Below are 72,089 nucleotides of genomic sequence, written 5' to 3'. Positions count from 1 at the left end.
TGTAAAATTGCTTTAAAACCTTTTCAGTATATGTTGATTGATGAACAAAAATTCCATTTGGTACATGCTCAATTTGTAGTCCAAGACAAAATTTTGTCTTAATAAGATCTTTCATTTCAAATTCTTTCTTCAAACATTCTATGGCTTTTGGAAGCTCTTTAGAAGTACCAATGATATTTAAGTCATCAACATACGCAGCTATAATGAAAAATTCAGATCTAGAGTTCTTAATAAAGACACAAGGGCAAATAGGGTCATTTTTGAACCCTTCCTTTAGCAAATACTCGCTACGATGATTGTACCACATCCTCCTTGATTGCTTCAATCCGTATAAAGATTTTTGAAGCTTTATTGAACAAGTTTCTCTTGAACTTTTATGTGCTTTAGGAACTTTAAATCCTTCAGGGATTTTCATAAAAAATTCATTGTCCAATGAGCCATATAAGTAGGCCGTGACAATATCCATCAACCGCATTTCAAGATTTTCATGGACTGCCAGATTTATTAGACACCTGAAGGTAATTGCATCTACTACAGGAGAATATGTCTCCATATAATCAATGACAGGCCTTTGCGAAAACCCTTGTGCCACAAGTCATGTTTTATATCTTACGACTTTACTTTCTCATTTTGTTTTCGCACAAAAACCCACTTGTACCTCACTGGCTTGACACATTCAGGCGTTCGGACTATTTGTCTGAAAACTTTATGTTTTTCGAGTGAAGACAATTTCGCTTGAATTTTATTTTTTCATTTTAGCCAATCATTTCTCTGTCTACATTCATCGACAGATTTTGGCTCAAGATCCTCATCTTGTTGCATTACTTCAACAGTAACATTATATGCAAAATTATTGTCAACAACAACATTATTCCGGTTCCACCTTTTTCCCGTAGAGATATAACTTATTGAGATCTCTTCATTTTCATTATTTCCAGGTACTAGAACCTCATGTGAGGTCTTATCAATTATTATGTCTTTGTGCTCCTCTTGAGCAATTGTCTCCATATTATGATCAACTTGATCATTTGCTCCTTTCCTTTTTCGGGGATTCTTATCCTTGGAACCGATTGGTCTACCATGTTTAAGGCGTGGCCTAGACTCATTTGCATTATCATACTGTCCAGCCGGGACATCAACTCGAATTGGAGCATTTACAGCTAGAATATGCGATTTAGTAACCCGTGGAAGGTTAGTAAATGCATCTGGCAATTGATTTGCAATATTTTACATATAAATGATCTTTTAAACTTCTTGTTCACATTGATTTGTACAAGGATCCAAATGAGATAGAGATAATACGTTCCAATCTATATCTTTTTCTAGCTATTTATTTTCTTCCCCTAATGTTGGAAAAACTGATTCATCAAAATGACAATCAACAAATATGGCTGTAAACAAATCTCCTGTCATAGGTTCCAGATATTTAATAATAGAAGGAGATTCATAACCAACATATACTCCCAACCTTCTTTGGGGACCCATCTTTGTGCCTTGTGATGGAGCAATTGGAACATATACCGCACATCCAAAGATTCTTAGATGGGAAATATTTGGCTCCTGACCAAAAGCCAACTGTAATGGGGAGACTTTATGATAACTGGTTGACCTTATGCGCACAAGTGCTGCTGCATGCAAAATAGCATGTCCCCACACTGAAAGGGGAAGTTTTTTCCTCATTAGCAATGGTCTAGCTATTAATTGGAGGCGTTTAATCAATGATTTTGCTAGACCATTTTGAGTATGAACATGAGCAACCAGATTCTCAACTTTTATTCCAGTGGGCATACAATAATCAGTAAAGGCCTGAGATGTAAATTTACCAGCATTATCAAGACGAATTGTCTTAATTGCATAATCTAGAAATTGTGCTCTTAACCTTATTATTTGGGCCAACAATCTCGCAAATGCCATATTACGAGTTGACAATAAGCACACACGTGACCATCTTGTAGATGCATCTATCAAGACCATAAAATACTTGAATGGTCCACAAGGAGGGTGTATAGGCCCACATATATCACCCTATATACGTTCCAAAAATGCAGGGGATGCAATCCCAACTTTAGCTGCTGATGGTTTAATGACCAATTTTCCTTGAGAACAAGAAGCATAAGAGAATTCCTTAAATTTAAGAATCTTCTTATTCTTCAATGTATGCCCATTTGAATTCTCTATTATTTTGCGCATCATGGTAGAACCGGGATGGCCCAATCGGTCATGCCAAATGATAAAATCATTAGAAGTAGTAAACCTTTTATTTACTATGGCATGTGATTCAACCACACCAATATTAGTGTGGTACAACCTAGAAGAAAATGTGGGTAATTTTTCGTGCAAATATTTTTCCCCAACTTTTATTGTAGTAATATAAAGGTATTCAATCTTTCCTTAGTTTGATATCTCAACATGGTAGCCATTTTGGAGAATAGATTTGAAACTCAACAAGTTTTTTTGAGACTTACTACAATACAATGCATTATCAATAGTTAATATCGTTCCTCTAGGTAGTAATAAGGCCGCTCTTCTAGAGCCCTCAATCAACTTTATACTACCGGATATTGTATTAACATAGGCCTTTTTCATAACCAAATAAGAGAAAAAATTCTTTTCTCTTAATATTGTCCAAAAGACATAAATCTTCATTACTCATCTTGGATCCACTTGAAGATTGGAGAATTTTAATTTCTTCATAAAAGAATAAAATAAAAGTACATCATGAGAAATACGGAAAAACTAACATTACCAACTACAACATAAGACAACTTAAGTACTACGTGAAAATAAAAAACAACTTTAGAACGAGACAAAAAAAATCATTGAAAATAAAAGTAACATAATTGCATTCCCCAGTAAAATGATCAAACTTTAGTTTTGATCTCCAAAGAAGTCTTCAACTTCCAAATGAGTAAGATCATCGATGTCACGACCCAAACCGATGGACCGCGACGGGCACCCGGTACCTTACTCAACCGAGTACCAATATAACGTATCTTTTTATGTCATACTATCATAAATAACTAAGCCGGAGAGGCTGCCGTGAAATAGGTAGAACACAACAGGTAATACCAACTTATACATAAGACATATGGGCCTCTAAGTCCAAAATAACCACTCGAACACTGAATATAGGCCGACGAGGCCATATAATCTTTTACGTACATGACATTTGTCTACAAGCCTCTAAGAATACATAATTTTTATAAACGTCGGGACAGAGTCCCGCCATACCAAATAATACACATTTAACTCATACTAATCAAACAAGCAACTCCGAAGCAAATGGAGTGCACCAATATCTTCTGCTGAGCAGATAGCCTACTTGCACATCAATATGAATAATGTACTGAGTATGTAAGGCACATAAATAAGTACATAACAGACATGGAGGAAATATAGAGTAAACGACTCCACCTGTAAGTCTGAATAATTTTGTAAATCATGAAATAATTATAGTATCATGCATATGCGTATGAATGTCATATCTTGCATAGGTACATGTTTCATAACCTCATCAGCCTCTGAGGGCATCCAATCATATTATCTTGGCCACTGTGGGCAAAATCATCAATGTATACCAGCTGATCAGGTGGTGGTGCATATATAACGCCATAACCTTTCTCATATCCCATATACATATATATATATATATATATACGCATATATAATGCCATCTAGTCATGGGTCAATGTACATGAATGCAATGCATGAAAAGTACGTTGATAAAATCTTTCGGAAAGTCATAAGACCATTTTGCCTTTGAGTAATATCATAAAGTAAACTCTTTTCAACTTTCGTATTTTTCTGAGACCCATGAACAAATGATAAAATATTATGACACATGAAAATTCAAGAACATAGATATCTCTAATACTTCTATGAATAGAGTCATTTATGGAATTTGTGCATTTGTTCTTTTCGTTCGTGTCGTATAGATCATGCCAAAAGAAAGAAGGGATAGCCTTAACATACCTGGAGTAAGGAAAAATCCGTATAATATATTTGAGAAAGATTGTACCATACTCCCTTAGAATCGCAAATCCCACGTTGCTATAGTATTAAATAGTATTCGTATGAAATTTTTGAAGCAATAACATTGCCATTGCAAAATTTATCCTTGCTGAAGCTTTTGCTTAAGATATGAACAATGCTACTAAAAAAATCTGGTTTTAGCGATGGATAAATTTTGTAGCTAAACACAAAAATTCGTCGCTAATCTAATTTAGCGACGGATTAGCGACAAATTATCAAGAAATTTTGCTAGCTACGGGCGATTTAGCGACAGATTAGCGACGACGTTCGTAGCTAAATCCAGTTTTTTTTGTAGTGAAATATTGATACTATAAAGTTCATCCTGACAGAGGCTTGTTCTTAAGAGATGAGAAATACAATTATGAATTAGAAAGGTTATTTAACCTTTCGGTGGTCTCCACTTGATAGGATGACTCATCCATATGATTCTCTAAAGGTGTCACCTTAATTTATGACTTAAGAGTCATATTTAAGAATGTTTCTTGGCTGCCACATTGGGGCCTTTAAACCTTATCCAAGATCTTAAATTATTTAACCACTAATTCATTAATTTGTTGTTAACCTTCCACTAAAATCAATAACTACCCGGTTATCCACATAATGAAGAATTATCTCAACTTACTTAAAATAGTACTTACTTTTAACATACCTTATACACCACATACATCATACTATCATGTTCATGTGATACCTTGTATGATATTATTTTATAAATACCAGGTATTTTAGCTCGGGCCGTATTTTACCCCAAAATGTCAAACTTTGACGAAAATTCATTTTCTTTGACTTGCTTCCCCTTTCACCTTCACGAATTTACTCATCACTTGTGAAATAACATAATCCTTATAGTCTCCAAATAATATTTTACTTGGACTGATGTCAATTACCTTATGACAAATTCAATGTATAATACTATAGAGTGCAACATCATCGTAATTTAATACTGCGAAGCGTAACATTTACCGTAATGTAATACTGCAGGGTGCAACGTTGTCGTAACTTAATACTGCGAAGCGTAACATCATTGTAATGTAATACTGCAAGGCGTAACATCATCGTACTATAATATTACAGGACGTAACATCATCGTAATATAATACTACAAGACGTAACATCATCATAATATTGCGGGATGTAACAATCGAGTCCTTGAAAATCATCATCATTCAAAGCAAGATTTGCCTCGGCATTGTCATCATTTTTGTTTGAAGGCCCTGCCTCAAAATCATTTTGAAAGGTCAAGTGAGACTCCATTGGGGCATTAGCAGAAGATGCTCCAACATTAATAGTTTCAAATGAGTGATGAAAACAGGGAGTAAAAGTGATAAAAACGTAAACAGCCTCTCGGGCAAAACATGTACCACAACCGCCCCTTGGGCAAAGTATCAACAGATCCAGCCCTTCGGGCTACCTCACAATCACTCGTAATCAGTCCATTGGGCAACAACACGAAACAACAACAGCCCCTCAGGCAATATCACATCTCTCACACTGGGTACCCACGTTCACCGAGGGTGTTCAGACTCCGGAGGGGCTCCTACAGCCCAAGCGCTATAACAAGCCATCTCGTGGCATAACAAATCAGGCCCCCAGCCTCTCATATATCACAAATCAGTACACATGCTACGGTGCAAAGCCCGATCCCATGATATCCTAACAATATAGGCCCTCGACCTCACTCAGTCAGAAATCTCTTAAGCCACTCAGGCAACAGTAAAATATGATGCTCAGCCCAAAATATTATTTAAAATAGCAAAAACAGAGTAAATATGATTGAGTTATGAAAATAATAGAATACAGCATGACTGAGTACAAATATTAAGACAAAACAGTAGTAAAAACCCCTAAGGGTCCAAACAGTTGGCACAAGGCCCAAATATGGCATTAAACCTAAAACATAGTAATACTTTCCAAAACACAATGATATCAACAGTTTTCAATCAAATACACGACTTAACCGTCGTACGGGATGGACCAAGTCACAATCCCCAATGGTGCACGACCGCACGATCTCATCTAGCGTGTGAGTCACATCAAAGTAGCACAACAATGTGAAATCGAAAATAATCAAATTAACTCAAAAATCCCGAAATTGGCCACACCCGACCCCGGGCCCACGTCTCGGATTTCGATAAAAGTTACATCACTAGAATTCTTATCCTCCCATGAGTGCATTCATACCAAGAACATCAAAACTAGACCTCAAATGATCCCTCAAATCTCCAATTTATACTCTCTAATTTCAAGCCTAATTCCCCAATTTTAGGCTTTAAATCCCACTAATTTCATGTCAAATTAGGTAGAAATCACCATAGAATCGAGTATTGAGTTCAAAAATCTTACCTCCAAGTATTTCCCTTCGATTCCCTCTTCAATCCCTCTCAAAAAAGCTTCAAAACCGCTCAGCAATGGTGGAAAATAGACTAAAAAATCGCGAAGGCAACTATTTAAACATTCTGCCCAGGAATTAATTCCTTCTTCGCGAACGCGGTAGCTCCCTCGCGTTCGCGAAGCACAAAATTCCACTGACAAATTATACCTCCTTTGCAAACGCGACATCCTCCACGCAAACGCGAAGCGTAAACTGACCAAGCCTTCGCGAATGCGACCTTACCTACGCGAACGCGAAGCACAAAATTCTTGGGATCCCAGCTGCTCCAATTACCTTACGCGAACACAACTCCTCTCACGTGTTCGCGATTCACTAGAATCCAAAACCTACACGAACGCGACCCCAGGCTCGCGAATGCGAAGAACATTTTCTCCTCTAGGCCCAGCTCTTCTTTGCGAACGCGGGACTATCTTCGTGAACGCGAAGAACAAGTTCTTCTGCAATAAAAACCAGAAAATCTGCAACTCTCCCAAACAAAGAATCAGTCTGTTAACCACCTGAAACTCACCCGAGGCTATCAGGATCTCAACAAAACATTCCAACACATCCCATAACATCATTCAAACTTGTTCCAAACTTCGAAACACTCAAAACAACATCAAAACATCAAATGACCCTCGGATTCAAGCCTAAGAATTCCAAAACTTTCAAATTCTACTTTCGATCAAAAAGTCTCTCAAACCTCGTCCTAATGACCTGAAATTTTGCACACATGTCCCAAATAACACAACGGACCTACTCCAATTTCCGTAATTCCATTCCGACTCCTATATCAAAATTTTCACTACCAACCGGAAAACGTCAAAATTTTAGTTTCGCCAATTCAAGCCTAAATCTACTCTGAACCTCCAAAATATATTCCAATCACGCTTCTAAGTCTCAAATCACCTCACGAAGCTATCCAAACTTTAAAAACCAAGTTCCTAGATCATTTACTCACACGTCAACTTCTGGTTGACTTTTCCAACTAAAAGGCGAACTTAAGAGACTAAGTGTCTCATTTCTCTACAAAACCACTCCGAACCCAAACTAACCAACACGATGCGATGAAATACAGCTGAACAACACATAAAGAAGCAGAAATAGGGAAAAACGAAGCGGTAAGTCATGTAAAGACCGGCCGGGTCGTTACAAAAGAAGTACACATTTTTTGTAAAAAAGAAAGAAAGAAAGACTATCTATTTTTTAACACTAAAAATATTTTAGAATTTTCAAATTAAACTACTTAAATTTTTATATTAGTAAATATAATTTTTATAACAACATCATAGGTAATATATTGTAAATACATGTTTAACATCTTATTTATTTAAATTACCTCTTACAAATATAAAAAAAATTACTATGTGAAGTTAAAGATTTCATGTCTTTTAAGAATATGTGAAGAAAGAGTGGGAGTGGGATAGGGGGAATGATGATTTAACCGATGGAAATAGGTTTTAAGAGCTTGGGACGAACTGCTTAGTAATAAAATTTGGGTGGGTGGGTCCAATTACAGGCAGCCAAGTGGATTTAAAAGACATGTGAGATTTTTTGACGGGTAAGGGTAAATAGCTATCGAGAAAAGATCAAGTTTCTTGAAAGCTAGGCCCAAGGACGAATTTAGGGGGCGGAAGATTTATTCATCCGAACCCCCTTCGTTGGAAAATTGAACTATTTATATAGGGGTAATTTTTTTTATTTATGTATATATATAATATTTTGAACACCTTTGACACAAGCTAAAAGTGTGACTTAGTGATCAAGGGGGTTTCGATTTTGTACGAGGTCGCGGGTACCATTCCTGTTAAATGCAATCTTACCCTTTTCACAACAGTTTTTTTTTAATTTTAAACCAAGTAAAACGACGTCGTTTTTCTTTTTAATTATATTTCCCCAAAAAATCTTACCAATTGGGATTTGGGTTAAAAATCCCCAACACACACACTCTCTCTCTTTGTTGCTTCACTCATCTGCCACTCCCCCTCTCTCTTCGCCAACTTAAGCCCTCAATCATTATTCTTCTCTATGTTGCCCTGTCGCTCGTCGGTATTAGCCCCATGTAAGTTCATTTCTCTTTCTGACCCCTTTTCAAAATTTTATTTGTATTTTATTAATGAATATTGTTTTTTAATTTAGGTTAATGACTCTTGTTTGTTGTTTCTTAATTTTTGATTATGTAGAATTTATTTAGTTTTCTAGTACATTTGCGTTGATAAACTTCTGGAAAATACTTGCCGATTTTCTTTTTTAGAATTGAGATCTTTTTTGTGTTTAATATTCATAATGTGGGTCTATTCAATTGCTTTTTAAGCACTGGTGAGTAGGTTGTTCAACAATTCAGGATTAAAGTCATTCTTTTAGCTCCAAAATAAATTTTAGTTTATCTTTAATTTCTTAATAAATTCAATATATATGGGCTTAAACTCAATCTTAATAGTAATGTAGCAGGGGCAGATTTAGGGGAGCGGAAGGGGATTCGTCGAAAAATATTAAAATTTTTGAACCCCTTTCGCAAATGTTCTGGCTCCGTCGGGAAAGTAAATTTCTGCATATTTTAAGGCATTCGATTCCTTATCGTAAATACTCATGCCCCACTTATCATTTTGATAATTGCTAATGCAACCTAATGTTCAATTCTTTCTTTAGAACACTTTTAGTGTGACGACCCGGCTGGTCGTCTTAAGAATTAATGCCCCGAACCCCTATTAACTGCTTTTTCTGTGTTTATTTCTGCTATTTTGATTTGTCGGGATGTTCGATTGTGAGTTTCGGAGAGTTTTGGGACACTTAGTCCCAAAATGAGAGCTTAAGTGTTGGAAAGTTGACCGTAGCCGGAACAGTGTGAAGACAGCCTCGAAATGGAAATTCGATGGTTCCGTTAGCTCCGTTGGGTGATTTGGGCTTAGGGGCGTGTTCGAATTGTGTTTTGGAGGCCCGTAGCTAATTTAGGCTTTAAATGCCGAAAGTTGAATTTTTGAAGTTTCCGGTTCGATAGTGAGATTTTGATCCGAGGGTCGGAATAGAATTCCGGAAGTTGAAGTATCTCCATAGTGTTTAATGTGACGTGCGTGCAAAATTTTAGGTCATTCGGACAAGGTTTGATAGACTTTTTGATCTAAAACATATTTTTAGAGTTTTTGGATTTCTTAGGCTTGAATCCGATGAAAAATAGGTGTTTTGTTGTTGTTTTGACCATTCCGAAGGTTGGAACAAGTTTGAATGATGTTTTAGGATTGGTTGACATGTTTGATTGAGGGCCTGAGGGACTCGGGTGTGTTTCGGATACTCAACGGGTCATTTTGGAACTAGAGAAATTGCAGAAAAATCTGCAGCAACACAGTTCTGGTTTCCTTCTTCGCGTTTGCGAGTGGGGTATCGCGTTCGCGAAGAAGAGCTGGGGCTGGTGAGGAATTTACTCTTCGCATTCGCGAAAGAGCTTACGCGTTCGCGAGGCTGTAGGACTTGGTGCCTACGCGTTCGCGAAGTCAGTCTCGTGTTCGCGTAGGGGAAGAGAACTGAACATCACATTCATGGCTCAGACATCACGTTCGTGAAAAGGAAGACTGGCCATTGGAACTTTAGTGCAATGCGTTCACGATAGTAGCCTCGCATTCGCGAAGAAGAAAATACCTGGGCAGAATATAAAATTTCAAAATCGAGGGTTTAGCCATTTTTATCAAAACTTAATCTTTGAGAGCTTGGATTTGAGTGAGATTTTGAGGGATTTTCAGATATATTGATTGGGTAACAATTCTTAACCCCTTTTTTCTTGTAACCCATTAATCCAAACATGAATTCATCCTTTAATTTCGGAATTTGTATGAAAATTGGGAAAACATTCTTAGACTAAGGAATTGAATTTTGATTGGGGATTTGACATTGGATTGGGATAATTTTGATATGATTAGACTCGTGTGGGTGTGAGGATTCTGAAAATAAAATTTTTACCCGATTCCGAGATGTGGGCCCGAGGGGCATTTTGGTCATTTTACCTAATTTCGCGTATTAACTTAGAATTTCTTTGTAGAATCAATTGATTCAAGTGTTATTTACGTTATGAAATTGAATTGAATAGATTTGGGCCATTTGGAGTCTAGTAATCGTGGCAAGAGCGTGGTTTCAGATTGATTATTGAGCCGGTTCGAGGTAAGTGGCTTGTCTAACTTTGCGTGGGGGACTTTCCCCTTATGATTGGTACGTGATAATTGACTTAATTCATTTATTTGCTTTAACTATCTTATTTGTATTACGTGAAGCATGTTAGGTTAGAATTGTCTGGGTTACCTTGTTATGAAGTTGAGTTTATTTGAATATTCCTTGTGCCATTGTTGTGTGTTTTACTTTGGGACTACGGGACGACATTCTGGGAGATCCCATGTACGCATTTACGATTTGAGCTGAAGTGCGGGATACCGAGAGATCCCCAGAACACACATTGAGGATACCAAGAGATTCTCAAGATACCAAGAGATCCCTATCATACATTGAGGATACCAAGAAATCCTCGGAATACCAAGAGATCCCTATCATACATTGAGGATACCAATAGATCCTTGGGATACCGAGAGATCTCCAGCATATATTAATGCTACCGAGAGATCCTCGGGATACCAAGAGATCCCTAGCATATATTGAGGATACCGAGAGATCCTCGGAATACTGAGAGATCCCCGGTTATTTCCTTGTGATTGTTTTGCCTCTGTTTCAGTTATTGAATTCCTTGTTTTCCTGTATTAAATTCTTATCGTTAGTTTTCAACGGTACTGCTTATCTTATACTGTCGTGTCTTATATTCTTTATTTTATCTCAGTAGGGCCCTGACCTTCCTCGTCACTACCTGACCGAGGTTAGGCTTGGCACTTACTGAGTACCGTTGTGGTGTACTCATGCCCCTTCTGCGCATGTTTTGTCATGTGCAGATCCAGGTACTTTCGCTCTGTCTTATCATCCTTGAGGCGAGACAGTTCTGTAGAGACTTCGGAGTCTATCTGCCGCATCCGCAGACCGAGGAGTCCCTTTTTATTTTTCTGTAATAGTATAGCCCTTCAGTATTCCCCTTTTGGTTAGACCTTTCTGGAGTTAGAGCTTCTTATGTACCTCTTACCTTGTGATTCATGGGTTTCTGGGTTTTGGGAAAATGTATTGGGTTTAAGAGTTAATATTGTGTATGCCGAGCGACACTTTTAAACGCTATTTTATTACCCTATTTCTGTTTTAAATTATTTTCTTCCGCAAATTTGGTTTATCTTCCGCATTTTAGGCTTACCTAGTCGTAGAGACTAAGTACCGTCACGATGGTTCACGAATGGCGAATCGGGGTCGTGACATTTAGATAGTTGCGCAGAATAATTTTTGTAACCCTTGGTTGCATTTATGACCGCCTAATGACAACAAAAAAAATATTCTCTATTCCTTAACATTGTGAAAAACAGACAAATAGAAAAGGAGTTACCATGATAATGGATGTTCATAATGGATGTTCTGAAAGAACCGTGTTACCCGCTTCGCGTGATGTGTCATATGCCATGTTAACAGATAGTCTTCCCTATCCATAAGCCTTTGCCTTCTCAACATACTGAAAAGGTACAAAATAACATAATTAAGCATTTTGGGAAATTTCTTGATCAGTGAAAAAAATCAATTTTTGTCTATGGGTACAAATGGTTTCCACAGATGATGTGGATATCTATTTAACTTTAGGCCATTGTTATTGCAGTAACATATAACTTGGGAACATGGGACTACGGAAAGAAATATTACATTATACTGTAGACATTGAAATTTTAACGAATCAAGCCAAATCCTAAATTAAAGATACTGTAAGACTCTTGAAATCTTAGGAGTCTATTAGGATTTCTTAGAGGTTACTCTACCCCAAACCCTAACTCACACCTATATAAAGGGATACATATTCCCTTGAAGAGGTGTCTCAAAATCTCATAAACTCTTGGGATATTCACATAGATATCGAAATATGGTCGGATACTTCTTGACAATCAAATAGTTCAAGAAGCTGGAGATCAAATGCATCCCCAGGAGGTCTACATCATCCTATATTCAAGAAATATGCGGCTTCAACCCTCGAATCACGGAGATAATCAGGAGAGAATAATCAAGGGAGAAGCAGAATCGTACTCACAATTGATTAGTAAAAATATTTTTCTCTTATTTTGTGATTGCAGTTTATTTTTCATATGTTGAAAATTTATTGCAAACAAATTGGCATGCCCAGTGGGATCAGTTCTTCCTTCATCTCTTCCTCTTGTAAATCGAAAACTCCAAGTTTCAAAATCATTTGTTGTGATGGTCGAGTACTTCAAGTTTCGGCAAGCCTACACCCTGAAAAACCTAGAAGTAGGGGGCATTTGTAGACATCAAAATTTTAACGGAACAAGACAAATCCTAAATTAAAGATACTACAAGACTTTTGAAATCCTAGGAGTCTATTAGGGTTTTTCGGAGGTTACTCTACCCTAAACCCTAACTCACACCTATATAAAGAGATACATATTCCCTTGAAGAGGTGTCTCAAAATCCCATAAACTCTTGGAATATTCATAAAGAGATCGAAATATGGCAGGATACTTCTTGACAATCAAATAGTTCAAGAAGCTGGAGATCAAATGCATCCCCAGGAGGACTGCATCATCCTATATTCGAGAAATACGTAGCTTCAGCCCTCGAATCATGGAGATAATTAGGAGAGAAGAATCAAGGGAGAAGCAGAATCGTACTCACAATTGAATAGTAAAAATATTATTTTGTGATTGCAGTTTATTTTTCATATGTTGAAAATTTATTGCAAAAAAATTGGCACGCCCAGTGGGACCAGTTCTACCCTTCATCTCTTTCTCTTGTAAATCCAAAACTCCATGTTTCAAAACCATTTGTTGTGATGGTTGAGTACTTCAAGTCTCGTCTTCAATTTTCGGCAAACCTATATCCCGACAAACCTTGAAGTATGGAGAATTTGTAGACATCAAAATTTTAATGGATCAATCCAAATCCTAAATTAATGATACTACAAGACTCTTGAAATCCTAGGAGTCTATTAGGTTTTTTTGGAGATTACTCTACCTTAACCCTAACTCACGCCTATATAAAGGGATACATATTCCCTTGAATAGGTGCCTCAAAATCCCATAAACTCTTGGGATATTCACAAAGAGATTGAAATATGGCCGGATACTTCTTGACAATCAAATAGTTCAAGAAGCTGGAGATCAAATGCATCCCCAGGAGGTCTGCATCATCCTATATTCGAGAAATACGCGGCTTCAACCCTCGAATCCTGGATATAATCAGGAGAGAAGAATCAAGGGAGAAGCAGAACTGTACTCACACTTGATTAGTAAAAATATTTTTCTCTTATTTTGTGATTGCAGTTTATTTTTCATATGTTGAAAATTTATTGCAAACAAATTTGTTGGAGGTAGGGACAACGGTGCCTATTGGAAAGGAACCTTCATGAACTTGGTAAGCCTGAGAAGGTCCCTTCCTTTTTTGAACTTCTTTATATAGAGGTCCCTTGACGTCTCATGGTGCAACCACTTTGGATTTGAAAGTAGGAGGTTTTTCCTCCTTGTTATGCTCTTGAGGTGTAATCTTTAAAGGTGCAGCAGTGATTGGCCCAACAAAAGTCACCAAAGATTCTAAATGACCTTCAAGAAAGCTCACATGCACTCTTGTCCACTAGGATTTGCACTCTGATGAAAATAGCTTTTTTGCCATAGATATAGCCGAGGGAAAGGTCGCCCTCACGTTGGTAGAATTATGTGACACAATTTCTCTAAACTTTGAGTCCTTTTTCTAGTGAGGCACTTCGAAGGTCATTTTACAAAATACCAGGACTAGTTTGATAAAATCCAAATTGACGGCTGAATCGATGTGGACTATATGGTTCAAGAATGAAAGAGTTCCCACACCTCAAAGGGAGATAATTAAAACGGATACTCATAAAATAATTGACTTTAAATTCTGATGCATTACCATTATCCTCGAAATAGTAAGGTTAAGACCCCTCCAGCATGGTAGAAGTCCAAGATGCATTATCTGCTTGATGGATGCATTTTCTTGCATTTGTATCATCCAAATACCTTGCAGTGCCTTCTACAGAATATGCCACCATTAATGGAACATATGGTCCTTTTGGAATCCCATAGTGCGTGTTGAAGTAGTGAGAAAGCCAACCGTATACATAATGAATGGGAAAAGAGATTTTGATATGCTCGAGCTGCGAGGACTTGCAGATCTTGTTCAAACCATAGTAGATGCTCGCCAGAACTGGGATTGCAAGGATGAATTTCCATCCATATGCCAACATGCTCGTTGTTTTAAAGGTTTCGGGTTGAATGAAATCACCATCTTAAGAGGGAAATACAAGTGCACACAACCAACAAGATAAGAATGCCGCCAGATATTTGCCTTGTCTTTTTTCATGTCGAACCCCAAGGTTAACAAACATCGTCTAATCCGCGCTAGACCATGCAACTACTTATGGTATAGCTCCAATGGGATTATGCATTGACTTCAAATGGGTAGATTTTTCCTCCCTCCTTGCTGGAGTAGGTTCATATCTCAGGTCTCTCTTGCACCAAAACTAAATCCACTTGCTAAATGAGACATTTAGATCATGACTCCCCCTTCTTGAAGATGGTTGTAAATAGGTATCCACAAGCTCGAGGAGTAAATCTTTCATTCTTCTCATTAACACCTGTGAGTTTGATAGTTTCGAGCATAACTTCTTCGTAGGGAGAATCTCCAATAGGTAAACCGCCAATGGTATGTAAATTCGAAAGAGATATTGATATTTCTCCGGCTGATGTAAGTAAGGTATTTGTTGTGGGACAATCTCTACCTCTCATCTCAATTTTTCAATCACCAAAGTTCAAGAACATTGAAATGGCTTTAAAAAAATCAACTCCCGTTCAACTTCCACCAAGGCTACTAATTCCAGGTTCTATGCTGATGTGGAAAGCATCCTCGATGTTACCTTTGGAAGCTTTGGACCAGTTACGAGGAGCAAAAAAAGCTCATTAGGACAACAAGCACCCCAAGTGCTGTCCGCATCAACCCTTATTTTTGGATCTTCATCCTCAAAAGGAGCAAGATCTTCCACAAACGCACCTGAAGGAAAAGGAGGATGCGATGTTGCTGAAAAGATCAAGAAAGCCTTTGCTCTGCTTGACCTCTCCAGATCCAAGCACTTTGTTGTGAAGGAAGATGATGATGCTTCAAGTGATGGATCCTCTCCACTTACATCACATAGAGTGCGCAAATCAAGGATCAATCTGTGTAAAAATCCATGCTACTGTCCATCACCCACGACAATCATGCAAGCCATGGTGACAAACACTTCATATATGGAGGAGCAGTTGACAAACTTGACGGAAGCAATCGCTAGCTTGACCAAGTACATGAAAAATCAAGATGCTAGAATCGTCAAGCTAACAGATAGGGTGGGAATCTTGATGGAAGAAGAATCTAACCATGTGCCTGGCAAGCTCCCAGAAGTTCTAGAGAGTGATTCTCCCCAAAGACAAGTAGCATTCGCTAATCTATCCTTGTCTCATCTGAAGGGGTGATTCCAATCGATCAACTGAAGGAGTTCATTGAAGGAACCATTAAGAACAAGTATGAAGTTGCTGCCAAGTCCTCCCTTACATATGCAAAACGTACACTACAAGGGTCGATATGTTGAAGATGTCTGCTGGTTATCAACCTCCAAAGTTTCAACAGTTTGATGGAAAAGGTAATCCAAAGAAACATGTGGCGCACTTCATTGAGATGTGCAACAATACTAGGACCTATGGAGATTACCTCGTCAAGCAGTTGGTTCGCTCGCTAAAGGAAAATGCTTTTGACTGGTACACAGACCTCAAGGCCAGATTTACTAATAACTTGGATCAACTAGAACAAGAGTTCCTCAATCACTTTTATAGTATGAAACGTACTATGAGTATGATAGAACTCACAAATACTCATCAATGAAAGAGCAAATCAGTTATTGACTTTATCAATCATTGGAGGAATGCAAGCCTCAACTGCAAAGAGAGGCTCAGTGAAGCTTCTGGCATAGAGATGTGCATCTAAGGCATGCATTGGGGACTACATCTTGCAAGGTATCAAGCCTAACATGTTTTAAGAACTTGTGACTCGTGCCCACGACATGAAGTTAAGCATGGCCTCCGCTAGAAATAAAAGACTGCCTATCTATGAGCCTCGCAAAGGGAACGACAAGCAAGAAGTCAGGAAATGGAGCAAGTTGGTATTGAGGCCTGAAAGCAAAGAAGCTATAAATGTCAACACATAACCTATAAAGTTCACGATGAAAGTGAGCAAGAAACAGAGTATGAAATCCACTTCTTTTCAAGATAAGCCAAGTAGAAAGTTGACTCTAAAAGAAATGCAAGAGAAAGAGTACCCATTTCTGAGGATTCTGATGTGCCAGCTATTTTTGAAGAAACTTCTCGATTTAAATCTCATTGAGCTTCCGGAGATGAAGCGACCAAATGAAGCTGTGAAAACAAATGACCCAAATTACTGCAAATACTATCGACTTGTGAGCCACCTCTGGAGAAGTGCTTTATCTTCAAGGACAAAGTTATGGACTTGGCTTGCGAAAAGAAGATCGTGCTTGAAGATGAGAAAAAAAGCGCAAACTAAGTCTCTGTCACCCTTGGATCATTCAGTCCGTATGAATAATGTGGTTTTAAATAAAGTAAAGATGAAGAATTATGGAAGAACGACAAAGCTGAAGTCAATCAACCTGATCATGATGAAGGTTGGATGTTGGAGACTCCTCGTAGGCAACACAGAAGGATCCCACGAAAAGAATCAGTAGAACAACCAATAAGGAAAATGATGGCAAAAAGACCAAGGAGATGGAATCCAGTTAAGTATTTAAAGAAAGCAAAAGTGGAGGTGCACCACCCTCAAAAGCCACGACATCCAGTGACCTTGGAGGAGTTTTTACCAAGTTGGTTCTGAACGAAGATTTCCCTTGGGGGTATTGATGCCTCTTATTGCCATGTTGACGAAGGGGGAGAAAAGAGTGATGACCTACCGTTGGTACCATCTTCGGAAAAGCTCATCGAGTCCACTCCTCAAGAAGTTAATGTTTGTGAGGAAAAAGTCACGTTCACAAATGAAGATCTTCTGCTAGGTGACACTCTTCATAACCGCCCGTTGTACCTAGTTGACTATATGCGTGATGAAAGGGTAAATTGAATTTTGGTTAATGGAGGATCCTCAATGAACATTTTGCCGATTCGCACTGTGAAAAAACTTGGTATTACCATAAACGAACTCTCAGAAAGTCGTATGATGATCCAAGGATTCAACCAAGGGGACAAAGAGCCATAGCCGCGGTCAGGCTGGGAATCACCATTGAAGATATGCAATCAAGTACATGGCTGCATGTGATCGATGCAAAGACTTCATACAACGTATTACTTGGAAGGACTTGGATACATGCGAATAAAGTGGTTCCATCTACCTACCATCAATGTTTGAAATACTACGGAGGTGAAGTTGAGAAGAAGATAATTGCTGATGACAAGCCATTCACCTAGGCTGAGTCACACTTCGCCGATGCAAAGTTCTACCTGAAGAACCTCATTGTGAAGGAGCTAAAAACTGATGATGTCATGAATGACAAGGATTACGAGTCCACGAGTAAGAGAGCTGAGGTAGTTGCTGACAAAACCAAAGTTGTTGCTGAGAAGGTACACCCCAACCCAAATAAGTCTCATAAAGGGAACATTGTGTCTCACATCAAGAAATTAACTCCTCTACTCCAATACGTCCCTAAAAAGAAGAAAGATGAAGGTGGATCATCTAATATCCAAACTAACATGCTAAAGGGGTTAACTCTTCCGGTCACACAAATTGAGGCAATAAAGTCATCCTCAATTCCACCTGCAGGGTTTGTGGACCAAAATCATTTGCAAAATGTGGCACTCCCTACAAAGCGAATAGATGAAGGTTTTGATCCTAATGCTTACAAGCTATTTGCAAAAGCTGGATACAATCTCAATGAGCCATCAAAGTTAGGGAAGCTCCCATCGAAAACTGTAACGAGATAACTACGTGAAGGTTTGGGATACAAGCAACCGTCACCAGTGCACATCTCCATAAGAAGGGCGAGTAGCAATTATATCACTGTAGAAGATGGATCTGCCGCTTTTAACAAGCCTTCTGTCTTTGATCGACTTGGAAATTCAACTGTGAGAATGTCCGCGTTTGAGATATTGGGCCCATTAAAGAAGGGGAACAAGTTCCATAGAAATTATCAAATTATAAGAACACCCGTTTCGCCCAAAATCCAAAAGATCTCTAAGAATTTCTAAAGTTTGGTTCCTTCTAGAATTAGGCAACAAACAAAACTTATCGTTTCATGTAAAGAACTACTGTAGGTAAAGCCATATGTTGTGATCTACACTAAGGAACGTGACAAAGATAAAGAAATTATGGGTTCTTCGTATCATGTTACTGTACAAGGCGAGAATGGTGTTCCATCTTCAATGGAGGATAGTGCAGGATTGGAGAATGTTTCACCATATTAGCACTTATCCTTCAATGATGGGGACCCTCAAGAAGATGAAGATGCGAAAGAAGCTCCACCTGAACATGAACAGTGGGTGAAGATGATAGTTGATGCCTTAAAAGAAGTTAACCTTGGCACCAATGAAGAACCAAGACCCACATACCTGAGTTCTTTACTAGAAGTTGATAAAGAAAATACTTATATTGAGTTACTCAAGGAGTTCAGAGATGTATTTGCTTGGAGTTACAAAGAGATTCCTGGCTTGGACCCGAAAGTAGCAGTCCATCACCCTGCAGTCAAGAATGTTGCTCACCCTATTAAACAAGCTCAAAGGCGCTTTAGGCCGGACTTGGTTCCCTTGATTGAAACCGAAGTTAACAAACTCATCGAAGCTGGCTTTATTTGTGAAGTTAAATACCCAACATGGGTTTCAAGTATTATCCCTGTAAGGAATAAAAATTGCCAGATTCGAGTGTGTGTTGACTTCATGCTATAACCAAATTCGCATGGCGCCAAAAGATGAAGAGCTTACTGCATTCCATACCCCCAAGGGTATTTATTGCTATAAGGTAATGCCTTTTGGCTACTTACCAAAGAGCTATGCAGAATATCTTTGATGAACTTCTCCACAAGAATGTCAAATGTTATGCGAAAGACTTGGTGGTAAAATCAAGAAAGAGGGTCGACCACTTGAAAGACTTGAGAATGGTGTTTGAGTTGCTCCGAAGGTACCAACTTAGGATGAATCCATTGAAATGTACCTTTGGAGTTACTTCCGAAAAGTTCCTTGGTTTCATTATCCTACATCGAGGGATTGAAATTGATCAAGCTAAAGTAGATGCAATCTTGAAAATATCTGAGCCTCGAGATATTCACGAATTGAAAAGTCTGCAAGGAAAGTTAGCGTACCTTAGGAGATTAATCTCAAACTTAGTTGGGAGGTGCCAACAATTTAATCTCCTTATGAAGAAAGGTGTCCCATTCAAATGGGAACAAACACATAGCAATGCCTTTGAGAGCATTAAATCCTACTTGATTAAGCCTCCAGTTTTAGCAGCCCCTACACCTAGAAAGCCATTGATAGTATACATTGCGGCGCAAGAAAGGTCTGTTGGAGCACTGTTGGCCCATGAAAATAGTGAGGAGAAAGAAAACTCTCTTTACTACTTGAGCAAGATGATGACACCAAACGGCTAAATTATTCGCCAATTGAAAATTTATGTTTGGCACTAGTCTTCTCAATCCAAAAGTTGAAGCACTACTTTCAATCTCATGTCGTTCGTCTTGTTTCTAGAGCAAATCCCATCAAGTTCGTGATGTCAAAACATGTGCTTAGTGATCGATTAGCAAGGTGGTACCTCCAGTTTTAACAATTTGAAATTTTGTACATCCTTCAAAAGGCTATAAAAGGACAAGTGCTAGCAGACTTCTTGGCAGATCACCATATACCTGATGATTGGGAGCTAACTGACGAACTACCTAATGAGGACACAATAGTCATTGAAGTTCAACCTCCATGGAAGATGTACTTTGATGGTGCTGCATATCTCGGAGGAGCTGGTACTGGTGTAGTATTTGTCACTTCTCAAGGTGAAGTTCTGCCCTACTCTTTTACGTTGACGCAACTCTACTCTAACAACTTTGATGAGTATCAAACACTAATACTTGGGGTTAAAATGGCTGTCAAAATGAAGCGGTTGCAATTGCAAGTCTTTGGTGACTCTTAGTTAGTGGTCAATCAACTTTTAGGTATTTACGAGGTTAAGAAGCCTGAACTACGCCCATATCATGATTATGCTAAAAAATTAATGGGATGACTCGGTGATATGACTATTCAGCATATGCCAAGGAAAGAAAATAAGAAGGCTGATGCTTTAGCTGCCCTAGCTTCATCGTTAACCCTGACTGATCAAGCGCAAGTTACTGTCTGCCAAAAATAGGTAGTACCGCTACCAAATGAGGCTGAAAGTGAAGAAAATGAACTCAAGCATCTTGTCGTTGTTTTTGAAGTTGAGAAAGAAGAATGGCGACAACCCATTATCGACTACTTATGCTATGGGATACTTCCAGAAAATCCGAGGAGAAGGACTGAAATCCGTCGCCATGTACCTCGCTTACTTTACTATACATAAGATCATTCGAGGGAGTACTCTTGCGATGCTTAGGTGAAGAAGAAGCACTCCAACCTTTACAAGAGGCACATTCTGGGGTATGTGGGTCACACCAGTCTAGACCAAAGCTCCACTTCCACATAAAAAGGATGTGATATTATTGGCCAATAATGGTAAAAGATTGTTTGGACTATGCTCAAAGATGTAAGGCTTGTCAATTCCATGCGAATTTTATTCATCAACCTCCTGAAGTGTTGCACCCGACTGTTGCATCCTGGCCATTTGACGCTTGGGGATTGGATGTTGTTGGACCACTACCAAAGTCCTCTGATGGGCACCTATACATCTTGGCTGCAATTGGTTACTTCTCAAAATGGGATGAAGTTGTTGCTCTTAAGAAAGTAAAAAAAGGAAAATATTGCAAGTTTCATCCGAGTAAACATTATCTATCACTTTGGCATTCTCGTTATTTAATAACAGATAATGGCAAGTTGTTCAACAATAGGTTGATGAACAAGATTTGTGAACTCTTTGGCTTCAAGCAACATAACTCTTCTATGTACAATACTGCCACCAATGGTCTAGCCGAGGCATTCAACAATACTCAATGCACCTTGTTAAAGAAAGTCGTCTCCAAATCCAAACGGGATTGGCATGACCGTATGGAGGAAGCTCTATGGGCATAAAGGACAACTCACTGCACACCAACACAAGCGACCCCTTATGCACTCGCTTATGGAGTCGAAGCCATCTTGCCACTCGAGCATCAAATACCTTTATTACGATTAGCTATTCAAGAAGGGATCACTGATGAAGAAAATGCCCGACTTCGATTAGCAGAGTTGGAGGCTCTTGATGAGAAAAGGTTGGAAGCTCAACAGAGTCTGGAATGTTATCAAGCTCGATTGTCTCGCACCTTCAATAAAAGAGTTCGTCCAAGATCCTTTCAAGTGGGAGAAAGAAAGAGCAAACCAAGTTTCTATACGAAGACCCATTATTACTTCCCATAAGCCTGTAGGGAAGTTCACTTCAAAATGGGATGTGCCATATGTCGTTCAAGAAGCTTATTCAAGTGGGGATTATAGGCTGGTTGATGTAGATGGAATGAGAATCAGTATATCAATGACAAGTTTTTGAAGAAGTATTATCCTTGAAGTTGCAACGCTCCTTGACGCATGAGCTTAAACCACATGTTCCTACACTCCAGGACCACATGAGTCTAAACTATGTACGACCCATACAAAAAAAATTTGCTAGGTTGAAAACCTCGAAATAGGCGGCCTAGGCAATAGTTAGGACATAAAAAAAATTACCCATTCTGAACTACGGTATGACTTGATCCTCTTCACCGAGGTACGTAGGCAGCTTAGAGTTTTATTCTAAGTTTAGTTACATGAGTTCAAAATATACATATTACCCCAATCGTTATTCGAAGGAAGAATGATGGAATATAATCCACTTGATTGGAACTTAAAAATCGGGCTTACATGGACTTTGTGCCTTATCAAGGATTGGTGGTTCAATGGGGCAAGCCTCCATAGAAAATTGGCATCTCCGATGGAAGGATGTAGACTTTTAGTAGAAGGCCAAATCTTCAATTTGAAGTACTCAAGTCCGTCAAATCTCTAAGTTGAAGTATTCAATCTCTCCAAGTTTTCATGTCCGCCGGCCTTCAATTTGAAGTCCTCAAATTCATCGGTCTTTATGTTGAATTATTTAAGACCTACAAGTCTGCTAATTTTTCAAGTTTAAGTTTAAAAGTCCACCGCTCTTCAAGTTGAAGCATCAAAGTCTACCAAATTTTCAAGTCTGTCAAATCTTAAAATTTGTTGGTCTTCAAGTTGAAATCTGCAAAGTCCGCCAAGTCTTCAAGTTAATGTTTTCTAATTTACCAATCTTAAGGTGGACATATTAGTCCCTTTTCACCTTAAATTGGTCTCGTTGCCGGTTTGTCCTTAAAAGGAACTATAATTTTTCAATCTTAAGGTGGATGTTAAAGTCCCGTTTCACTTTAAGTTGACCTCTTCGCGGGTTTGTCCTTAAAAGGAACTATAATTTTTCAATCTTAAGGTGGACGTTGAAGTCCCTTTGCACCTTAAGTTAACCTTCTAGGTTTGTCCTTAAAAAGAGCTATAATTTTCCAATCTTAAGGTGGACGTTTAAGTCCCTTTGCACCTTAAGTTGGCCTCTTCATGGATTTGATCCTTCTATATGTTGTCATGAATTTGATACTTCTATATGTTATCATGGATTTGATACTTTTATGTATTGTCATAGATTTGCCCTTCCATATATGTTGTCATGGATTTGTCCTCTCATATGATGTTGAAGATTTGTCCTTCTATTTGTTACCGTGAATTCTTCCTTCTATGTGCATCTAACAGGGCTGGATATGCGTGCCCAATGTAGATGAGCTTCGGGAGTTGATTCTGGAGGAGGCCCATAGCTCGTGGTATTCTATCCATCCGGGTGCCGTGAAGATGTATCAGGATCTAAGACAACATTATTGGTGGAGGAGAATGAAGAAGGACATTTTGGGATTTGTACCTCGGTGTCTCAATTCTCAGCAGGTGAAATATGAGCATCAGAGATCGGGTGGCTTGCTTCAGCAGATGGACATTCTAGAGTTGAAGTGGGAGAGGATCACCATGAATTTTGTAGTTGGACTCCCATAGACTTTGAAGAAGTTTGATGCTATTTGGGTGATTGTGGATCGACTGATCAAGTTCGTGCACTTCATTCTTATGTGTACTACCTATTCTGTAGAGCGGTTGACAGAGATCTATATCCGAGAGATTGTTCGCTTGCATGATGTCCCAATTTCCATCATTTTAGATAGAGGTACTTAATTTACTTCGCAATTTGGAGGGTCGTGTAGAGAGAGTTGGGTACTCAGGTTGAGTTGAGCACAACTTTTCACCCTTAGATGAACGGGCAGTCCGAGCGCACTAATTAGATATTGGAGGACATGTTGCATGCATGTATCATTGATTTTGGTGGTTCATAGGATATTTTCTACCGCTCTCAGAGTTTGCATATAACAACATTTATCAATCGAGTATTCAGATGGCTCCATATGAGGCTTTATATGGGAGATAGTGTAGATTAATGCTGTATTCTGGCCCGGGCCCGGGCCTTAGTGGGCCTAACGGGCCGGGCTTCGTGGTCCCGGGCTTCGTGGGCCTGGGCTCTGGCGGTCCCGGGCCTGGCGGTCCCGGTCTTCGTGGGCTCAATGGGTGGAACCGGCCCGTGACGGGCCTAAGCCCACATGGTCCTGTGCTTAACGGGCCGGGCTCGTGGGCTTCGCGGGCCTAGCGGTTTTTTTTTAAGGCAATTTCTTGTAGTATCATGGCTATATTAAAAATTCACTATGTAGTATATATGTAGATCTAATTATTAAAGTGCTTGACGAAAAAGAAAATAACAAAACAATAGTAAAACACTAAATTGTCATGCATAATATATTGTCTTGTAGTCTATATATTGTATCTTATGTATATATATTCTCTTATATATTTTCTTGTAGTATATATATTGTATCTTATGTATATATATTCACATAATATATTTTCTTGTAGTATATATATTGTATCTTATGTATATATATTCGCATAATATATTTTCTTGTAGTATATATATTGTATCTTATGTATATATATTCGCATAATATATTGTCTTGTAGTATATATATTGTATCTTATGTATATATATTCTCTTATATATTTTCTTGTAGTATATATATTGTATCTTATGTATATATATTCGCATAATATATTGTCTTGTAGTATATATATTGTATCTTATGTATATATATTCGCATAATATATTGTCTTGTAGTATATATATTGTATCTTATGTATATATATTCTCTTATATATTTTCTTGTAGTATATATATTGTATCTTATGTATATATATTCGCATAATATATTTTCTTGTAGTATATATATTGTATCTTATGTATATATATTCGCATAATATATTGTCTTGTAGTATATATATTGTATCTTATGTATATATATTCGCATAATATATTGTCTTGTAGTATATATATTGTATCTTATGTATATATATTCTCTTATATATTTTCTTGTAGTATATATATTGTATCTTATGTATATATTGTAGCATAATATATTTTCTTGTAGTATATATATTGTATCTTATGTATATATATTCGCATAATATATTGTCTTGTAGTATATATATTGTATCTTATGTATATATATTCGCATAATATATTGTCTTGTAGTATATATATTGTATCTTATGTATATATATTCTCTTATATATTTTCTTGTAGTATATATATTGTATCTTATGTATATATTGTAGCTTATAAATAATTCTAAGCATAGACAAAGAAATATTGCGAAAAGATATTCATGGGTAGAAGCAATAAATTTTATTACCAAAAATGACATATCTTTCTTAGTCATCCTTCCCCCAATGGAATGAGCACAACAAGGTACTAATACCACCATTAGAAGGAAAAAAAAACTAAGGAAGATGTGCCAAAATACAAGTTACATATTAGTCTATGTATTATCTCTAACAAATCTCATAAATCCTTCAAGGTTCGGAGGAGGTTGCGTTGGTGGTGGTGGAAAAGAAGCTTGTTCATCACCACTTCCGGGCGAAGCCGAATCCTCCGCAAGTTCCGCTATCATTTCTTCATAAGCTTCATCTATCGCCGGTTGTGCTTCTGCAATTCCAAAGTTTCTTCTTTCCGAGCGGATCCAATCTCTAAACAGTACTGATTTTTCCAAGCTATCCCTCATAGACGCTCTATGATCACCTATTTGCAGTCTTGCTTGACTGAAAGCGCTCTCTGATGCAACAGTTGAAGCTTGAATTGATAAAATATCCCGAGCCATCCTTGCAAGAACAGGAAAATGTTTTTCCCTTGCCTTCCACCATTCCAAAAGATCAAAAGAGCCGTCTGGATTCTCCTTTTCAAGTCCCTGAGACAAATAAACTTGAAGCTCATTTAGATGTGAAGTTTCATCATAATTTTCACCTTGAGACCCCCTGAACTCCGTCCAAGATTTAAGAGCTTTTAAGCCCGCAACTCTTTTAGACGATTGTGAGCTAGACGAAGTAGGGGTTGGAATAGTTGGCCTAGCATGCTCTAAGGCAAGTTGATAAGCATTATAAACTGTTTGAGCATTAATCTTAATTGAAGCTTTTGCATCTGCAAGTGTAGCAATTTCCTCATTTGAAAGATCTAATACCTTATAAATATTTGAATACCAAAAATGAGGACCTCCCAATTTCATTGTAGGATTTAGCATTGCAACAAGACCATAAATAGGAGGGATATGAAAAAAATATTTTTTAAACTTTTGTTTCATTTCATTTTAGCAAGTTCATAAATGTCCCCACCCTCACTAAATTCAACAAACAAATCGGATAGTGCTGCAATATAAACTAAACAGTTTGAAATAGTAGGATAATTGTGAGCACGTGATTTTTGCCTATCCGAGTAACTACTCCAAAATAAATCAAAAAATAAAATAAATTTCTTTTAGTATGCAATTTTTGAATTTGCGTGGTGTTTGTTAAATATTTGTGTTATATCCGTAAATGTGTACGTTGTCATAATAAAATGAAAAAACAAAATAAAATACATGTTGCATGCATATAGGATTTAATTATGCATTTAAAAGATAATTTAAATAAAATCACAAAAAAAAATGCATTAGTTCCATTTTAAATATGTCACTGTGTGATTAATGTTTTGACTATGTGTTAAATAGCTGTTATAAAGTAATTAATATTTTGTGTAAGGTTCAAAATTGTTTTATAATTTTTATTAGGATTTTTTTTTATGATTAATAATAAAATTAGAAAATAAAAAATATATACAAGTTGTAAAATAAAATTTGGACCTGGATTAAAATCCAGGCCCAAATAAAACAATTTTTCCCTTCAGCCCAATCCAGGCAACCCAGGACCGGTCCAATTCAAAGCCAAGACCAAACGACGACGTTTGGTCACATTTTATCAAGGACCGTTGGATCAAAGCCAACCAACGGCTGAGATCCCACGAACCTTAACCCATAGCCCTTACCCGACCCAATGCCCCGATTCAGCCCGACCCCAGCAGTAAACCAAACGACACCATTTGGCTAAATGAACTAATCCTGGCCATCTATTCTCCTTGATCCAACGGTCAAGATTAATCCACCTTCCCCTTATATAAACCCCAAATCCTTACCCCGGCCCCCTAGCCAAACACACCCCTCCTTCCCTGTTCATCATCCCTTCCGAAACTCACCCCTAACCCTAGCCGCCCTAGGATCCCATCGCCTGAAACCCGGCGGCATCAACGCCGCCGGTCACCACCTTAACACCCCAGAACCCCCTGAACACCCTCTATCCGAATATGTTAGCCTCTTGGCTCGAATCTTCCTGAAGGTTCTCGAATCTTCATTTGAAGATTCGAGCCAAACTCAGATCTAAACCTAACAGCCCCAAATCGACACCATAGCTTCCCCTAACCACCCTAGGTATGGATCTGTTGCTTGTTTGGATCGAATCCCCTCAGAACTCTTCGAATCTTCTTTTGAAGGTTCGAACCAAACAAGGACTTACCCAGATTTGTTCTAAACTGACACCAAATGACCCCTAGGCTTCCCTCACCCTTGTGTCGTATTTGGTTCCTCTCGAATCTGACCAGAAATGGTTAAATCCTAAATCAAACCTTCAAGAACCCTAGAAACACCAATTTTTGGATTCTGCCCAAATTAAATAGAAGATTGAGGTTTAATCGACCTTAGTCAAAGTATTTTCAGTTGAAAATACTTCGACTAACTTCTGTTTGATTTCAAACAAAATCCGAATCCAAGTGGAGTTCTAGTTTGAATAAATTTGAAGGTTCAGAGGTATTTTTCTATTTCTTTTGTGTATTCTACGTATTTTTGTTTGTTTTAATAGCATGTTAATTTTTCATATTTTTGTTTGATTTAATTCTGTCATTTTTGTCTCATACCCGTCTATATGATCAAAATATGAAACTATTTATGTTGGTTGTGCTTATTTACAATGTGAGTAATCGACTCAATTAAGTTCGTCGATTAGTTATATTATGAATTCTCATTTATGATAATGCTGATTGAAACAGTCTGTTTCTATTGTTTTAGACTGATTATGGACAAATGTTGTAAATAGTCAACTGATTAATACTCGTCAATTAAATCATGTTTGTTTGCAAATCAGTAAATTCAAATGAATGTTGTGCATATATTGTTTTCTGAACATTGAGTTTCAGGGCATTGTCAGTATATTGACAATGCTCCTGTATTTGTTTGCTTTTTAGTTCAGTTTTGAATCTCAGTTGAAATAATCCTGCATGTTCTGTGTAATGTTAGTGTGCTTTATTCAGGTTCAGTATTCAATTGAGAATCCTCTGTTTAAATTGTTATGTTGAATTCAGTGTGATTTTACAAATGTTGATTAGATGTAATTGTGTTAGAAGGTTACATTCTTAGTTAGGATTCAGTCCAAAACTTTAGGATTGGTTGTAGCTGTCTTAAATCAGATTAATAATCAGGTTTGAACAGATTTTAAAAATCTGTATTGTTAGATTTTAAGTTTGACAGCAGTAATAATAGTAATCACAGTAGGATTTCTGGGGTATTTCTGGGACAAAATAGTGAGGGTAATATGATAGCATAATGAGCTGAAAGTGGAAAGTTATTGACTATTATTTAAAATGATAATGGGAAACAAAGGGTAATGGGGCTGCTTAAAATCAGGATAGGATCATTTAAATTATTCAAAAGCAGTTTTTAATGGAACTTTTTGATTTTTAAAAGAAGAAGGGGGTCCAAGAAGCAATAAAAGGGTATAGGACCAGACCTGTATAAGTACAGGGACTGGAAATTTGAGAACGATCAGATTTAAAAAGAAAAAAAAAAACAGAAAGATTTTAGAGAACAGGAAAAATCAGATTTTAGGATCAGATTTAAGAGAAGAAAAAAAAAGGAGAGTTTTCAGACAGAAAGGAAGGAGAGAAAATCAGTTTTTTTCCAGAAGGATTTAAGGAGATTTAGATCAGATTTTGAGAGAGATTTTAAGAAAAAATACACCTAGAGTGAGATAAAAAGAAAGAGAATCAAGCAGAAAAACGAGAAATGATTTTCTGAAGAGGAAGAAGAAACAGAAAGAAACAAAAGGAGAACACACATATACACACACAATCTGAAACATATGTAGAAGAAGAAAAAGAGAAATCAGAAACACATTTCTGAATCTGTCCGGGTCTGTTTTTAGTGGCAATTTGTGATTCAAATCTGAAATTTCTCACAAGAATACTGCTATTGTGCATTTATTTTCCTTGGGTCTCATTATTGCTCAAATCTGTGGAAAGACTGCTATTCTGCTGATTTTGTTACTGCTGCTACTGCTGAAATTTACTCCTTATGCCTTCATTTCCAGGTACATATCCTTTTAGACTCATATTGTGAAAAGCTTCAACACGGCAAATAAATGAAGTTTGGAGTTATGATTCTGCCTTCTACTCATCTAAGCCATTTAGTTTAAATTTCAGTTTTATTTTGTGTTGGTTAATTAGTGGTGAATTCAACACGGTGGCTATAAGTTATTTACCTTATTTGAAATTCATATAAGGTTTGTAATAACGTTATCCATTTCGAAATCTCATTAGTATAGGTATATGTGAGTTGTCAAAACAGGGAGTATGACATAAAAATGGGCCATTGATTACATCCCGTAATACCTTTAGCTAAATGTAAAGTAGAATGGAAGTATTAAGAAGTTACATTAGTAGTATATCTTGTAAAAAATATGATTTTGTTTAGATTGATATAAGTTATTATATGGCATGATGACAGGTATATTTATAATCATATGAGTAAGGTGAGTTGGTATAGCTCGTCATGATGTTAAGAATATTATGAATGTTTAGGCGCACAACTATGTTGTATGTAATACAATTCGAATTGAATCAATTCGAATAATAACTCCTTTCTCATCAATTTGATTATTTATCGTTATAAATAAACTAAGCAATTATAATTTTGGATTAAAAACAAGCATGTGAGAATGAGATGATATGTATAAGCACAAATTGCAACACTTTATATCAATGGTAATTAGAAATAGAATTTGTTAGTTTCATATACAATTCATTCTTTGGCATACATATATATGTTGTATTTGCTAAAAATCGAATTTTTATTCTTTTCTTTGAATTTGGATAGTTGGGATGAATATAATCTATACCCGGAAATTATAATCGACGGACAACGTTTAATAATTTGTGAATTCTTTCAAAAGAATTTAAAGGCATCCTTAAAAATGTGAATTTCTCAGGATTTTCATATAAAATGTGTAGATATAATAGACAATTTGTGGAAAATCCATAATACCATTACAAATATTTTGCGCGATTAGGGATGCGTTCGCGTACCCTGATTATATTAAAAAAAAACAAATCCGGATTATGCGTACGCGCAATTTCGAGTGAATATTTAATAAAAAAGATTTCTCCAAAATTTCTTTAAAATAATTTCATATAACCCGAGATGTGCAGTTCATTGTCTAAATACAAGGGTGATGATGTTCCTAATTTTAATTTAAATTTTGAACATATGATTTTTTTAATAAAAACTATAACATGGACAATTTTATTGTGTACACGTATGCGTGACATGATACCCGTAATTATGAAAGATATATAATACGAATATACGTACGCGTAATTCGTTTATATAATTGTAAACAATAAGTAAAAGCGGCAGTAAAATCATGCAATAAAAACGTATTTAGTAAAAATCAAGATAATTAAGCCAATAATAAAAACAGTTGAGCGACCGTGCTAGAACCACGGAATTCGGAAATGCCTAACACCTTCTTCCGGATTAACAGAATTCCTTACTCAGGATTTCTGGTTCGCAGAATAATAAACAGAGTCATATTCTCCTCGATTCAGGGATTAAAACCGGTGACTTGGGACGCCTTAAAATTCCCAGGTGGCGACTCTGAAATAATTAAATAAATCCCGTTTCGACTGTCCTTCAATTGGAGAAAACTCCCCACGCGCCCCGCGGGCGCGGTAAAAAGGAGGTGCGACAATAATATTGCCCAGAAAATGCATTTGTAGCAATTTGAAAATATTCTAAAAAATCTAAAAGAATTTTAACATTCGTCCAATCTTGAGTAGTAAGCATTTCATCATCATCCTCACCACCTACCCGAGAATTAAACGTTGCATTAATTGGGTTTCTATATTCATATGCTACTACTAAACTTTCGTACATACAATTCCATCTAGTCGGGCAAGGTTTAGGAACCTTTCTTTCTCTAAGGCCATATTCATCACATTTTTTAAAATACTCTCTAAGTCTACTTCTACGGTTTGAATAAAAAAGCCAATTAAGAGCCATTCTAACCTTTTCAATTTCTATGTTTAATATTCGCATACCATCACCGACAATTAAATGATAAATATGACAAATACATCTAACATGGAAAATATTAGTAAATGCAGGATTTAGTGTTGTTGTAAGCATGCCTATAGCACTAGTGTTACTAGAAGCATTATCCATTGAAATTGCCATTATTTTATCGCTAAAGCAAAAATATCTACAAATATCTGCAACAGTGTTAGCTATAAACTTACCTGTGTGACGCGAATTAATTATTCTATATGCAATTATGCGTTTTTGCATTATCCATTCCTCATCTATCCAATGACTTGTAACAGTTAGATAATCACAATCATTACCACTTCTACCAATATCAGTAGTAATAGAAATTCGATTAGGTATATGAGTAAATAAATACCGCAAATATTGTTCATATTCATGTTTGAATTTATAAATATCACTCTTAACTGTTGCGCGAGGCCAACCTTTATAAGTAGGATTAAAAACTCTTCTAATATAATGAACCCAATTAGGATTAGATGCAAAAGTATAAGGTAAGCACATAACAGTAATCATCTTTGCTAATTCTTCACGATCTCTATTTGGATCGTAATATAAAATACCTCCGGTGACAGTGTTAATTCCTGGTTGAACTAGATTTGAACCTGTACTAGGGTTAACCGCAGAATCTACACTTGTCCCCTCTAGTTGCGCTTTCATTTGAAAAAATCTAGCCTTATCTCTAGGGTGTGTTTTTATGTGCCTAGTCAAACTACCCGTGCCGCTACGGTCTCCAGTATATTTATGCACCATTAATTTCCCACAAGTTTTACACTTAGCCTTATTTTGTTCTCTTACTTGAGTAAAAAAATTCCAAACTAATGATGTTTCTAGGCGTTTAGCAGGTTCTCTATTAAAAGTAGGAGTTTCTACAGGTGGGTCGACCGGTGCATCAGTTGGGTTATTAAGAGGACTAGTAGGTGTATCATCTAAATCCGGTGCTTGGGTTTCATCATCATCCTCATTTTCCTCATTATTTTCTAAGATGGTTTCATTAGGATAAAGAGCATTCATAATTTCATCATCTAATCTTTCACCTGGTGCAACATTATGGTAAAATTCACTATCGGTAAATTGAAAACAAGGGTGATCACTATCAAGAATTACGGAAGGAGGAGGACGTCTAGGTTGGCGACTACTTTCAACTTGCTTATCTTTTCTAGGTCGGGGAGCCGGGGGAAGGGTAGTTGGTTGGCCACTACTTTCACCGGTTTTATCTTTTCCTTTACCAAATATTTTTTTCAAAGTAAATGCCATATTAATTATAATTATGCAAACTAAACCACACAAAAATATATTCTAAAAACGTAAGAGTTGAAACGAGTTTACCGGATTGCCGAACAACTTCTTGAAAATTGAAAATCGTTGAACACTTGAAAACTTCAATTCAACAACTTCACAATTTTTCACGAAATTTCAACAATAAATTAAGTAATTGTAGTAGAGAGATTGAGAGATATTGAGAGATATTGATGAATTGGTGAATAAAAATGAAAGAATGAGGGGGTATTTATAGTTGAGAAATAGGGAAAAGTGTAATTATATAAAATTTGGGGGCCAAATGGCCATTTTTTAAACTTAAAAACGGTCATATTTTCAGCCCAAACGGCTAGATTTTAAATATGGCCGTTGGAGATTTTTTATTTTTTTTTAAAAAAATAGTCGTTGGGCCCGTTAGGCCCGCCAGGCCCGGCTGACGGTCCCGGGCTAAACGGTCCCGGGCTCGTGGGCTCATACTAGAAGACCGGCCCGTCACGGGCTTCTGAGGACCACCAGGACCGGCCCACTAGGCCCACCAAGCCCGTTAGGACCGCGGGCCCGGTCCAGTTCAGGCCCGGCCCACCGAGCAGCCTTAGTGTAGATCTCCAGTTGGTTGGTTTGATCCGGGTAAAGCTAGGTTTTTGGGTACAGACTTGGTGCAGGATGCTTTGGACAAGGTGAAGGTGATCCAAAAGCGCCTTCGTACATCACAGTCGAGACAAAAGCGTTATGCTGACAGGAAGGTTCGTGATGTGTCCTACATGGTTGGGAAGAATGTTCTACTGAAGGTTTCACCTATGAAGGGTGTTATGATATTTGAGAATAAGGGTAAATTGAGTCCTCGGTTCATTGGGCATTTTGAGGTGCTTCGAAGGATTGGGGAGGTGGCTTATGAGCTTGCTTTGCCGCCCAGCTTATCGAGTGTGCATTTGGTATTTCACGTTTCCATGCTCTGGAAGTATATTGGCGATCTATCTCATATTTTGGATTTCAGCACGGTTCAGTTAGACAGTGATTTGATATGAAGCCAGTAGCTATTTTGGAGCGTCAGGTTCGAAAGTTGAGGTCAAAGGATATAGCTTCAGTGAAAGTGCAGTGGAGAGGTCGGCCCATAGAGGAGGCTACCTGGGAGACCGAGAGGGAGATGCGGAGCAGATATCCTCACCTATTTGAGGCTTCAGGTATATTTCTTGACTCGTTCAAGGACGAACATTTGTTTAAGAGGGGGAGGATGTAACAACCCGACCGATTGTTTCATGAGTTACCTTTCTGTTTCCCCCACTTCTGCTTCTTTATGTGTTATTCAGCTGTATTTCATTGCATCGTGTTGGTTAGTTTGGGCTCAGAGTGGTTTTGTAGAGAAATGAGACACTTAGTCTCTTAAGTTGGCCTTTTAGTTGGAAAAGTCAACCAAAAGTTGACTTGTAAGTGAATGATCTCAGAACTTGGTTTTTATGGTTCGGATATATTCGTGACGTGATTTGGAACTTAGGAGCGTGATCGAAATGTATTTTGGAGGTCCGGGTTAGATTTAGGCTTGAATTAGCGAAATTGGAATTTTGGCGTTTTTCGGTTGGTAGTGGAAATTTTGATATAGGAGTCGGAATGGAATTCCAAAAATTAGAGTAGGCCCGTTGTGTTATTTGGGATGTGTGTACAAAATTTCAGGTCATTTGGACGAGGTTTGTTAGACTTTTTGATCGAAAGCGGAATTTGGAAGTTTTAGAATTCTTAGGCTTGAATCCGAAGGTGATTTGGTGTTTTGAGTGTTCCGAAGGTTGGAACAAGTTTGAATGATATTATGAGATGTGTTGGCATGTTTGGTTGAGGTCTTGAGGGTCTTGGGTGAGTTTCGGGTGATTAACGGACCAATTCTTGGTTTTGGAGAGTTACTGGTTTTTTGGTTTTTGTTGCAGAAGAATTTGTTCTTCCCATTCACGAAGATAGTCCCGCGTTCGCGAAGAAGAGCTGGGCCTGGAGGAGAAAATGTTCTCCGTGTTCGCGATCCTGGGGTCGCATTCGCGTAGGTTTGAATTCCAGTGAATCGCGAACGCGTGAAAGGAGTCGCGTTTGCGTAAGGTAATTGGAGCAGCTGGGACCCCAAGAGTTTTGTGCTTCGGGTTCGCGTAGGTAAGGTCGGGTTCGCGAAGGCTTGGCCAGTTGAGCTTCGCGTTCGCGTAGAGGATGTTGTGTTCATGAAGGAGGAATAATTGGTCAGTGGAATTTTATGCTTCGCGAAAGCGAAGAAGGAATTAATCCCTGGGCAGAATGTTTAAATAGTTGCCTTTGCGATTTTTAGTCTATTTTCCACCATTGTTGAGCGGTTTTGAAGCTTTTTGAGGGGGATTGAAGAGGGAATCGAAAGGAAACACTTGGTGATTTCTACCTAATTAGACATGAAATTAGTGGGATTTAAAGCCTAAAATTAGAGAATTAGGGCTTGAAATTGGAGAGTATAAATTGGGGATTTTAGGGACCATCTGAGGTCCGATTTTGATGTTCTTGGTAAGTATGGACTCGTGGGAGGATAAAGATTCTAGTGATGTAATTTTTATCAAAATACGAGACATAGGCCCGGGGGTCGGCTTTGGCCAATTTCGGGATTTTTGAGTTAATTTGATTATTTTCGCTTGGGCTTTGTTCCTTTAGCGCGTTTTAATGGTATGATACTGATTTTGGTTAGATTTGGAGCAATTGGAGGCCGATTCGAGGGGCAAAGGCATCACGGGCTAGTGTTTGGACCGGATTGAGGTAAGTAATGATTGTAAATGTTGTCCTGAGGGTATGAAACCCCGGATTTCACATCGTTGTGCTATTTTGAGGTGACGCACATGCTAGATGACGAGCGTGGGGTCGTGCACTGTTGGGGATTGTGACTTGGTCCATCCTTTACGACTATTAAGTCATGTATTTGATTGAAAACTGTTGATATCATTATGTTTTGGAAAGTATTACTATGTTTTGGGTTGAATGCCATATTTGGGCCTCGTGCCAAATGTTTTGGACCCTTAGGGGCTTTTCACTACTATTCCTCACTGTTTTGACTTAATATCTGTACTCAACCATGTTGTATTCTACTGTTTTCATAACTCAGCCGTATTTACTCTGTTTTTGCTATTTTAAATGATATTTTGGGCTGAGCATCATGTTTTACTATTGCCCGAGTGGCTTAAGAAATTTTTGACAGAGTGAGGCTAAGGGCTTGTATTGTGAGGATATCATAGGATCGAGCTGCGCGCCACAACATATGTACTGATTTGTGATATATGAGAGGCCGAGGGCCTGATTTGCTATGCCACGAGATGACTTGTTATAGCGCTTGGGCTGTAGGAGCCCCTTCGGAGTCTGAACACTCCCGGTGAGCGCAGGTACCCAGTGTAAGAGATGTGATATTGCCTGAGAGGCTGTTGTTGTTTCATATTGTTGCTCTAGGGTCTGATTAGGAGTGATTCTGAGGTAGCCCGAGGGGCTGGATCTGTTGATACTTTGCCCGAGGGGTGGTTGTGGTGCATGTTTTGCCGGAGGGGCTGTTTACGTTTCTATCCCTTTTACTCCCTATTTTTATCACTCGTTTGAAACTATTGAAAGATGTTTCAAAAAGGTTTTATTGAATTGAGTTATTTTTTATGAGTTTTATGGATTTACTGTATTGTTCTGGACATATACTGTTTTGTTGTAGTGCTATGACGTGAAGTTACCTGTTTTCTTACTGCTCAGCTGCTTTTACTTTTATTACTTACTGAGTTGGAGTACTCACATTACTCCCTGCACCTTGTGTGCAGATCCAGGAGTCTCGGGACGCGGTAGTGAGTCCTGATCAGTCTTCCAGCAGGTCTCCAGAGTTGACTAGGTAGCTGCTTGGCGTTCGCAGCCCTGTGCCTTTCCTTCCTATCTTATTTAGAATGTCTTAGTAGTTATTTTCGGACTATGTCGTCCTTTCTTGTTTCTAGATGAGTTTGTAGTTGCTCATGACTAGTGACACCCCAATGTCGGGCTTGTGTTATATTTCCGCATTATTTGTCTAAACTTACATTATGGGATTTTAGTTAAGTAATGGTTTTAAATGACTTCTTATGATCTTCTAGTTGGTTTTGGGTTTGTGTTGGCTGGCCTAGTTTTACGATAGGCGCCATTACGATCGGGTCACTTTTAGGGTCGTGTAAAATAAATTAATCTTATAAAAATTATTATTAAAATTTTTCAAACCTCAAAAATTTTTGGGCCTAAATCAAGGCTTTACTATCCCCATTCTCAATCAAATTTTATTGAGTCTCAATTAGTATATGACAACAGTGGCAAAAAACATTAAAGGTGGTGAATGTATCATTGAGATACCGAATGTGAATGAAGCTAGTTGAACATCATGTTCATGAAATTCAACGAAACTGGTAGCTTAAAATCAAAATATATTAAAAGATTCTTAAACTTCTTTCATAAAATTCATATTAATAATGAGACGTGTATATGACTTTGATCTAGCAGTGAGAGCACAACGCATGATGTGTGAGTTATGTGCACGTCATGGTATTGAACTATCCCCTATACAAAAATATGGTATTAAGTAAAAATGGTAAAGGTGTAAGCCTGTTATTCATCGAGTTTTACATCTTGCGAAACTTGCCTCAGGGATTTCTTAGTTAAAAAAATGAGACACAAAAAAATTTACTTTTTTTGTATGGATCAATTATGTGTGATAAAAATGAATAGCTAATTTAAAAATCTGAGTTGAAAATAGTAAGTAAATTTTTGAGAAAGATGAAAAAAGATTTTATATATAGGAAGAAAAATATAGTTGATGAGAAGGTAAATATATTATTTAATTTAATGGCAGCAAAATTTATCGTATTATTTTACTCAATCCTATCCCTGCCAAATTTAAAACATTGCTAAAATTTAAAATCCATATATATATATATATATATATATATATATATATATACTATATTAAAAGCACGAAGGACCTTAGCGAAATGTCGTTCGCCTTTTTTACCTTTAAAAAAGATTGTACATTGGATAAATTTGTAATTTTAAGTTGCTTTCCTAAATTTTAGGACTTTAAAATCAACTAAAATTTTGTTTTATTAAATCTTTCCTTATTAAACTAGATAGCAAATCCTAATATTTAGCACTTTAAATTATTAACCTTTTTACCTTATATGAATGTCCTTATTTGACGCTATTAATATTAAAGCTTTAAAACTATATTAAACTATAAGATTTTCTTATTATTCAAAACTTTAGAAATTATTCGTAATATTTTCTAGAAGTGAAAAAGCATAATAATTTTAGAAGCACAAAAACGAATCAAAATTGACATACTAATGAACAATTATTTCGGAAGCACTAAAACGAATCAAAATTGACAACTAATGGTTTTTAACTATTTGAAATCAAAAATTCTATTCAACAAAGTTCTAATTATAGTTAAATTTTAAAATTGGGATGAACTAATATTAAGAATTTGATAATAAAAGTTAATTTATTTTCTTTAATGTCGAAAATAAATAATTAAGATTTTGAATTAACTAATGCAAAAGAGTTCAAGTTAATATTTTTTAAAATTCATTATATAAGTAAGTTTATTTGTCACGTTGACAACTCTTTAAGGTATATAAATTAATATTTGTAGGAAGAACATTAATGGTGAAAGAAATTAAAAAGTTAATTTATGATATAAAATTAAGAGTTAAATTGATCATAATATGAATTTGAAGCAATAAAGATGAAATAGTAGATGACCAAATATATTATAAATGAGTTGTCGTTTTTTTTCTTTCTTGCATTCGGTTATTCAGTCTTATAGGTGACAATGTCTCGCTATATTATCTTTTTAAATTAAGTTAGTTGTAGTAAAATATTATTCAACATTAGTTATTTTTTAAACTTTATATTGTCACTATAAATTTTTAGGAGGTATAATGTCAACTTTCATCCTAAATTTTTAGAAGACCAACAGATTTAATTTTAATTTTCAAATTTTCATACAAGTCCTTTTTAAATCACATATAAAGCATCCGAAAAATTTGTATGGTATATGATATCTTTATTTATTGAGCTAGCTAAATGAGAACAATATTTTTTATGTTAAAAAAAATCTCTAACGTTTATTTTATAATTTTATATAACTCAAATAAATTCTATTCAGTCACAATTCAAAAAGTAGTAAATTTTTTAAGAAGATATTATTGTCGGAAATACATATAGCAGCTACATAAAGCTCTAATTCATGGCCAAAAAAAAAAACCGAATTTAAATTCAATCCACTATTTAACAAGATCTAATTATTTGAATTGATTTCTTTATGAAAATATGTTGGTGTAATTTTAATTTTTAACATTCGAATGTAGTAAATTTTATTTGACAGAAAAGTTGGAAAAAAAATACAACAAATACATATTTGATTGCCCGTAGGACCACAATTTGAAGTCAAATTACTTATTGATTTAACATTCAGAAACTTTTTTTTTTTCTCTTTTTCGATCTAAAACTTTCAATTATTTCGACACATGTATTACTATTTCAATATTTTGTTTGTTCCTAAGCTTCCATGGTTAGTTATTAATTGTTGGATAGGCTTTTGAAGTTATTTCTCTTTCTGATAGGTTTTTACAGAAAAGTTCGATTTTCTTCTATTATATTTTTGTATTTGATATTTATTTATCTAATGAATATAGTATTCATATAATTTTGGGACGAGATTAGGAGGAATAAATTCTTTTAGTCTTTTAATTTTTTTTAATGTGCCATGTATTCATAGTTCTTGTAAATTTTTTTATTGGCATGATAACTTAATCATATTAATTTATGATCTAAGCTTTAATTATTGATTTAAACTTCATGTCGCTTAGTATTTTTTATGTTCGTCTGTATCTTTATTCACATATTTGATATTTATTTATATATTGTCGCCAATTTTGGTTGTACAAACTTTTATGAGATGAGAATAAGCAAACGACTCAAAAGAAGGGAATAAAATGGTGAGAATAACCCTACATTTTTTAGATGACTAGATTCATTTTTCTTATTCCAAAACTCTAATTTTTCATATTGTTTTCTAAATCCCCCCTCCTTTACCCTTAAATTACAACAATTGAAAATGTAGTGCAAGCTAAGGTTAGTATATATGAAAATTATCACAAATATATCGATGCTAAATTGATAAAAAAAATATATAAAATTGAGATGAAGCATTTGTAGTCAAAAACATTATTTTTGTATATATATTTATTTTGACGCGAGGTACACGTGCAACGCACGTATACTAAACTAGTATATATATACACACGTTAGTTGGTTGGGTGTGTGGTTTCCCATACGAGAGACCAAGGATCGATTTCTCTCAAAAGAAAAAAGCAAAAAAAGAAAAAATGACCTAACAATAGCAGAAGATCAACAAAACAAGGTTAACAATATAACTTCCAAACACTAATTTGAAACGTAAAGTTTACCCCCAAAGACCCCCATCTGCTGAACCTTCAACCTTCATTCTCACCGTAAATTCATGATATTCTAATTAAATTTTTATTGTGCTTAATTATTATTTTTCTCATCAATTTCTGTTGTTTATACTCAAATTTTATAATTTAAATATATTTTAATATAATACTTATGTGATTTAAAACAATTTCTTGTCGACGCATAAGTAAAGCCTAATTTGATAATATTTTAAACGGAAAAGGGTCAGAACTGTCCTTAACCTATTCGCTTTAGTGACCCCACCGTTAAAAATCTAACCTATTTGTGCCCTCATTTCTAACGGACTACTTATCAATAAAAAAAGATTTTGTTAATTTCACGTAGCTATTTTTGACTGATCATTAAATATGACACCCCCAATCCATATTTCAACCCATCCATTACCCATCCTGATCACCTGACCCATCAAAAACCCTTTTAGCCCAAAAACACCCGATGTCATATCATTTTTCACCTATTTCAAAAATCTGGACATTACTAATCAAAATAACAACTTCTCTATCATTTTGCAAGCCACAAAGACAACAAAAATAGCTCATGACCATAGTATAAACTTTTTCCATTGCTTCCATTTCAACTCTATAAATTTGAAATTTTCTCCTCCAATGTAGATAGATTATTCAAATCTGCTGCTTTACTACCAACCATATCATCGACTGCCTCCTATGATTATTCCTTTCTCGATGAAGTGTATCTAATGAAATATTTTGCTCGTGGATAAACATTTGACACATGAGATGGAAGTTCTTCATCGTGCCATTCCCAATAACGACAATCATTAGTCTCGTAACGAGGACATTTATAGAATCTACGACCACCATTCATAGTCGTAGCAGTAAATAATGATTGGCTATCAGTCCACAATAACAAGCATGAAAGCCACTTGGGTCACGAGAAGAAGTAGAGGAAGATTCAGACATTTGAAGCAAAAAAAAACTCCAATTTACCAAATTCCGAGTTAAGAGATGAAAGATGAGAGAGGAGAGAGGACAAAAATTGCAGTATGAAAACTGATATGAAATCGGGTATTTTGGGGTAAAAGGATTTTTGATGGGTCGGGTTGGTCTGGATAGGTAATGGATGAGCTTATATATGGATTGGGGTGTACCATATTTAATGACCAATCAGAAATGGCCGCATGAAATTAACAAAATCTGTTTTTTAATAATATGTAATCCGCTAGAAATGAGGGCACAAATAAGCTAGATTTTTAACGGTAGGGTCACTCTTAGCAAAACAGGTATACGAAGGGCATTTATAGACTGAAAGTAATAGGTTAGGGGTCGTTCTAGCCCTTTTCCGTATTTTAAATAAAGGGGTGAAGGGATTAGATTAGTTTCAATAGCATTTAATAGATCGGTCCAAATTCACCATAAAATCAACAGTCTAATTTTAATTTATTCGGTCCAAAATTCAAACATACTGCATTAATCCCTAAAAAACATTCTCCTATAGTTTTGGGTCTGCAAATGTATTTATTTTTATTTCTTAGTAAAAGAAATTACTACTCCCTCTGTTCCGGTTTACGTGAACCTATTTCCTTTTTGGTCCGTTCCAAAAAGAATAAACCCTTTTTAAATTTGGTAACAATTTATCTTAAAGTTACAACTTTACCCTTAATGAGAAGTTTTTATAACCACACAAATACTTTGGGCCCCATTTGAACTTGTTTAGGACCACAATTTCCAAAAGTCTTATTTTTTACTTAAACTCCATTTTCAGTCAAAACAAGTTCACATAAATTGAAATTGAGGGACTAATATATTGGTTTTTTGAAAGCGACGGAGGGAACGGCAGTTGAAAGCTTCAACCAGATAAACATATGCATCATGTGTCTTGTACTAAGAGCTAACAATGTTGTACCTTTTGCTTTGAAAGTGACTGTTGTTACTAGAAATTCCCAGTGTACTTAGCGTATTTTCTAATTTTGTCAGTTTTTCTTTGTCTTTTTTCTCTCCTTTCTCTCCATTGCTGCCTAGTGTAACCTTTGAGCAATTTCCTCTCTTTTTGTTGTTTCCTCTGTTTTCATTCATCCACTCAATGGCCTTTGAGTTTCCCTTTAATAAGCATCTCAGTTTTTTTGGGAAGATTTTATACCCCTTTTGTTTGTTTTACTCAATCCAAATTTCCAATCAAAGAAAAATCAAAGGAAATTCACTGTTTTTTGGTGGGTTTTATGTGTTTTTATTGTTTGGTTTATGGTGTCTCCTAATGGAACATAATACAAGCTGAAAGGTACTTCCTTTTGCTCATATATGTGTTTCTTGATTGTTTCCTATTTTTTCTTGGAAGGTATCTTGCATAGTTTATAACACGAGCTTAAATGGAGAAACATGGCCAGTGAGGATTCGTATAGTCGAGACGTAGTTGTTGTTGTAGGGTAAGTTGCATAGTTTATAACATGAGCTTATATAGAGAAACGTAGTTAGTGAGGATTCATATAGTCCAGACGTAGTTGTTGTTGTAGGGTAAGCTGCATAGTTTATAACACGAGCTTAAATGGAGAAACGTAGTCAGTGAGGATTCATATAGTCGAGACGTAGTTGTTGTTGGAGGGTAAGTTGCATAGTTTATAACATGAGCTTAAATGAAGATGATTCATACAGTCGGGACGTAGCTCTTGTTGTTGTAGGGTATGTTGCATAGTTAAGATACACTATGGAATGTTTGGTATTGGTTAGAAAGATGGAATTGACATTTTTAAAGTTTTCCTAATCCAAATTTCCAACCAAGAAAATCAAAAGGAAATCACAGGTTCTTGGTGGGTTTTATGTGTTTTTCTTGTTTGGTTTATGGGATCTTTTGATGGAACATAGTACAAGCTGAAAGGTACTTCCTTTTTCACAGTTGTACTTTAAGGTCTGCTCATATTTATGTTTCTTGATTATGCCCTTTTTGTTCTTGGAGGGTATGTTGCAAAGTTGGAGTATTGACTTTGGAATATTGGGTTTTGGTTAGAAGAGATATTCGGAAATAGCCTCTCTACCTTCATAGGTAGGGGTAAGGTCGGGGTACACATTACCCTCCCCAGACCCCACTTGTGGGATTCCACTGGGTTGTTGTTGTTGTTGTTGGTTAGAAGAGATGAAATTGACATTTTATTTACGAATTCTTGTTTATGACTTGTTCATGTTTAGTTAGAGTAACTTTAGAACTGAGTTTTGATTAGAAGAAGAATAAAGTTGATATTTGTAAAGTTCTAATGTTAACAGGTTTATGTATTTAATTTATTTAGTTTTGCCTTGTTTTGATCTCTTTTGATGGAGCAGATACTAAGGCGTTCAATGCTAGTTTTGTGAAACTTAAGTTCTTATTCAAATCTAAGGTTCTTTTTCTGTTTTGTTCTTTTCCCCTTCTGATGAAATGCGGTTTAAGTATCTAGAGATGTTCTTTTGGTGTGAAGTACGTGACTTGTGCAATTCATAGTTTTAATGTTTTATATATTTGTTTTATTTGTGTGATTGCAGACATCTGTTGAGGAAATGACTATATTTAAAGCAACACAGTAAGGTATTTGAAACTTGAGTTTTTATTCGAAGGATTTCGTGTGGTAGAATCATCACATTATTGGTATTGAACTTTCTCTTTTGTTTGCTCTCATTTAGGTGGTTTGATATTCTAATCTGAGTGAATATGTCCATGTCACTCGAGGACCTCCTCGCAAAGGAAGGATTCAATAAGAGGATGTCAAAAACAGTGCCTAGAGCTTCATCCGGAACAAAGGCAAGACGTGAACCTATTTACACACTTCAAGAACCTCATAAACTTGTGTCTTCATCAGGTGGCATGACAAAATCTGCTATCCCGTGGCATGACTTGAAAGATAAGACCCCGAGAGTCAATTTTGCAGATAGGAGGCAAAAGAAGGAAAGTAAGCACAGAATGGGCTCGTGCGATCTATCATCGGAATGTAAGAGAATAAGCATTAGTTCTTTTGATGAATTGCTAGCTGCTGATGCTTCTCAAAGCAATGAGATAGTTGAGATTGGAGAGCGAAATGGTTCGAGATACAATCATATATACTCAAATCAAACTTACAGAAATAGGAGTGGTGAAGGCAGGTCTTCTAGCAGAAGTGAGGAAGCAGAAGGAAAGCGACAATCCTTCGTAAAAGATACAAAAGCAACAACAAAATGTCTCAATAATTCTGGTAAACTTCTTTCAGATTATCAGAAACATACTGAACAGCCTGAGACCTCCTACAGCAGATCAACTAGAAGTTCGCTAACCAACAAAAGTTATGATGCAATCAGAAGCCTAAAAAAAGCTGAAATTGAGCACACTGCAGTTATTCCTGCTCTTGATGAAGTTGCTGTTCAGGCTGTAATCTCTATCTTGAGTGGATACATAAAACGTTTTCTCGTAGATGAGGATTTTAGGACATCACTTCGTCACAATAGTTTCGCTTCCCTTAATTTTGTTGGACTAGAAGAAGGCCTCAATACTGAAAGCAAGGTCCTAGCCACTCTTGAACAAGCTATTGAAACAGTAGAAAGAGCTGCAGAGGATTGTGCGAACGAAAAAGAACTTAAGAAAGCCTCACTTCAGCTTAGTGTAATTACAGGGTTGAATTCAAACAATTTACGAGATGGATTTACTTCTGGTATTCCCAATTTTAAATTGGCAGCTTGTGCTCATCTGTATCTCAGTGTCATATATAAGATACAGAAGAAGGATCGTATAGCTGCAAAGCACATACTGCAAGTTTTCTGTGATTCACCTTTTCAGGCAAGGACTAATTTGTTGCCTGATTTGTGGGATCACATCTTTTTTCGTCATTTATCAAATTTGAAGGCCTGGTTTGATTCAGAAGCTAATTTTCTTGGTGGTCTACATAATAAGTCAACGAAGCTGAAGTTTCTTGAAAAAATGTACAATGAAAATCTGGATAAAGGTACTTATAAGTTTGCACTTTACTACAAGGAATGGCTAACAGAAGGGGCTGACATTCCGTTACTTCCTTCTATTGAAATTCCTTCTGTATCTGTTCAGTATGAAGGTTCCTTTAGTAACACTTCCCACTTAAGTAGTACTGTTGGCGGTTTCTCACCTCAGCCAATGGTCAGCAAAAAGTTGTATGATGAAGTGTTCTGTCATTCACATAAACTAGAAAATGAATCAGAGGAGCACCGGGAAGAAAGCTATGAAGTTAGTGTGAGGAGGCCTTCTAGTTTTGCTGCCGAAAACCTAGTAGCATTGAAATACTCTGCTGAAGTGATTGAGCGTATAGATCATGATGTTGAGCCTGGTGCTATAGTTGATTCAGTAAGTGTTGAATACATAACTTCAAAAGAAACATAGATCGTTATTAGGCAAAAATGTGCAAATATGTGTACATTTTGTTGGTTAAATCCTGGCTAAGTTCCGTCCCACATTTGGCCGGTGAGATTTGAAGCAAATAAAATACTTTATGGTCCATTTGACACGATAAAATGTTTTAGGTTATGGTTGTAATTTTTGGGATGTTTGTTTTTGAACTAATGACATAGACTTCTTTGCTCCTGTAATCCAACATAATCTTGGTTTCTTCTAAATCTACTTTGTAAACCTACTTGTACTTCTATCAATACTTTTGAAGCAGTTTCAGTATTGTTGTTCCTTCCGTCTTCGATGCTATTTTTAAATGCTTCACTTAGGTGTGGATGTAGCTCATGATTTTATCTCTTTCCAATTCTCAATGACAGTTCTGTAAACTTGAAATGTATGATAAGATTTATGAATGTAAACATACATGCCTTTTCTTTTGTCGTTGGTCGTACCAAATTAAGATATGCAGTTCAATCTGTTCTTGTTAAATAGTGTCAATGATTAGTAAAGTAAATGTGAAAGTTGTCGGATCAGTTTAGTAGTTTTCACTTTTCTGTGCATTTCTAGATCTAGTGAGTTAGGATCTATGCTTGCCAAATATTATTATTTCCCCTTTCAGATTTTATATTACATAAGACAAGTTACACTCTGTGGAGTTCTTTTGTGTAGTATGGTGCATCAACAGCTCGGGATGCAGAGGGTGTTTCCGGAGTGAATTCTCCAGAAGAAAAAAATTTAATGGAAACATTTGGAAACTCTGATCGGAAGGAAACAACTCCGTTGAAGTCGAACATGCCAGAATCGTTTGCACCTGCAAATCTGACCGAGTTCATATTCAACAGGATAGCGAAAGCAGCTTTTGAGCGAAAGGAGACTGAAGATTCTATCATCGATGCTGCTCCTCCTCTTCTTCTATTCTCGGAAGTTGCTTTGGCTCTTGATTGCACGGTAAGATTCTAAACTCTTTGTTCTCCTCAATTATTAGAAGAGGAGCTATACTTTTTACTTTTTCATTATAATCTCACCATTTTACTTTGAAAATGCAGCCAACTGAGGCACTGCTTCCTGCTCAAGGTAGGTGAAAATCATCTTTGAGAGTGTTTCCTTTACATTCAGTAATTGATTAATTGCTTATGATGATGCTTTGAAAATATTTAGGAGTCGATTATGAAGATTATGTTGGAAGATCTTCCGCCAACATACCACAGGAATTTATCTGCCCTTTGACTGGACTTCTTTTTGAAGATCCAGTTACCCTAGAGACTGGCCAAATCTTTGAGAGAGCATCTATTACTAGCTGGTTTTCTAAAGGAAATAGAACATGTCCAGTAACGCGAAGATTGTTAGAATGCCAAATTGTACCCCGTACTAACTTCACTTTGAAGCGTGTTATCACCAATTGGAAGTCCGAACATTGGAGGCGTCTTCTGACCTATTTCTCTAAAGCAGCAGGCGATTCAGGGAAACATCGTTGGTTAAAGAATGAAATAGTTGTTTCCGTGTTGCAACAACTTCTTATTGTTTTAAATCAGGATGAAAGAAGAGAAACTCTAGAGCAGCTTATATCCCTCGGAAGCTTACAGTTTCTGATCCAGAGATTTAATTGTGGAAAGTTGAGGGAGAAGATACGTGTTTCTGGGATTCTTTGCTCTTGCATTGAAGCTGACAATAATTGTAGAAATGTAGTTGCCGGAAATGTTGACAAGATGTGTCTGCTTAATCTTCTTCGGAATGAAGAGTTGGAATTGAGAAGAAATGCCTTTTCACTCCTGACTGAACTCATTTGCCTTAACAGGTACTTGGCTTTCCTTTTTAGGAAATTTGAATATTAGATTATACCAAACATATAGTTAGATGAAACTTGTTTTGCACTTAAGCAGTCCGAAATACTATATATTTGCTGGACTATGATGCAGTCTTAGTGGGGGAATGATAACACGTTGATTTAGTTAACGCTGTGCTGCGCTCCCATGTTTCAGGAGAAAAGATGCAAAGTTCTTCATAAAAGGCATTCACAAGGATAACATAGTCAAAACAATGAATGATTTACTGATGTATCTCCAGGATTGTCCATGTGAACAGAGATCCATGGTTGCTGTGCTGCTCCTACACTTTGATCTTCTAGTAGGTTTCAATTTAAATATTTCTCTAAACGAAGTTCATGAACGCTCTCATATTCTTCGACGATACTGCTTATGTCCAATTCAGTTTCTTTGAGCTTGTTGCTGCAGGAGTTTTGATATTGGATAATTTATTAAGTGAATATCAAAGGCACTTAGAGAAACACCTTCTCTTGTTTCTCAATTCTCTTATATACATATGTTTCTTTGCTGAACCACAGTTTTTTTTCCGCTTGAGCTCGTAGATTGCATGTCAAACTCAGTCAGCAGATTAGGCTCTGCTCTTCTAGACATCCGGTGATTTGGATTTTCTTAATTGGATACTCCCCCTAAACTGCATGCTAATACCAATCAGGTTACTAGGTTGTGTTTCTAAAGACCTACAATATCTCAAAATAAATTTGGACTTAGCCAAAACCATAACATAATGGAAGAAAATGATGTATATAGGCAACTAGTTGAGATCATGACTGACTTCTTGTTGTTATAGTTTGATTAGGCCCGGATGGGGAGAAGTCTGAGATTTGGAGAATTTCGAGTTTTAGAGGAATCTTAATTTTTCCTTAAAAAACAAATTATATACCAGCATTGGAATGAAATGTAATGTGTTCGACTAAAACAGAATCTTTATATATGAATCAATATACCCTATAGCAAACCCCATCTAGTTTGTGATTGAGGAATAGTCGTTGTAGTTTTTGTCACTTGTTTAAAAGACAACTGTGACGCCCTAGGCAAATCCCACATCGATAAAACACGAGAGAGATGCTGGGTAATAAGTAAATAGGCCTTAGACCCTAGTGACGCGTTTTAAAGCCGTGCGGGCCCTAGGCCCAAAGCGGATATATATTAGTGGGCTGGGCTGTTACATATGGTATAGTCCCTAAGAAGGGGGGGGGGTGTATGTGACGCCTGTTAGGACCGAAAAAATCAGGTGTCATGCGGAAGCTAGCAAAACAAATCTTGAACGACGATAAGTCACTACTCTCAAGCCCCTATGACTACATTGTGGATGCTGCTGAATGAGAAGGACGGATCTTCAAATTATAGAACTCCAAACCTTTTCCTACAAGAAAAAGGACTAGCCAAGTATAGGAGAATTATAATTTCCTTCTACAAAAAGGAAAACTCAATTAAGGTAATTATATTGCCCTTTCCTTCAACAAATAGGAAACCAAATATGGTAAGAAAATTATGGCAAACACCTAACAATTCTCCTCCTTGGCCGGAATTTTCTGACAAAATAAACTTGATCCACCTTCTTCACATAGCCTTCAACAAGTCGCATCTCCAAATCTCCACCACAAAGTTTGTCTCAACGTGCGTAGCACACCGGTCAAATTTCTCAGAAAAAAAATCACGATTATGGACATAATGCTGGGTATGCGCTAATATCGACAAATCCTATATCGACAAAATACGGGAGAGATGCTGGGTATATAAGTAAGCAGACCTTAGACTCTAGTGACGCATTTTAAAGCCGTGCGGACCCTAAGCCCATAGCGGACAATATCACTAGTGTGCTGGGCTGTTACAACAACATAATTTTTAAGGTCAATGTCATTTCGAGTCTAGGAACTAATTTTGTATTTGAATCTTACAGGCAGACACAGAAATGCTCAACACATACAGAGATGATGCTGTTGATGCTATGACTATGGCCTTAGAAAGCAGCTTATCGGATGAAAGGAGCAGAGAAATATGTTGCAAAGCACTCCTTATTCTGGGAGGACATTTTTCTTTCTCGGGTAAGATTATGACAGAGGATTGGATCCTAAAACAAGCTGGATTTCTTGAAGGTTTTGACGTGGAATATCCTGATGACGAAGAGAATAAACTGGTTGATGCAACTGTTATGACGGTAAGTTTTCTTCTTTTTTCCAGACTGAATTCATCTAAGAGATCATTTCATCGAAATACAAAATTATATGGACTTACACCAGTAGTTACACCAATACCACTTCGGACTAATTGAACTTAGGACCAGCCAAAAATTTCTATACCCCATCTTTGTACCGTCTTTTTGTGGTATTTATAATTGCCTCATAATACTCTAATGCAGTAAACTGAGTCATTTACATTCTCCTCATTCTCTGAGCATTGTGAACTTCATATGGTGTAGCAAATAATATTGTCTTCCTATGATTGTAAAGTGTAAACTGAAGCGCGAAAATTGTTAGATGGAGGACGAAGAAGAAGAGGCGAGGAAAAAGTGGTTGGTAAATGCATCCGCATTACTCATTGGTAGTGGCAAGAAGTCATTTGTGGAGGCTCTTTCAAAGTGTTTAGGTTCTGGAAACTCAGAATTGGTTAGGATTTGTCTAACCACAGTTGCATGGTTAAGCTCAGCACTCGCTTCACTGACTGACTCGGAGTTTGAACTATCTGCATTTTTGGCTATTATCAGTCAGCTGATAGAATGCTTACAACATGGTGATTTGGTTGAACATAAGGTTTTAGCTTCAATGTCTCTGCTCAACTTCAGCAAGATTCTAGGTTAGTCCTTTAGCTTCTGTTAAGACCTTTAAATAGCTGCAAAATGTTGTTTTGGTTATACATATTTCAGTTTCTAGATAGTTTAGTAGTTAATGAGACTGAAATTGGAGTTTGTAGACTAAAGTCACTAAAGTTTCCACTATAGCAGTAAAGTTATAGAACTATCTATTATCACATTAAAGTAACTGATATTTACCCATTATAGCGGTAAAGTCACTTAATTTTACCCATTCTAAAGACAAAACTTACCCATCAAGGTGACTTTACGATTATAGCAGGTATTTTTTTTGACTTTTTATTGTTATAAGTAACAGTCATTTATTCTAATGTAACTAAAAATAGTATTGCGACCTCCATTTCAAACAAAATAAAGTTTTGTGACATTGCTTTTGTAGTGGTAAGGTTTAACAATAACAACAACAATAAACTCAGTATATTTTTACAAGTGGGATCTGGGAAGGTAGTGTATACGCCATACCTTACCCCTTACCTAGAAAGTAGAGAGGCTGTTTCCGATAAACCCTCGGCATAGTGGTAAAGTTTAGTTACTATAATATGACAAAATAATTTTATGACTTTACTGTTATAGTGGATAAGGTTCAGTGACTGTACGTGCAATTTACCTGTCAGAACTGAGAAGAGAACATATATTTCATCACTTTCCTCAAGGGGTTGGTATACATGGACAAAGAAAAAAGGATAAGCGCTGCTAGTGTGGGCATAATGCTCTCAGAATTTACTTGTCGGTAGATAAGAAAATTGTGATTCTTAAAAATGGTTTCAACCTCACACTTGTTGATTATTTGATTTCTATCTATTTTTATTTGGCTATTTAATTCTAAGGTTTTGCTCCTAGAATGTAGGGTCTTACTGATGATGATAGCAGAGGATATTGCTGGTCCGCTAGAAAGCCTTGTTGAAATTACATGGGCAGCAAAAGAACTTTATGCCATAATTTTCTGCAGCTAGAGGCGGAAACTGAGGACAAAAGAATTACTCAATTTGCTGTAAAATCTTTTTCCTTTATTTATCTGTTTCTTCTCAAAATATGCTAGCCGATCGGAAATAGCTTCTCTGCCCTTTCAAGGTAGGGATACGGCTACATACATTTTACCTTCCCCAGACCCCACTCGTGAGAATTCATGGGTTTGTTGTTGTTGTTGTTCTCAAAATATTTAAGGTATGCGTACATAAGATTCAATGTGGTCCGGTTCTTCTCGGATCCCATGCACGTGAGCTTAGTGCACCAGGTTGCCCGTTATCTATTTCTTCTCAAAGAAAAAGGAGAAAGCTTGAGTGGTTAATTGTAAATCATGTGAATAAACAAGATGAATGACTTTTAGTCTACTTGCTTTTCAACTCTCTCTATTTCTTGTTTAGCCACTTATAGTGATGGTACTTCATTTTCTGAAATCACAGTGTTACTTCTTTGTTCTGAAATCATACTGTTAGGGTGCAGCCCTTCCCCGAATCCTGTGTGAATACGGAATGCTTGTGCATCGGGCTGCCCTATTATAGTGTTACTGCTTTCCTTGATTCCTTTGATAAGTCTTTGATGTATTTTGCACATTATTAGACACTATAATATGATCTTTCTGTAGCATAATTCAAGTTCCTTTGACTATAATTTTCTTGGGGGTATTATCACTTTTAGCTTGCGCTAGAAACTATTTACATCTCGTAGCTGAAAAAGAATATAAAATTTGTATAATTTTTGTATATAGCATACATAATGTATATATATACAAAAATATATACAAATTTTATACATTTTTCAGCTATTATTTTTATGGCGGCTTTACAATGTCATTTTTTCAATTTTTTTCTTTGTTATTACCACTACAGCTTTCAACTTAGGAAGAAAACTATCTTGTATTTTATATTTGAAATTCATTTATTCGATTAAATTAAATTTGTAGTTTGAAGAGTTTTTTTTATTTTTTATTTTTAAGGCTCTAAAAGTTAAGAGTGAAGGATTCACACAATCAGTCCACCACATTTCTTGATTAAAAAATTCCAATCTTTTTTATTTCAACAAATTTTCATTTTATCTTGAAATAAGAAGGGGGGAAAATACTGAAAAGTAGAGTAAATTGGAGCACGAAATGAGTACTATAATATATAATTACAATTTTGATAGATGTGCCAAATTATTGCTGATACACAACATTTTACATATAGAAAGAGTAATGTAGTAAATAATATAATACAAGATTTGGAATTAAGCATTAAGTCTTTATTTTTACTCCTCCTCCTTGGACAGCTTAATCACCTGAAATTAATTAACATAATGCAGCATTAGGCACTACAGTATTCAGAAAAGAAGGAAATACTTCACCAATTAGAAAAAATAATTTTAATCGTTTTACGATTTTTGCGTGTCAAACTACTTTTTGTCCAAGTAGTTAGAAGTTCGAAAGGAGATATTATAAGATATATTTTAACCGAAAGAATTTTCAAATTTTATACATGTAGAATTTAAAACTTGCTACTATAATAGAAAACATGAATTATAGCCTGTTTGACCAAGTTTTTTTTTGGCCAAAAATACTTCTTTTTTTTTTTTTTGCCAAAAGCTCTTTCGGCAAAAAATTGAGGTGTTTGGCCAAGCTTTTGGAAGGAAAAAAGTGCTTTTGAGGAGAAGCAGAAGCAGTTTTGGAGAAGCACAATTAAGTAGCTTTTCTCAAAAGTACTTTTGGTGATAAGCACTTTGTGTTTGACTAATTAGTTTGAAAAACACTTCTGAGCAGCAATTAGTGTTTGGCCAAGCTTTAAAAAACTGTTTCAAAAAATACTTCTCAAAATAAGTTGATTTTTGCAGCTTGGCCAAACGGGCTATTAATCTAAATATTCGTCAATCCATCCGCTTAAATAAAAAAATAATCGACGAATATATAATATATTCATAATTCACGTGTAATATGTGTATAAGTGTCTATAGTCTAGGATACCTGCTAGAAAAAATAAACAATAAATTTGCTAAGCTATTTATGTAAAGATCACTTTTATAGCCGGACGGATTTACTCTAACCGGTATATATAGATTATACACTGAGTATATGCGATTATATACATATTCTATATGAATTATAGATATATTCATCTGTCAATAACTTTTAATTTAAGGGGTTGGGTGAGGCTCTTTGAATTAATTTTTTAATTCTTCTTAAACGAAAGGAAGGTGTGGAGGTAGTCGAGCATTTTTCTGCTTCATATCGGGGGTGAGACTAGTTTGATAGGGTTGGTCTTAGATAATTAGATCTCAATATTGCGTTCACATTATCCTTCCGTTTTTCATAGCACCAACCTTATTTACTGGTTATTATTATTGCATTTCATCAATTTTCTAGTTCTTATGATGCTGTAATTATTTCTATGGTTTCTTTTGATGGTACTTATATATTGTTTTTTCTCGTCTTTTCCGTCTTCTTGAGCCAAGGTTCTATCAGAAACAACCTTTCTATTCTATCGAGGTAGGGGTAAGGTTTACGTACATATTATCCTCTCCATATCCCACTTATGAAATTTTACTACGTGTTAAACAGATAAAAATGACCAAAGGAAGTTATGCTAGAAAGAAGTAGGAGAAGAAGCGATTGACAACTTACTTGCAAACCCTTGCAAGGGCTATTAACATCACAATAAGATCCAACAGAGATCAAATCAAAATAGTACTTATCCTCTGCATATTTATAGCAAGGGCAACTAGTACCAAGTATGCTCTTGAATGTTGGGCAGCATGGATCAATTTTAGTTGTGTTGACCATGCACTTGTCAATCTTTGCTTTGTCACTAGCTGAGCAGCTCGAACTTGGGGCGGGAGGGGGTGGGGATGGTGGTGGAGGTGGAGGTGAGCATGGTGGTGGAGGTGGAGGCGGACATGGACGTGGCTGTGGAGGAGGGCATGGATAAGGCCGTGGCCACGAGAATGGCCATGGTAAATAACATGGAATGTCCCATGGCCAGAGCTGTAACTCATTCCTATCATTGGCTACGGCCATATCTCTGGCCACAACCAGTTGTTGGTGGCTGCAAAATAAAATTGCAGCCACCATTAACATGAGCATATTATTCATGGTTGTCATTTTTTCACTGAATTTTTTTGTGGTACATCATGATACATCTATATATAGATAAATTATTTGTGTTACTATGGTAGGAAGGATTTGATATTTTAGGTATAGGATGTACCACATGTATCACATGCAAAAGAAGTTAAATAATCAAGTCCTTTCAAAATGGCCAAGTGATAAGTATTATTGGATAATGAAAAAAAAAATGACAAGATAAAAAAGCTAGACCATACCCCTATTTTCCTGAATTTTCAAGGTTTTGAATCTATTTTGTGATATTTTTATAGTACTCATTCATTTGATGTTTTGCTCTTTCTAGTTCGGCAAACTCTACCTAAAAGAATATTAAGGTTATGGTTCCTTAAAAAAAATAGTTTCCATTAGAATAAATGTACAAACATTAAAATGATACTAAAAATTTCTTGGGCTCACATCGTTAAATTAGTCATAGTAAAAGTAGTTGGTAACTAACATTACTTTCACCTTTTTTATTTTAGTTTATTAATCATTCAAATTAAGTGTAAGAGTCTAATCCTTATAAACATGTTTAATTTTCACGATTAAATAACTCAAGGTCTCTGGCCTACATGACCTGACCAATTTGTCAGACACTCGTTATCTATTTTTATTGTTCAAATATTTGACAATCCAAAAAATAATTGTTCAAACTCTTTGATAAATGATGTAATATTATTCAAATTAAGTGTACGAGGCTATTCTGACAACTAATTAGTCATAAACAGAAATAACAACCTATATAGACATGTTGAAAACATAATTTATAGTACCAATAATATTTAAAGCAAGAGGTCAAGTTATTACGCCAAAATAACAGGGAAAAAATGTCATGTTATTTGTACATCATGCCCTTTTATAATTTTGAATTTAAGAAAATAATTTTTTTTATCTCTTATATATAAAAGATAGATCACTTACGTGTAAAAGTAAATCTCATATCTATGTGTTCGACATAAAAATGTACAATCATTTATATATATATATATATAAAGCAGGAAAAATAGGAGATGGCTTGGCACCTTTCTTTGGTCAAGGTTCCTATTTACCTATTTTCTCAGTTTTTTTATTTTTTTTCCTCGGATAAACACTCCTGTCCATTACTACCATGGCAAACTTGCGGTTAATTGGCTCAAAAGTTATAGTCCTTATTTAAAGTCTTTAATTTGCCATCAATACTATGTAACCGAAGAAACCTATAGAAGATTCACAGTCAAATAATAATGCTTATTTGAGAGCTCTTTCTGAATGTTATATAAAGAGGCTTACCCTATGTTCCATAGGCATTCCATAAAGATTTAAGGAGAATGAAACTTAAACAGGAGGCTCCTATGTTAGAGTGATTTGGGTTCTCTTGAAAATTCAAATGACAATTTGTCAAGTTTTTTGCTGCTTCTATTACTCTAATTCATATTTTTCTTTGTGATATTTTTTTCCTTAGTGACTCTAAATTGATGTTCTTGTTCAAGTGACTCTAAACTTCTTGATTAATCGTAATTGATATAACAAATTAGGACTAGGAAGGAATGCCCTCTTTTCCTATTACAATAAACTTTACAATTTGTTCTGGTTCATCTATATGACTAAGTTGTTGCGTGTCCGAAATTGAAATGATGCCTTTTTGGGCATAAAATACGTTTATACAGTTAAAAAAAAGTTATATTTTTACCTAAAACGTAGTATAATACTGCGTTTTACAACAATTTGGGCTCACCAAATAAGTGTTCTGCAGGACTGACATTTGTTTGTTAGTGTAAAACGCAGTATAATACTACGTTTTACTTAAACGTAGTATTATACTGCGTTTTACACTAACTTTTGGGCCCACCAATAAGTGTTCTGCGGATAACTGACATAACAATAATTCAAATACATAAAACGTGGTATTATACTGTGTTTTACATAAAAATATTCTGCACCGCAAGCTAGGACTTGCCTTATTAAAGGCGTTAGAATTTTATGAAAATCCATTCAAAACTTTCCTTTAAACTTCCGTTCATACTTCTCTTCTTCTTATCAAGCATTTTTTTATAATGTCTGAAGCCAAAAATAAGGGTTTCATTATATTTAGGGGGGGAGGGTGAAGTTGTAATGGAGAGTAACTCTGTGAGGTATAGTTCACTTGCACAGTGTTATGTTAAATTGCCGCTTACAATAGAGTACGATAAATTGGTATCGTTGTTATGTAAAAAAATGAGTGTAAGGAAACGTTCGGTGAACCTTAAAGTAACCGGTAGATTTTCGTATTCTGTGACTCCTCAAGGGTTTGCTTATTATTCTGAGTTTAACATCGAAGATGATGAAACTCTTAGATTTTTTGCGGATTCCGGATGAATACAGGGAATTTATTTTAATAAAATTATTGAAAATGTACGTCAAGGTTGAAGACGTTCCCAATAATGAGGGTGTGCATAGTAGGGATAACCCCAGTCATCGGGTGGTTATTCTGGAGCAGTTTTTGCCGGACAGATTCCTGATGAAAGAGCTTGCCTTGATTTAAACTTGTCACCACTGGCGAATGAGCAGCCACAAAATAATTTTTCGACTTTATATGATCCACAAGACGACTGGTAAACTTCAATTTTTCTACGATGTTTATTTTATGTTTGAATTGGATTGGTATTAACACTTATATTTTTCATAGGGGGTACCGTTCGAATATGAATTTTACAAGTTATGACCCCGCTCCTAGTTGGAATATGCGTAGTTCTGGCGTGTTGGACCACGGTGGTCCATTCGGGAGTCATCACCAACAAGAAAATATCCATCATAGAACGTCAACATAGTATGACTTGTAAGTAAAGTGATATAGCTATATGTAAAGTATTTATCTAGTTGAGTAGCTTATCATTTTGTTCTTTTTGTGCAGTGAAAACGAGCAACTTGATGTTCTGATCTCACACAGTTACCCATAGACGACGTATTGACTCGTGATTTGGCAGATGCGCAGAGTTAGGAAGATGATAGTGATTACGACAACAATACCGATGAGTCTGGAGATAACACACCCTTCCTTGATGAGGGTGATGAGGAGGAGGAAGTGGAAGTGGATGCCGAACCTGAGCTGACGAGGGAGCATGCTCCTCCACCTCCCGTTAGACCAAGAGTGTACGAGTCTCACGTACCGTTTCATGAGCGGAATATTCCCTACCTTGATAATCTGCCAAGTATGCCAGACGTGGATGCCCTCACAAGGGATGATGATGAAATTCAGTCAGCAATGTGGGATGAGTCTAGACCAGCGGTGCTGGCAAAAGGCATGTATTTCCCCGATAAAGCTCGCCTAATCAGGGCTGTAAAAATCTATAGCATAAGATAATGCCGTGAGATGACGGTGAGGGAGTCAACTACGGAGGTAAACAAGGCTGTATGCCATAGAGACTTTATGGGTTGTCACTGGATGTTGCGTGCCAGCAAGAAGAAATCAGGGTTGTGGAAAGTGGGTAATTTATTAGCACCCACATATATGAAATGGACACATTCAATGAGAATCACTTCAACCTAGATGTAGACTTGATTTCTCTTGTCTTGATTCCATATTTGGAAGTGTCCATTAGGTTCAAGATTAAATAGTGTATTACAGCCGTCCACCAGGAGTATAGTTGTACTATAACTAAAAGAAAGGCATATCTCGGTCGCAAACATGCCTTTGAACTTATTTATGGCGACTGGGATAAGTCTTTTTCATCTCTGTCCAGGTACATGGCCGCACTGCAATATTTTAACCCCGGGACTGTTGTTGAATGGAGGCGTGAGCGGAGTCCGGACAGACCCGAATATATTTTCAACTATATGTTCTGGTCATTTAAACCAACAATTGATGGTTTTGTGCATTGTTGTCCTGTAATTTCCATAGACGATACTCATGTCTATGGAAAGTATGATATTAAGCTTTTGATTGCAATTGCAGTAGATGCCAACAGACAAATATTTTCACTAGCTTTTGCCATTTGTGCCAACAAAAGCGAAGAGACGTGGACGCTTTTTTTGAACCACTTGAAGCAACACGTTGTCAAACAACGTTCAGGTATTTGTCTAATATCTGATCGACATGGTGGTATTTTAAGTTCTGTACGACATTTGTCTGAATGGCAGAAACCCTATGCATACCATCGTTACTATGTGAGGCACCTGAAGGCCAATTTCCAGAAGAAATATCCTGACAAGGCCTTGCATGATTTAATATGGATGGCTGCAACTGAGCACCAGCAGTGCAAATTCATGAGGCGCATGGAAGCGATCGATAGTTAGATCCACGAGCCTATACTTGGTTGATGGGACATGAGCTTCATATATGGACATTGCATGCTGATGGCGGCAGACGATGGGGAGACCTGACTACAAATGTGTTAGAGTCATTCAATGGCTTGTTGAAGTCTGCCCATGGATTGCCTGTCACTGCCATGGTCCGTATGACATTCAAACAGATTGCGGAGAGGTTTGTTGAAAGGCATGGAGCTGAATCGGCATTGATGGACAGGGGTGTTCAATTTATGATTATACCGGGGGAATAATCTACAAACGGTGAATGAAGCCAACAGGTTGTGTTCAACAAGTTGGTTTAGGGGCAACCAACTATATTGATAGGCAATATAGTGTTGCTGCATACGTAAACACGTATAATGGGCAGTTGCAGCCATTAGGTGCTGAGCATCATTGGCCGTTGGAACTTTTTAAAATGGTGTGTAACAAGGACTATTTGCGCAAGCTGCAAGTGCAAAAGAGAACGCGTATACGAAACCAAATGGATGTTGGTGACACTGTTTATGCGCGTAAATGTGGCATATGCTCGCAAACAGGACACGGCCGTCGTAAATGTTCTTCAGGTGGTGTGCGTGGCGGTGGCAATCCTGCTTCTGGTGCAAGTTCGTCCAATGTACCCAACTATCAAGGATACACCTAGTCTTTTGTTTTCGTATTGTTTTTTGTAATACGTGTCTGTACTTGTGTATGTTGTAATATCTATCAAATAAAATTATATTCCACAATCTTGTTACATATTTTTTTTAACATGACCTTTTGAATTGGGATGTTGATATGGTTATTCAAATATTCAACTTATTTGTGTTAGTAAATAAGACGAATCTAAAAGCTAAAAAAAAAACCTATAAAATCAAGACATCCTTTATTATCCTTCTTAAAATTTAATATGTAAAGCATGGTATAATACTACATTTTGTGTGCTGAAAAAAGCTGAACCGACTGCGAAATAGCTGTTTTGTTTTAGAAAAATTTAATATATAAAGCGTGGTATAATACTGCGTTTTATGTGTTGTCTTGTCGTTCTGAAAAAAGCTGAACCGACTGCGAAAAAGCTGTTTTATTTTATAAAAATTTAATATGTAAAGCGTGGTATAATACTATATTTTGTGTGTTGTCTTGTCGTTCTAAAAAAAGCTGAACCGACTGCGATAAAGATGTTTTACTTCAGAAAAATTTAATATGTAAAGCGTGGTAAATTACTACATTTTGTGTGAAATCTTGCCTATAAATAATGGGCGCATTCTAGTTATTTTCTGCGCTTAACAATAACCAATAGTAAATATTTTCATAAAGCCAAGGTTTCTCTTTAACAAATGTCTCAACAACCCCTTTATGTCCCAAGGTGCGAGTGCGACAAAAAATGCATGATGCACATTTGTTGAAAGAAGCTGGACGCCGCTCCTGGTCGTGTATGAACAAGTTTTATAGACAACCCGACGAACCTACATGTAATTTTGAGGTATGGGTTGATGAACCCTGTCAGTAGGAATACTACAAAGACAAGCTCCAAGATCTTCATAATTTGTGTTTGAAGCAGTGAGAAAGAGAGCGAAAATCCAAACAAGAAGTTGTGGAGTTGAAGGCGAAACTCAAGGAGGTGGAAGAAGAAAAACAAAGTTGGAAGACCAACTCAAGTGGTTGGAGCAGAGAATACTAGGCGGTCGTGACTAAACAATGAAACAATGACATGTACGTGTTGAGCGTAGTAGTGTATTTTTATGTTTCCCTTGTCATGTTTTTTTCATTAGTTGTACTGTTTGTGTTTGTTGTGTGTATCTTAGGTTTTCTATGTTTTTGTTTGTGTTGTACTGTTAAAATAAAATTATTGTTCAAATTGTGTTAAAATAATATTGTTGTTAAAATACAATCCTTGCCATTATTTACATAATGTAGTATTTACACAAAATACAAACAAAAATAAATCAATGAGTCCCGCAACCTGTGTGCTTCAATGCAGCCGCTGGCCTGAGTCGCATCCCCTGTCACCCGGGTACACTATCAGGATCATCATCATCAAGTCGCCTCTTTATGTGAGGATGCGCAGCAGCATCGACAATACAATTGGCAAGATCGGTAGAAGGGGCCATCTGTCCGTCAACAACCTACAAAACAATTACTAAGCTTAGCATATGAAAATGTATATTAGTAATGTACTTGTTAAGTCAAAAACATTTTCTCACCGTGGTCTCGTCGACCTCCTGAGTATAAGCATCTGTGGTGTCCTTATTATCACATATAGTGGCCTCCGTGATGGGCTGGGACGAAGCCTTAATAAGAAAATAAAAAATTAATTTATGGCAAATCATTAAGGAAAAGAAAATAAATTAAAATTTTACAGTAATACAAACATACTTGCGCCTGTGGTAGATCCGCATCAACCGCCGGGGATGAGGCATAACTCAACCTGCGCCCGCCATCCACATCTCGGGTCGGAAAATCCTCAGCTGCGGTAGATGGGCCTAAAGAACTGGTCTATATCTCCGTCGAATGTACCCGTGATCAATAATAGATATGACGGGGTGACATGCGATACTGGTGGAGACAGCTGAAGGCTGTACGAAGGCATGTTGTTGGAAGGCTTGTCTACCTGAGGGAAATAACCCGGCTAATCATCTCCAAGATCCTCATCAGGTGCCTCAACAGGTGGGTCGACAGGTGCCTCAACGCCCTCTTCTTGGGGGCCACCTCCTCGCCGTCCCCCGCAATCCCGTGGGGCACCCCTGGCTTGTGCCCAACCCCTGCCTTGTAGGACAGGCCTACCCCGATGGTGCTCGTCTGGCGCTGCATAGTCAGCCTCGTGATCCAACCTCGCGCTCTCTCTGGCTCGTTGCAGGGTCCGGAGAGCCATCTCTTCCACCCGCCGACCATACTCAATAACTGTAGCATTGTCGCCATGCTGCTGCATCTCCTGTCCCAACTGGTAGGACATGTGATGCCCAATAGCCTGCACAACATTTAAAATATTAATTAAATAACGCTATATCACAATTATAAAGCTTATCCCACAAAACATACCAGTGCCTCGTGCCTCCTAGCGTATGGTCTGTACCGACCGCCAAGAACATAAACGGGGTTCCCGATATCAGTCGGGTGTGATGGCAGTACCATGACGTATAGAGCTCAATAGTCGCTTGCTGGATCTGTGAAGGTAGTGGCAGAATCAAGTCCTCTCGCTGGTCCCAAATATGGTCCTACGCCTCTAGCCATCCTACAAATTCGTCGTCCACCCTAGAACGATCATCCCGCTAATAATGTTGTCATGACCCCAATCCTCGGTTGTGATGGCACCCAACACGATACTAGGCAAGCCCGACCAATTCATCACTCACAATCCCTTATGTAGAATTCATTACCAATTAATAGGATTTAATGCCAAATTAACATGATTATACTCTGTAGCAATAGATAAACAGTACGGAAAATCCACAAAATATCCATATAAATCCCACCGATCTGGTGTCACGAGCCAAGAGCCTTTAATACAAGTCTGTGTAGCAACCTATACATAGAGTTGTCTAGAATGCGGAAAATAAAGAGGATAAAGGGAGAAATCGGGTCCTGCGGACGCCATGCAGCTACCTCGATGACTCCGGAATAAGCTGAACAACAGCAGAAAGCTCAAACTATGCCTCCGGGATACCTGTATCTGCACACATGGTGCAGGGAGTAAAGTGAGTACTCCAACTCAATGAGTAATAGCAATAAATAATGACTGACGGAAAGAAGAGTCGTAAAACACTACGCAGTTCTATATTAAAACAGTGAGAATATCAAAAACAACAACTGAATGAAGAAGTCAGTTAAAAGTCCTTTAAGCCAGTATTCATTCATTTACTCCTTACGATAACCGAATTCATATTCGTACTACTGCGGCATGTAGCCCGATCCATATAGTATACTTCTACGGTGCGCAGCCCGATCCATATATATATATATATATATATATATATATATATACATACTGATGCGGCGTGCAGCCCGATCCAAGAATAGTCGACTGCGCTCACTGGGGGTGTGCATACTCCAGAGGGGCTCCTTCAGCCCAAGCGCTATACTACTGCGGCGTGCAGTCCGACCCATATAATATACTACTACGGCATGCAGTCCGATCCATATAATATACTAGTGCGGCGTGCAGTCCGATCCATATAATATACTACTGCTGCATGCAGTCCGATCTGCATAAATATATATACTGCTGCGGCGTGCAGCCCGATCCATAGCATATCAAATAACCTCACTATGGGGTTCTCGACCCCTCTCAGTCAATATAGACTTGTCCTCTCGGGCACAATAAGATAAGACGGAGTTCTCAACCCACGCGTTACCCTCATTAGGATTTAACAATTTCTAAAGCTGGTTCATATTATGTTTATCAGTTAAGAACATGACTGAGGGTATGATTTCGACAAGAAAAGTGAGGTCAAAAAATACAAATGCCCCTAAGGGTTCTACAGATCGGCACGAGGCCCCAAACATGGAAACTAACCCATAATATAATGATATTAATTAAGTCTCAGTCAAAAGTACAGTAGAGTCATTGTGATGACCCAAAATATCATATTTAAATTAAATAATTATATCGGTGTTTTAAGACCTTGAAAAGTACTATCAATAATTCCTCGACTTTCGTGCGCAGTCCGTATAATTTTCTAGAAGGATTTTATGTGAAAAATGGATTAAAATATGAATTAGAGCTTTAAAACTCTATTGAGTTGACTTCGGTCAATATTTTGAGCAAACAAACCTGGATCCGAGGTTTGACCATTCTGTTAGTTCTGTATCGTGATTTGAGACTTGGTCATATGCCCGAAATTGAATTCAGAGGTCCCTAGCTCAAATTATCGCCATTTAACGGAATCTAGAAATCCAAGGCTAAAGATTTCTTAAGTTTAACTGGAAATTTGACTTTTGTGCAAACGACCCTGGAATGGAATTTTGATCATTCCAATAGCTTTGTATGATGATTTCGCACTTGGGCGCATGTTCGGATTTGTATTTGGAAGTCCGTAGGATAATTCAGCGCATTTTGGCGAAAGTTGGAAAATAGAAGATTTTGGGAAAGTTTGACCGAATGGTGAATTTTTGATAACGAGGTAGGATTTCAATTCCAAAAATGGGAATAGCTCCCTTACATCAAATATGACTTGTGTGCAAAATATGAAGTCATTCCGGATTGATTTGATATGTTTCGGCGCAAAATATAGAAGTTAGAAGAATTGAAAACTCATAATTCGATTCATGGCACGATTCAAAATTTTAGTGTTGTTTAGCATGGTTTAAATCCTCGACTAAGTTCCTATTGTATTCTGGAACATGTTGGCATATTTGGTTAGAGTCCCGAGGGGCTCGGGTGAGTTTCGGATCATTTTTAGGCCAATTTAACTTGCTGGATTTTGACAGCAAGGTTCAAAAATTCTGATGCGAGGAGTATAATTTGGAAGCTTATATCTAGCAATCTATAAGGAATCTGAAAATGTACAAAACATGAAAGCTGTAGCCGTGCATTCTAGTTTCCAGAACATTTAATCATTTATAATTTGGATATTTATACATAAAGTTATGATCTATTAAATAAGGGCTGGTAAGGTTGTTTTGAAATTTCCCAGAAATTTCTAATGCGAGGAGCCTACTTTGGAAGCTTATATCTCGAAATATATAGGGAATATGAAAATATGCAAAACATATAGGCTGTAGCTCTTGGATTCTAGTTTTCAGAAAGTTAAACCATTTGTCATTCGAATATTTGTATAGAAAGATATGATTGATTGAATATGGCTGGTAAAGTTGTTTCTAGTGGACTTTTAGTGACGGATGGACATAAACTTAAGGACCAAAAATGCTCATTTTCTTCATTTTCGTTTTGGGATTTTTGGAGCTCGGTTCTTGGGCGATTTTGAGGTGTTCTTCACGATTTCAACTCAAGTAAGTGTCCTATACTCGAAAGTGTTTATATTACATAAATCCATGGTTATTTTCATCGTTTAATTCGGATTTAAATGGAAGAAATCAAGATTTTTGCAAAATCTTCCAAAAATGAAAATTTTACATTTTGGAGGTCGAGTTGTAATCGGAATTTGATAAAATTTGTATGGGTGAACTCGTGCTTGAATGGGTTGTCGGATTTTGTGAGTTTCATCGAAATTCGAGACGTGGGCCCCGCGAGCGAATTTTTAGTGTAATTTCGGATTTTAATGGAAAATGCAAAATTTCATATGGAATTAATTCCTATAATTTTTATTGACTGAATAGAATTGTTTATGACTATATTTGAGAATTTCGGGCACGAATTCGCGAGGCAAAGGCTTGTTGAAATTTTGAATTTCTTACAAAGCGAGGTAAGTGTTTGGTCTAACCTTAGCTTGAGAGATTAGGAGTTGTGTCTTATTTGCTACATGTTAATTGTGGAGTACGACGTATAGGCATGGTGACGAGTATCTATACGTTGGTGTCAAGCATGTCTGTGAGTCTTGTATTATAATTGTTATGACTCTGTTGTGGTTTATTGCGCTTCATAAATCACCATTGTTCTCTTGCCGGGATATTTGTTTGATATTATTGTTCCCTTGTCGCGATGTTTGTTTTGATAGTATTATTCCCTTACCGGGATGTTGTTGAAATATCATTGTTCCCTTGCCGGGAAATTGTTATAATGCTCTTGTTCCCTTGTCGGGATTCCTTGTGACTATTGTTGGCTTGTAACTGGGAGCGGGTGGTACGCCTACCACAAGATATAATGAAATGGGAGCGGGTGGTATGCCTACCATAAGAAATAATGAATTGGGAGAGGGTGGTACGCCTACCACAAGATATGATGAAATGGGAGCGGGTGGTGCGCCTACCACAAGATATAATGAAATGGGAGCGGGTGGTACGCCTACCACAAGATATAATGAAATGGGAGCGTGTGGTATGCCTACCACGAGATACATGAAATGGGAGCGGGTGACACGCCTGCCACGAGATACAAGAAATGGGATCAGATTGCACGCCTGCAACAAGACGTGAAAAGAAAGTGAAATCTGCCTTTGTTTTCCTTATTCTTGTTAGTGGTTGGATTTTGATTCCTTTATAATTCTCTTGATATTCTGTTTTTACCTTTTTTTATATATGTTCAATACTCCAAATTTCAACAATTGTTACATTTTTAACTCAATTGATTTCTCAACTAAATTTTCCTTAAATCGTTTGAGGCTGTACTTTACTTAAAAAGGAATTTCTACTATGTTTTGATTTATTGATTTCTCGTATTAAAGGTAAAGGATTCATTCGATATTGTACTTTAATTGAAAAGGGTATCTTCTTTATCAAATGATTTCTAAAAATAACTTCATCTTTTCTTGTTGATTCCCTAATTGGGTTGGAAGCTGTACTCTACTTTATGTTAAGTGAATGAGGCGTCACAAGGTGACATTTACTCGAAAAAATTATATTCGAAAGATGCTGATTTGAAAGATATTTTATTTAAAGGAAATATATTCAAAATATTGGGTTGCATATTATCTTAGAGATTATTACTTGAAGGATTTATAGGCGAAAGATTGATATTTGAAAGACTTGATAAATTTATTGCACTTGTATCTATTATTTTTTGAGAAACATTTATGGTGTTCTTGTGGCCTGCTATTTATATCACTTGTTGATCATTGTTGCAATCATTGTTATCTGCTTCAAATTATATTTGTACGCTATATTGCACAAGTTCATTTGGTAGTCTGGTCCTAGCCTCGTCACTACTTCGCCGAGGTTAGGCTAGGCACTTACCAGCACATGGGGTCAGTTGTGCTGATACTACACTATGCACTGTGTGCAGATACTAATACCGGAGTGCTTGGACCGTAGTGAGGGTGCTGTCTTCAGCCCACACAAGCGACACGAGGTAGTCCTGCAGACGTCCGCGGGCCTTGGCGTCACCTCCTATCTTTTCCTTCATTCTATTTCCTTTACTCATTCCAGAATCAGTGTTTATTTTATCTTTCAGACTTTGTATGTAGTATTCTTAGACCGTCTGTGAAGCTGTGACACCAAATTTTGGGTAGAGTTGTATTTAGACTTCCACAATTTTGTATTAAGATAAATTGTCAGATTTTGTCTTCCGCTTAATTATTTGCGCTATTTGCATGATATCTACTCATCACTGATAATGGTTTAAAACTAGAAAAGGTTAAGTAACTAGGATAATTTGGCTTGCCTAGCTTTCACCAGTAGGCGCCATCACGGCTCTCGAGGGTGTGAAATTCGGGTCGTGATAAGTTGGTATCAGAGCTCTAGGTTACATAGGTTTCACAATTCACAAACAAGCTTAGTAGAGTCTGAGGGATCGTATGGAGACGTCTGTATTTATCCCCTAGAGGCTACAGAGTTAGGAAAAGTTTCACTCCCATTCTTCTCTGTCGTGCGATTTTGTTCTCTCATTGCTAAATTAAAACCTCTACTCTTGTCCTTTCACGAATGGCGAAGTCACGTGCCACTTCTTCAGCCGAACAACATAATAGACCAGTGATAGATCAATTACGTCTTCAGAGGCTTTGCGGAGGTTGGATAGGTTTCACCAAGCTCTTTGCTACAACTTTCAGCGGTGCATCTTTTGAGGACCCGCGTGATTATCTTAACCGCTGCTATGAAGTATTGCATAATGTGAGAATAGTCGAAAGCGATGGGGTTGATTTTGCTGTCTTTGAGATGACAAGTAGAGGTAGTGGAAAGATAATGTATTTACTAGACCAGTTGTGGTTCCGACGGAAGATGCAGATGTATCAAGAGATCACCTAATGAATCAGGTAGGAGTCAGGATGTTAGAGGTGGAGGTGAGACTCCTAGAGGTGGAGAGTCAGTCCATTGATATATTTTCTATGGTATGGCTGAGGTTGCTACACCAGACGGTATCGTTATAAGTACGGTCTCGAATTATTATAATATCAAAATTTCCTTAACTTGATTCGGTTTTAAGTATCGAGGAAAGGTCTCCTATTGTGCTCCACTTATGGGTGAGCTTCATAATTCTTAAATCTACATATGTGAATACTTTTGTTGGGAGATTATATGGAGATAGCTATGTCTATCATTATGTGTTGGTCACTAAAAATAGTTGTAAAGCTAAAAGTAACTTTTGTTAATCAATTCGATGAGTTTGATGTAATTTCTAAATAATTGATTTCTGTTGTAAATTATATGCCCTACCGGTAAGAGGGATCATTGTATGTTGTGATTTTGTTTAACTGAAATTATTTGAAAGAAGGAAGAAAGGAAATGGAAAATTTTAGTTGGCACAATGTGCAAAATACTTGTGATTCAGAGTTGAGGATGAGATCCTCACATTTTTTTATATGATATGAAATATTTAAACCGGGCTACAAGCTGCGGTGGATGTTATATAAGGACGAGGTTCTTGTGGTGAAAAATTTATGTGTTTAAAATTCCCCCTTGTGAAAATTAAAAATTTGTACTATAGTACTTATAGGGAGTCATGCCTATGAGGCTTATTTGAAAATTCTTGTACAAATATCTCTGTGCATAATTTGCCAAATTGTATTGTAATTATTGAATTTTAGCTTGAGGTGAGTGCCCAGGTGGCGTTAAATGTGAGTTGTTAATTTATGTAAGTAATTATGAGGTCTTCATACCTTGTTGTTGGTAAAGTAGAGGTTTGAAATGAGATTTTTGCTAACCTGAGGTTAATTGGCAATTTTGTAATCTATTATGAACAACCATTAAGATCAGAAATGTGATTATGGTCATACATATGATGCGTTTTATGTCGAGATATCATTGTGATAATGTCGTGCTTGTAATGCGGAGATTAGTGTTATTGATATATACTTTGCTGTGCTTTCTTGGGTTGTGGACATGTTGTTAGGAGTTGTTTTGGTGTTACTCTAACAGGTGCATAGGCCCAATTACAGGGGAGACTCTGCCGAAATTGCTGCAAAATTTGGGAGTTAGAAAAATTTGGGATATTGAGATGTGCAAAGAAAGAGATAAGTTACATTATGTGTTTGAGGACAGACTCTACTTCTCATTTGAGGACGAATGACCCGAAGTAGGGGAGAATGTAATACCCTGTATTTGCTGGGTGCATAGGCACGAGTTGCTATAACCAGTCGAGACTAATATTGTGTGTTGACGTGAAAAAAATCGGACCTTTCTGAAAATGATTAGAGTGTAAGAAATTTGGTCTCAAAGTTTACAAATATGGATAAAGGAAATAATCTCAATTAAAATGGTATTGTCGGACTTATGTCGAATGCGGTAATGTGGGATCAACCGCGAATAATTGTGTAAAAGTAAAATCATCAATTTGGTAACTTGAGAATAATTCTTAGTACGTTCGAGGACGAACGTTTGTTTTAGATGTGGAGAATGTGATGACCCAAAATATCATATTTAAATTAAATAATTATATCGGTGTTTTAAGACCTTGAAAAGTACTATCAATAATTCCTCGACTTGCGTGCGCAGTCCGTATAATTTTCTGGAAGGATTTTATGTGAAAAATGGATTAAAATATGAATTAGAGCTTTAAAACTCGATTGAGTTGACTTCGGTCAACATTTTGAGCAAACGAATCTGGATCTGAGTTTTGACCATTCCAGTAGTTCTGTATCATGATTTGGGACTTGGTCATATGCGTGAAATTGAATTCAGAGGTCCCTAGCTCAAATTATCGCCATTTAACGGAATCTAGAAATCTAAGGCTAAAGATTTCTTAAGTTTGACCGAAAATTTGACTTTTGTGCAAACGACCCCGGAATGGAATTTTGATCATTCCAATAGATTCGTATGATGATTTCGCACTTGGGCTCATGTTCGGATTTATATTTGGAAGTCCGTAGGATAATTCGGCGCATTTTGGCGAAAGTTGGAAAATAGAAGATTTTTGAAAGTTTGACCGAATGGTGAATTTTTGATAACGAGGTAGGATTTAAATTCCGAAAATGGGAATAGCTCCCTTACATCAAATATGACTTGTGTGCAAAATATGAAGTTATTCCGGATTGATTTGATATGTTTCGGCGCAAAATGTAGAAGTTAGAAGAATTGAAAACTCATAATTCGATTCATGGCGCGATTCAAAATTTTAGTGTTGTTTAGCATGGTTTAAATCCTCGACTAAGTTTGTATTGTATTCTGGAACATGTTGGCATATTTGGTTAGAGTCCCGGGGGGCTCGGGTGAGTTTCAGACCATTTTTTGGCCAATTTAACTTGCTGGATTTTGACAGTAAGGTTCAAAAATTCTGATGCGAGGAGTATAATTTGGAAGCTTATATCTAGTAATCTATAAGGAATCTGAAAATGTACAAAACATGAAATCTATAGCCCGTGCATTCTAGTTTCCATAACATTTAACCAGTTATCATTTGGATATTTATACATAAAGTTATGATCGATTAAATAAGGGCTGGTAAGGTTGTTTTGAAATTTCCCAGAAATTTCTAATGCGAGGAGGCTACTTTGGAAGCATATATCTCGAAATATATAGGGAATATGAAAATATGCAAAACATATATGGTGTAGCCCTTGGATTCTAGTTTTCATAAAGTTAAACCATTTGTCATTCGAATATTTGTATAGAAAGATATGATCGATTGAATATGGCTGGTAAAGCTGTTTCTAGTGGACTTTTAGTGACGGATGGGCAGAAACTTAAGGACCAAAAATGCTCATTTTCTTCATTTTCGTTTTGGGATTTTTGAAGCTCGGTTCTTGGGCGATTTTGAGGTGTTCTTCACAATTTCAACTCAAGTAAGTGTCCTATACTCAAAAGTGTTTATATTACATAAATCCATGGTTATTTTCATCGTCTAATTCGGATTTAAATGGAAGAAATCAAGATTTTTGCAAAATCTTCCAAAAATGAAAATTTTACATTTGGAGGTCGAGTTGTTATCAGAATTTGATAAAATTTGTATGGGTGAACTCGTGCTTGAATGGGTTGTCAGATTTTGCGAGTTTCATCGAAATTCGAGACGTGGGCCCCGCGAGCGAATTTTTAGTGTAATTTCGAATTTTAATGGAAAATGCAAAATTTCATATGGAATTAATTCCTATAATTTTTATTGACTGAATAGAATTGTTTATGACTAGATTTGAGAATTTCGGGCACAAATTCGCGAGGCAAAGGCTTGTTGGAATTTTGAATTTGTTACAAAGCGAGGTAAGTGTTTGGTCTAACCTTAGCTTAAGAGATTAGGAGTTGTGTCTTATTTGCTACATGTTAATTGTGGAGTACGACGTATAGGCATGGTGACGAGTATCTATACGTTGGTGTCAAGCATGCCTGTGAGTCTTGTATTATAATTGTTATGACTCCGTTGTGGTTTATTGCGCTTCATAAATCACCATTGTTCCCTTGCCGGGATGTTTGTTTGATATTATTGTTCCCTTGTCGCGATGTTTGTTTTGATAGTATTATTCCCTTACCGGGATGTTGAAATGTCATTGTTCCCTTGCCGGGAAGTTGTTATAATGCTCTTGTTCCCTTGCCGGGATTCCTTGTGATTATTGTTGGCTTGTAACTGGGAGCGGGTGGTACGCCTACCACAAGATATAATGAAATGGGAGCGGGTGGTACGCCTACCACAAGATATAATGAAATGGGAGCGGGTGGTACGCCTACCACAAGATATAATGAAATGGGAGCGGGTGGTACGCCTACCACAAGATATAATGAAATGGGAGCGGGTGGTACGCCTACCACAAGATATAATGAAATGGGAGCGGGTGGTATGCCTACCACAAGATACATGAAATGGGAGCGGGTGGTACGCCTACCACAAGATATAATAAAATGGGAGAGGGTGGTATGCCTACCACGAGATACATGAAATGGGAGCGGGTGGCACGCCTGCCACGAGATACAGGAAATGGGATCAGATTGCACGCCTGCAACAAGACGTGAAATGAAAGTGAAATCTGCCTTTGTTTTCCTTACTCTTGTTAGTGGTTGGATTTTGATTCCTTTATAATTCTCTTGATATTCTGTTTTTACCTTTTTTTATATATGTTCAATACTCTAAATTTCAACAATTGTTACATTTTTAACTTAATTGATTTCTCAACTAAATTTTTCTTAAACCGTTTGAGGTTGTACTTTACTTAAAAAGGAATTTCTACTATGTTTTGATTTATTGATTTCTCGTATTAAAGGTAAATGATTGCTTGGTACTAATACCAGAGTGCTTGGACCGTAGTGAGGGTGTTGTCTTCAGCCCACACAGGCGACACGAGGTAGTCCTGCAGACATCCGCGAGCCTTGGCATCACCCCCTATATTTTCCTTCATCCTGTTTCCTTTACTCATTTCAGAATTAGTGTTTATTTTATCTTTCAGACTTTGTATGTAGTATTCTTAGATCGTCTGTGAAGCTGTGACACCAAATTCTGGGTATAGTTGTATTTAGACTTCCACAGTTTTGTATTAAGATAAATTGTCAGATTTTGTCTTCCGCTTAATTATTTTCGCTATTTGCATGATATCTACTCATCACTGATAATGGTTTAAAATTGGAAAAGGTTAAGTAACTAGGATAATTTGGCTTGCCCAACTTTCACCAGTAGGCGC

At 36.8% G+C, this 72,089-nt stretch overlaps 2 protein-coding genes and 1 long non-coding RNA gene across 8 annotated transcripts; 2 read left to right on the top strand and 1 right to left on the bottom strand.

Annotated features, from left to right (window-relative positions):
- The first annotated feature begins 8,336 nt into the window (after nucleotides 1–8,336).
- LOC138882262 (uncharacterized) lies at nucleotides 8,337–11,612 on the top strand. The gene is made up of 3 exons (XR_011403741.1): nucleotides 8,337–8,465; nucleotides 10,482–10,552; nucleotides 11,326–11,612. It is a non-coding gene; the product is annotated as an uncharacterized lncRNA (long non-coding RNA).
- A 30,587-nt stretch (nucleotides 11,613–42,199) lies between these two features.
- Nucleotides 42,200–51,538, top strand: LOC104213366 (putative E3 ubiquitin-protein ligase LIN-1). 6 transcript variants are annotated; one of them, XM_070162965.1, is made up of 10 exons: nucleotides 42,200–42,488; nucleotides 43,721–43,763; nucleotides 43,859–45,518; nucleotides 46,230–46,508; nucleotides 46,607–46,634; nucleotides 46,719–47,355; nucleotides 47,540–47,684; nucleotides 49,284–49,541; nucleotides 49,861–50,176; nucleotides 51,040–51,538. In XM_070162965.1, exons 3-10 carry the CDS (start codon nucleotides 43,887–43,889, stop codon nucleotides 51,048–51,050), a joined length of 3,306 nt encoding a protein of 1,101 aa, XP_070019066.1. In that variant the 5' UTR covers nucleotides 42,200–42,488; nucleotides 43,721–43,763; nucleotides 43,859–43,886; the 3' UTR covers nucleotides 51,051–51,538. The 6 variants fall into 6 exon arrangements, with proteins under 6 accessions (XP_070019066.1, XP_009761167.1, XP_009761169.1 ...); XM_009762865.2 differs by having other exon boundaries at nucleotides 51,033–51,538; XM_070162963.1 differs by lacking the exon at nucleotides 42,200–42,488 and adding an exon at nucleotides 42,496–42,809 and having other exon boundaries at nucleotides 51,033–51,538.
- Nucleotides 51,539–52,269: 731 nt separating this feature from the next.
- On the bottom strand, nucleotides 52,270–54,323 carry LOC104213367 (uncharacterized). The gene is made up of 2 exons (XM_009762868.2): nucleotides 53,785–54,323; nucleotides 52,270–52,448 (listed from the first exon to the last, which is right to left on the bottom strand). The coding sequence occupies exons 1-2, from the start codon at nucleotides 54,259–54,261 to the stop codon at nucleotides 52,419–52,421; spliced, it is 507 nt and encodes a 168-aa protein (XP_009761170.1). The 5' UTR covers nucleotides 54,262–54,323; the 3' UTR covers nucleotides 52,270–52,418.
- Nucleotides 54,324–72,089: the final 17,766 nt, after the last annotated feature.

The sequence above is a fragment of the Nicotiana sylvestris genome, chromosome 11, assembly GCF_000393655.2.
Source record: "Nicotiana sylvestris chromosome 11, ASM39365v2, whole genome shotgun sequence".
Classification (NCBI taxonomy): Eukaryota; Viridiplantae; Streptophyta; class Magnoliopsida; order Solanales; family Solanaceae; genus Nicotiana; species Nicotiana sylvestris.
Note: the sequence above shows the minus strand (reverse complement) of the source record. Positions and strands in the feature narration are given on the sequence as shown.

Coding starts and splice junctions, on each gene's coding strand:
- LOC104213366 (XM_009762865.2), top strand. CDS start 43,887: ATGTCCATGTCACTCGAGGACCTCCTCGCAAAGGAAGGATTCAATAAG. Junction 46,509..46,606: donor CTTTGGCTCTTGATTGCACG/GTAAGATTCTAA, acceptor TTGAAAATGCAG/CCAACTGAGGCACTGCTTCC. Junction 49,542..49,860: donor TTGATGCAACTGTTATGACG/GTAAGTTTTCTT, acceptor GAAAATTGTTAG/ATGGAGGACGAAGAAGAAGA.
- LOC104213367 (XM_009762868.2), bottom strand. CDS start 54,261: ATGACAACCATGAATAATATGCTCATGTTAATGGTGGCTGCAATTTTA. Junction 52,449..53,784: donor GCCCTTGCAAGGGTTTGCAA/GTAAGTTGTCAA, acceptor AATTAATTTCAG/GTGATTAAGCTGTCCAAGGA.